The sequence below is a fragment of the Coenobita brevimanus genome, chromosome 103, assembly GCF_032717465.1.
Source record: "Coenobita brevimanus isolate Jiangsu-jjx chromosome 103, ASM3271746v2, whole genome shotgun sequence".
NCBI lineage: Eukaryota > Metazoa > Arthropoda > Malacostraca > Decapoda > Coenobitidae > Coenobita > Coenobita brevimanus.
Window position 1 is genome coordinate 15,449,360 of NC_137056.1, and position 72,089 is coordinate 15,521,448.

Below are 72,089 nucleotides of genomic sequence, written 5' to 3' on the forward strand. Positions count from 1 at the left end.
GATAGGTGTTAAGAGGAGGTATGGAGGATCGTGGATGTTAGGGGGTAGGGGTGCAATATTGTATGCAGTGATCTCATACTCAGGGTGAGGGAAATGATTTAGAATTTCATTGCTAATGTTACATTAGCTCTTCTATTCAGGTGGTAAGATGCAGACCTGACTTTCAAGGATACATGTCATTTCCATCTAATCGTTATCATCTCTGTACATTTGAAACTATGAATATCCTCCTCCATTACTGCTCAACCCATACTACCATACAGCATTACACTCCTAATGTGAAGAGTTTTCATGTACAGTATGCTGGTGTTAAATCTTTTCAGTTCCGGCTTCCAACCATGGTTGCATTGAGTTTGTATTGAGAGAAAACAACTTTCTATTGTCAAGATTGTCAGACCCATTCAGTATTTTAACCCCAACATGCCGGGGTTTTCTGATGTTGCATACTCCTCCCTACCAGGGAAATCCATGACGGAAAAAAATACCCTTACGTCAAACCCTAATATCTGCCAAACTATAACAGCTAGAGATAAAATTAAAGATACATAAGAATCATCAACTCTTCCTCTTTCAAATGAAAGTATCCCTTTGTCTCCAGGTGGTCCCATCGACGAGTAAGGATAAGTTAACCCGCGGCGTCCCATCGACGTGAATTAATGTCCACACGTTTTGTCTGCCAATCCCGTCGACGTACATAAATGCGAATCAATTGCAAGGTCCCTAATTTGCACAATTTTCAATTTTCATGAGTGATTTTTGGTTTGTATACACAGGACACCTTCCTCTACAAGATGCCAGGCAGGGACAATGCCTTACCCAGCATGACCTCCCCCCCCCCCCTGCACACCATTGTCTCAGCAATTCATCTGTTATCAGTGACCTGGCCAGTAAAGCCATGTCATGCCAAGGTACAAAATTCAGGGCCAGAGTGCTTCCCCAATCAATGACAATGTGGAGGACAAACTTTACATAGCATCAGAGGAAGAAACAGTCAGAAATGATGATCAGGTAATGTGGCAAAAAAAGGTCAGGTATGTTGATGTGTTTCATGTGTGAAACAATGCTTATAATGCCTATATTACTGTTTGAAAACCAATATACAGTTAACTCGCACGGAACACGAGGGTTTCGTTCCTACCGTGCCGTGTTAGGTGCGAAATCGCTTATATTTAAACTACTCCGTATTTTGCTCCCTAGACCCCCCAAATGTGTTGTTTTGCTGTTATCTGTCACTAGAAAGCACTTTAAGTGGTTAGAAGGTTTATTTAATGTTATAACTCACAAATACAGTACTCCTGAGCAAAACTTCAACCCACAAATACTGTACGTAAACACAAGGAAACATTCAGACGCCGATCATAGGTAATAAATTAGGTTAACTGGTACCAGTGCTTTAACTTACAAGTACATACCAGAACAGTACATATTTAACTTAGAAATGCAGTACTGTGATATCGAATGATTTCAGTACATAATCTGTTAGGAATGGCTGGAAAAAAAAAAAATGTTATGAATACATTTTCACCTTTTTGATATATGTTTATGGTAGTTTCGAGTTATTTTTTACGTTATCGTTGTGCCCATGCTTGGAAAAGGGAGCGAAAGAGTTGAATTTTCAGTCCTAAATGAGAAAACTGCACGTCCTCCAAGGCTAGACTCTGCCACGGGAGAATAAAGTGGAGGGTCAGTCCGATTAGCAATAAGGAAGTTGTGTCACAACTTCCAGCTCCCACACCACGAGAATGGCTAAATGTAGAATCGTAATGCAGTTTCAGAACTAACAATAAGTCTAATTATTACGAATACAGATACAAAGCAGAAATAAATACTTTTACAGACAGGGAAAACATATTTCTTCCGTCATAACATGTTCATCTTTCTCAATCATTTTACGTTCATCTTTATCATTTTACCTTGTTATTTTCGCAATATATATTGCTGTCTCGTAAACAGGGTGGTTGTTTGTGTTTTGCAAGGGAGGAAAAAGGTTGTATTTTCTGTCTGGGTCGAGATAATGGGTGTAACTATGTGTGGTTAGGCATGGCCACGAGCGAAAAAATCGTACATCCACTCATCACGATAGCCTGTGGTGAACTGACAGATGATTCATGAGACGGTGAAGTCAAGGTCATGTCCCAGATTTTCGTTCACTTCCCGAAAGTTTTCACAGTTTTCTACAAGTTGCAAACCATTACAGCAAACCTGAGCAAATAGGTAAAGATACCAAGACAAAAATGTATTTTTCTCTTATTATAAGTCTTTAACGAACAAACAAAAAAAAGGCAATATTCCGACGCCGATCATGGGTAATCATATAAATCAGGTTAACTGGTTACAAGGCTTTATTTAATGCTTTAATTGCTTACAAGTACATACCAGAACAGTAAATATTTAACTTACAAATACAGTACTGTAGAAAAGCAGTACAGTAAGAGTTTAACGAACAAACAAAAAAGGCAATATTCCGACGCCGATCATGGGTAATCATATAATTCGGGTTATCTGGTTACAAGGCTTTATTTAATGATTTAACTTTATTTAAGTGCTTACAAGTACAGTACATACGAGAACAGTAAATATTTAACTTACAAATACTGAACAGCACTGTGGAAAAAACAAACAAATAAAAAAGGCAATATTCAGACGCCTATCAGGTAAACTGGTTATAAGACTTTATTTCTTGCTTTAACGTTATTTAATAGTACTTTAAGTTGCACATAAACTTACCAGAACAGTACAGTACTGTAAATATTTAACTTACAAATACTGTGCTACTGTACTCGGGAATGTCTCACTCACTGAATAATTTCCCGCCTAGATTGTCACGTAATCAAAACAAACCGTGCGCTGTGGTGACGTTCGAGGATTTGATCTTTCAAAGGCCTCTCCTGCGTTAATTTGTAGTTTTCATAATGGTTTTTTAATCTTACGTTGTCTTATATGTATCCCAGCCCTTACTGTGTATAATTGCGAGCGCGTTCCGTGAGATCGTGTTCCGTGCGAGTTACCTGTACTCTCGTACTACATATAAATTCGTACCAATTAAATAAATAAATACCGTTTATGAGTGGTGTGAAATAGTTACCCTCCCATAGAACTCGTTTTCTTTGGTGGCAGCCTGTTAGAAAAACCGGTCATGTAAGGAGGTACTGCTACCTGTATTGAATATTTTAAACCTCAGGTGAGTGATTTCTCTATGAATATTCGATGTTTCTCACCAAAAGCGGAGGTTTGAGCCAGAAAATTTTTTTTCCAAAAATGGTCAGTGGTGGAAAAGTGGTCGAGATGGGGCGGGTTAAAGTTCAGATTGTGGCGGGAAGATGCTTGCAGCTATACACGTCAACCAGCATTTCTCCGCGCCCAAAATTGCGATGACTATACACAGCATCCGGCTGTTGGGGGTTAAACACTTCAGTGAGCTTGTGTAATAGTCTAAGAGTCTCAAATGAAAGTAGTCCCAGAGCCCTCAGGCAGTCATGATAACTCAGTCTCCTGATAGATGGAATAAGTTTTTATCTCTAGCTTGAATTCTTTCAAGTCAATATATGACTTTCCATAGTATAGGCGACTGGAACTGCACTGTGTACCCCAGAAGCAGGTGTATTAAGGAGTTATAGAATGTAAGAACAGTCTTTTTTATTCCTTTAACCCACCCCATCGTTTCGTTTCGTTTCGTTTTTAAAGGCTCCAACATGCTTGCGTGTGTCGGCCTTGGTCACCTAATGGCGGCTCACCACGCTGCACGATCCATTGCAGCCTCCTTGTTCAGTCCCTTAACCCTAAGGTCACACTTAATGACCTCGTCCCATGTCTTTCTCGGTCTACCCCTCATAACCCCACCCCCAATATTAACACTTCTCACCTTCCTCACCCAATTATCATCCCCTATCCTCTCCACATGTCCAAACCACCTCAATCCACCTCTCCTCATCACAACACCAATACACTCCAGTCCCATCCTACTTCTCAACTCTTCCATTGTAAACCCAGCCCCTCCAGGCCTTGGACGCAGGGACGCACTACACATCCACCTAATCATTGTCATTTCTGTATGTCTGAGCCGGCGAATATCTTCCTCCTTCACTGCCCAGGTCTCACTGCCATTACACTCCTAACACATGCTGCATACAAAGACCCCTTAGCACGTAGGGAGAGCCCTCTCAATGTCAGGAGAGGCAAGAGCTCCCTGAACTTCTTCCAACCACTTCTCACCCTAGCCACAGAGCTAGCTCCAGCCCCACCTCCAGCACACAACATGTCTCCCAAATAACAAAACTCTTCCACACACTCAAGAGATTCACCAGCAAGTTCAATCCTTTCACGTCTGACAATCTCCACCTGCTCACCCCGGCACGCCGTACACATAAAATCAGCATTATCTCGCAGTCTACTTCTGATACCACTACATCTCTTATGCACCCATTTATCACACACACCGCACAAGACGGAATTACTTCCCACGCCCTTGTGGCAGACTGCACATGGCCACTATCCCTCGTCTTTGACAGTACAGGTACTGCCACCAACCCTAGATATCATCACTTTTCTTTTATCTGCATTTACCCTTAAACCCTTTTGCCCCATACCATCTCTCCACTTCCTAAACCTTTCCTCCGCCTCCCTTTCATTCTCTGCAATCAACACCAAATCATCAGCATACAACAACTCCCACGGGAGTCCGTTTCTAAAGTCACGTGAAAGGGCTTCAAGTACCATGATAAACAACATGGGAGTCAAGACTGACCCCATGATGCACACCAACATTCACGGAAAACTCATCACTCAAATCTCCATTCACTCTCACCTGGGTGTGAGCACCCAGATACATGGCCATAACCACCCTAACCAGCCACTCCTCCAAGCCAAGCTTTCTCATTGCCCACTTCACCACCTCTCTAGGGACTCTGTCAAAGGCCTTTTCCAAATCAACAAAAACAAAATAAAGATCCCTTCTCCTACCAATATATTTTTCCTGAAGCTGTCGAACAATGAATATGGCATCAGTGGTCCCCCAACCTGGATTAAACCCAAACTGCATCTCATCAATATTCACTCTTTCTCTAATCATACCTTCTAAAACTCTCTACATTACCTTCATTATCTGATCTAAAAGCTTTATACCTCTATAATTTCCTCTTTCCAGGGCATCACCCTTCCCTTTATACACATTTACAATTACACTCTTCAGCCAATCATCTGGGACAACACACACATAAATAATCCTATTTATCAGGTCAGTGACTAAACTCACAGTATCAATCAAAGGCCAAGGGGCAGACACTGGATCTGCTGGCTCCAAACCTTCCCTGTTCCAGTCAAACTCCTCATTCAACAACCGGTTATAATGCTCTCTCCATGCATCTTTAATATCCTAACTGTTCACCACTACCCTTCCTTCATCGTTCTTCACACACTGCTCACCTATGATATCCCGATTATCCCTCTTCACCTGACCTGCCACCCTAAATATATTTTTCCTTTCCCCATGATTTAGGTTATCAAGTAGTTGTCTCTGTGACTCAGACTTTGCCCTGTATACCTCTCTTCTAGCCCTACGCCTGGCAGCCAAATATTCCTCTTTGGTACCACCCTTCTTCCATTCCTGGAAAAGCCTTCTTTTCTCCTTAACTGCAGCTTCTACACCTTCATCCCACCACCAAGTTTCTTTATGTCTTGGTGGTCCTCTTGTCCAGCCGCATGTTACATCAGTAACTCTCAAGAAATTGTTCTTGAGGGCTCTGTACTGTTCATTAACGCCTCTGTCTACAGCTCCCTGTTCAGCCACCACTCTCCGCAACTCGCTATAGAAGGCATCCCTCACTACTTGGTTTTTCAGCTTCCATATTTTCCTCCTAGGTACATAAGTCCTCTTTTTCATCACTTGTTCTTTAAGCACCATATCACAAATCAATAGTTTGTGCTGCTGCACACACTCCTCACTTCCGATAACTTTAACATCCCTCACTAACCTCCTATCGGCCCTCCTAACCAGAAAATAATCTGTCTGACTGCTATTTCCCCCAGACTCATACGTAATTAACCTACTGTCTCTTCCTAAAATATGTGTTGCACACAATCATGTCCGTTGCCTCCCCAAACTCGGGTATCCTTTCCCCTTCTGCATTCCGTAGACCATACGCACATCCCCCATGCACTCCTTCATAACCTTGTGCTGCTTCATCTACATGACCATTTAAGTCCCCTCCCAAAATCACTATCTCATCATCCCGCATACCACCCACTACACGTATTAAATCATCCCAAAATCTATCTTTCTCTGATTCATCCAATCCTGCCTTTGGAGCATATGCCGATATAATCGCAGCTATCTTTCTTCCCAACAGAATTTTCACTACCAATATCCTATCGCTTACTCTCATAACATTCATAACATATTCCACCCATTTCTCCACAACCATCACACCAACACCTCCATATCCATCTGTCCCCCCATGCCAAAACAACTTATAGCAACAGTCCTTCCCATCAATCTTTCTGGCTTATCCACTCCTGTACCAGACTTCCTGCAAACACGCCACATCCACCCACCTCCTACTGAATGCCTCAGCGACTTCCCCTGCTCTTCCCCTCAAACTTCCCACATTCTATGAACCCACCCTCATCCCCATGGGTAATTTACTGTCCTCAGGCTTGTTTTGAAACTTATTTTGTTTTGTCATCTTCAGTATTAATAAAGGGGGACAGACACAGCACAGGTCTCACTCACTGCACAGTCCCAGGTCCAGGCAATGGATCTGGGACCCCTAGCCCACCAGCTTACCAGTGGCTGTGGTAGTGGCCTCGGGGCACCCTGCCAGGACAGCTCCAGGGACGCCCTCCAAGTGCGTCTTGGCACTGCAGCTATCCCGCCATTATACACCCACTGATAGGGCAGCCTCCTGGGGTGCTACTCCCAGGTTCGGGCCCCTATTTATTGGGCGGAAGCAGCTGCCTGGGAACCGCAATGCCCTGTACCCTCTAGCACAGGCCCGAGCCCCATCTCGCCCTGGACCCACGATCTATGCTGGCGGAATCCCTGCCACGCCTCCCCCCAGAAGTCCGCCACTAGGTAGCGGGGGCAAAGTTTTCTGGACGCATTCTCTTGCTGGCGCCAACCCCTGTAACGCAGTGGGATACGTTGTGTGAAATGTAAAGTGCATGTAGTGTAGTGCATAGATAGTTAGAGGAAATGTTTGGGAGAGTATGCTGGTCTACTCTCCATGTTACTGTCACACTGAAAAGGTCAGCAAAGGGGGATGGTTAGATAGCTAGTGAAACAGGAGCTCCAGCTCTCCCCCTCACCAGCATTCCCATTCCCCTCGGGAGTACTACCCTGTTCGTCCCATGCTACGACCTACTCCTACATCCCAGGAGATTTTTAACCAGTGAGCTTCCCCAATCCCGGCAGATTTTCTGTTTTTATTTTTTTGGCAAAAACCTCCGCTTTTTATGAGAAACATTGAAAATTCATAGAGAAATCACACATCTGAGCTTTAAAATATCAGTACAGGTAACAGTACCTGTAACAGGCTGTGTTTTCTATGGGGACTGGCTCCAAAGAAAACATGTTCTATGGGAGGGGTAACTATTCCAAACCATTCATAATAGGGATTTATTTATTTATTTGGTATTAATTTATATGTAGTACAAGAGTATATTGTTTTCACACAGTAATATAGGCAATTTAAGTGTTGTTTCACCCACGAAACACATCAACATCTATCTATCTATTGCCAGACGCCACAATCCCATTCGGGGTGGCCACAAACAAATCGCCTCCACGTCGCCCTGTCCCCCACCATTTCACTGCCCTGCTCTCAACTCACACCCCCCTCTCTCATATACCTCTCCACCCCATCCCTCCATCTCATCCTTGGCCTCCCCCTCCCTCTTCCCCCCTCCACCTCACTCACATACACTCTCTTCGTCAGTCTTTCACCCTCCATCATCTCCATATGGCCAAACCACCGCAGCGTATTCCTCCTAACGCTTCCTATCACATCCACATCCATACCACAACGCTTCTTTATATCCTCATTCATCAGCCTGTCTCTCCATGTGATTCCACAGGCTCCTCTTAAATAACTCATTTCCACTGCTCTCACTCTTTACTTGTGTCCTTCCAACAACGTCCAAGCTTCACTTCCATACGTTAGAGTTGGTATCACAATACTGTCATGTAGTAACTTTTTCACTTCCATCCTCACTTCCCTGTTTCTTATCACTGCTTTTGAGGAACCAGCAACCTTTCTTTCCTGCTGTACCCTTTCAAGCACTTTACCCTCCAAACCTCCATCCTTACTCATCACACTACCCAAGTACTTAAATGTACTCATTTTCCAATTCCTCACCATCCAACCTCGCTGTACATTCACTGACTTCACCTCTCTCAAAGACCATCACTTTACTCTTCCCTACATTCACCTTTAGATTCCGTTGTTTACACACTCTCCCAAACTCATCCACCAAGCCTTGCAGCTCCCCTTTGTCTTCACTCAACAACACAGTATCATCTGCAAACAACAGTACAGGGAGTTTCCAAACACGACCTACACCTATTTTTTTTTTTCCAAATACCATCTATTAAAAGAAAATCAGAAAATAAACATAATATGTAAGAAATTTGAACAGAAACGCCTTACATTATATTGAAAAGGTGTAACCAAATAGAAAACGAACGGTTCATGAGTAACAGAAAAATGTAGTGATAGCCAAAATACTAACAATATTTTCTACTAGTACCATAACCACATAGAATATATGTGGAACAGTAAATCCAGTGTGAAATTACTGAACCAAATATGGATTCATACGACAAAGACAATAATAGTGTGTATCATATAGTCGGATGGGATCCTCATAAATATAGTGACCTCCACACATATGTGCTCCACAAATGATATATTACCCTTCAGTCTATTCTTTTATTATTATACCTACGTACTGTACCTTTACATCATATGTCTATATACCCATTGTTATATTATTCCTATGTATTTACATTTTTTTTCTTCTTCTTTTTTCACATGGCCATGTATTATACTATATTCCTGTGCCCTGCTACAATTCCTATAGATTGTTTTTATCAACCAATAATAATTAACCCATTTACTTGTATACATACTAAACACCCCCCACACTTTTTTTTTTTTCACAATTATTGGATTTCCACTGCATTCCTACCTTCATTGTGTCAGGAGACACCAATTCCATTTTCACCGGGGGAGTATTGTACCCATACTATGTACACCTAAAACCTATATATATAAGGTATGTACCCCCTGGGGGTAGGGTTTTTTTTCAAGAATACTCCCCCAGTATCCCTGCTTGTCGTAAAAGGTGACTAAAAGGGTTGGCCGAGGGTTAGTGCCCCTCCCCGGATAACAACTAACTACAAAAACAAACAATAAGCCTCGGACAAGGACTGACCAAATGATGACAACCATGGACCGGACAAAGGACATGGTTATCGGAACATGGAATGTAAGGGGAACGAATGATGAGGTGAAAGAGAGATAGATTGTCCAGATGCTTGAGGGTGCGAAAGTGGATGTATGTGGAATAACAAACAAAATGGAGAGGAGAAAGTGTGAGAGAATGGGAGTATGGATGGGGTATATGTGCAGGAGTAGGTGAGAATGAGAGGGCAAAGGAAGGAGATGGAAGAAGAGCATAAGAGAGTATGGATCAGTTGGGTCAAGGATTGTGTGGGTAAAGTTGAAAGTTGGAATACAAATGTGGGCGATTGTGTGTGTGTATGCGCCAACGCAAGATCGTGCTAGAAGAGTGAGAGAAGAGTTCTGGACAAATATAGAAGTGTGCATGGAAAAGTTTGGAAGGAATGAGAGAGTGTTTTTGATCGGTGATATGAATGGTAAAGTTGGGAATGTGAAGGTGGATGGAATAGTTGGTGAGTGGGGTGTGCCTGCTGAGATAGATGGGAATGGGAATGCGTTAGTGGATATTTGTGCTGGGAGGGGGTTGGAGATAGCCAATACCCTCTTGAGGCATAAAATGATCCACAGATATACATGGCGAGTGATGAGAAGGGTGGGTGGTGAACTGAATGAAAGGAAGGCAATGATTGATTATGTGTGTGTGGATGAAATGATGCGAAGATGTGTAATGGATGCAAGAGCTTATAGAGGTTGGGGGAGTGGACTTTCTGACCACTACTTAGTGGTGGCCAGAATTAGGATTCAAGTAAGATGGAGGAATAGAAGAAGGGAAAGACGAGAGGAAGGAGTAGTTGCAAGGAGAGTGGAAAGGTTACAAGAGGATGAGAAAAAGGCAGAGTATAAGAGAGAAGTGGAGGAACAATTGGGCGAATATAAATTGGAGCAGATGGGAGACGTGGAAGGTGTGTGTAGGATATTTACAGAAGAAATATGAGCAGCATGTGATGTGGTGTGTGGAAGGAAGAGAAGACGGAGGGGGATGCAAGGAACAGCGTGGTGGACTGAAGAGGTGAGACAGGCTGTGGCACAAAAGAAGAAAGCATACATGTATGAATGGATGAGAAATAGGGGCGTGGAAGAAGTTGAGAGGCGGAAGAGAGAGTTATATGTAGAAAGAAAGAGAGAGGTGAAAAGATTAGTAAGAGAGAGTAAGAAGAGAGTGGATGAGGAATTTGGAAGGAATTTGAGTGTAAATTGGAGGGACTGTAAGAAAATGTTCTGGAAATAGGTGAAAAGAGGAAGACAAGGTGGAAGTGAAGTTAGCAGGGGAGTGAAAGATAAAAATGGTAAATTACTAGTGGAGAAGGGAGAAAAAGTGAGCAGATGGAGAGAACACTTTAAGGAATTGTTGAACATAGAGGATGGAAGTAATGCGAGTATAAGTGGCTGGGGAATGGATGGGTGGAGGAGGGAGGTGAGAAGACAGGACGAAATCAGTAGGATAGAAGTTGTGGAAGCAATGAAGAAAGTTAAATCGGGGAAAGCCCCAGGAATTGATGGAGTGTGTGGTGAAATGCTGAAGCATGGGGGAGAGATAGTAGTAGAATGGATGTGGAAGATGTGCAGATTGGCCTGGGAGGAAGGTAGAATCCCGGAGGATTGGATGTCAGGTATAATTATTCCCTTGTACAAAGGAAAAGGGGAAAAAGAAGTGTGTGGTAATCATAGGGGCATTTGTCTTCTTAGTATAATAGGAAAAGTGTATGGTAGGATACTTATTGACAGAGTTAGAGAAAGAACAGAGAAATTAGTTGGAGAAGAACAGGGAGGCTTTAGGAAGGGAAGAGGTTGTGTAGATCAGATATTCATTCTTAGATGTTTAGTGGAAAAGTTTCTAGAGAAGGGAAAGAAGTTGTATGCGGCTTTCATGGATTTGGAGAAAGCATATGACAAGGTGGATTGACAAGGATTGTGGAAAGTGTTAAGAATATATCGAGTAGATGGGAAGTTGTTGAATGCTGTGAAGAGTATGTACGATGGTGCGAAGGCTGCAGTGCGCGTGGATGGTGAACTTAGTGAATTTTTCTCTTGGAAAGTTGGGTTGAAACAGGGATGTGTCATGTCTCCATGGTTGTTCAATCTGTACATGAATGGGGTAATAAAAGAGGTACAAGGTAGGGTAGTGGATGTTGGAGTGCCTCTGGTGAGAGAGGATAGTGTTTGGAAACTCCCTGTACTGTTGCTTGCAGATGATACTGTGTTGTTGAGTGAAGACGAAGGGGAGCTGCAAGGTTTGGTGGATGAGTTTGGGAGAGTGTGTAAGAAACGGAATCTAAAGGTGAATGTAGGGAAGAGTAAAGTGATGGTCTTTGAGAGAGGTGAAGTCAGTGAATGTACAGCGAGGTTGGATGGTGAGGAATTGGAAAATGTGAGTTTGTTTAAGTACTTGGGTAGTGTGATGAGTAAGGATGGAGGTTTGGAGGGTGAAGTGCTTGAAAGGGTACAGCTGGGAAAAAAGGTTGCTGGTTCTTTGAAAGCAGTGATAAGAAACACGGAAGTGAGCATGGAAGTGAAAAAGTTACTACATGACAGTATTGTGATACCAACTCTAAGGTATGGAAGTGAAGCTAGGACGTTGTTGGAAGGACAGAAGTCAAGAGTGAGAGCAGTGGAAATGAGTTATTTAAGAGGAGCCTGTGGAATCACATGGAGAGACAGGCTGATGAATGAGGATATAAAGGAGCATTGTGGTGTGGATGTGGATGTGATAGGAAGCATTATGAGGAACACACTGAGGTGGTTTGGCCATGTGGAGAGGATGGAAGGTGAAAGACTAACGAAGAGAGTGTATGTGAGTGAGGCGGAGGGGGGAAGAGGGAGGGGGAGGCCGAGGATGAGATGGAGGGATGGGGTGGAGAGGTATATGAGAGAGGGGGGTGTGAGTTGGGAGCAGGGCAGTGAAATGGTTGGGGACAGGGCGACTTGGAGGCAATTTGTTTGTGGCCACCTCAAACGGGATTGAGGCGTCTTGCAATAGATAGATAGAGATAGATGTATCTGTAACCAGTACCATTGATGAAATCAGCACACTTCTCTAAACTGCTGACTTAAGCTAAGGTTCCAGCTAAGGTTCCCACGCCCGCTGCTCGCTGTGAGTCAGTATAGGGCTAGCCATCTAACAGATCACAGGTATAGAAGTTCTCTCTGGAATAAATCTCCATTATACTTCACCTCAGATCTTTGAAATAAACCTGAGTGGGGAGCACGGGGCCATTGAAACACCTCTTTTATTATCCCATCCATGTACAGATTGGACAACCATGGAGACATGACACAACCCTGTTTCAACCCAACCTTCATAGAGAAAAATTCATTCAGTTCTCCATCCACATGCACTGCGGCCTTAGCACCATCATACATACTCTTCACAGCATTCAACAACTTCCCATCTACTCCATATATTCTTAATACTTTCCACAATCCTTGTCTATCGACCCTGTCATATGCTTTCTCCAGATCCATGAAAGCCACATACAACTTCTTTCCCTTCTTTAGAAACTTTTCTACTAAAGATCTAAGAATGAATATCTGACTACACAACCTCTTCCCTTCCTAAAGCCTCCCTGTTCTTCCTCTAACTTTGTCAATAAGTATCCTACCCTACACTTTTCCTATTATACTAAGAAGACAAATGCCCCTATGATTACCACACACTTCTTTTTCCCCTTTTCCTTTATACAAGGGAATAATTATACCTGACTTCCAATCCTCTGGGACTCTTCCTTCCTCCCAGGCCACTCTGCACATCTTCCACATCCATTCTACTACTATCTCTCCCCCATGCTTCAGCATTTCACTGGACACTGCACCAGTTCCTGGGGCTTTCCCCAATTTAACTTTCTTCATTGCTTCCACAGCTTCTATCCTACTGATTTCTTCCTGTCTTCTCACCTCCCTTCTTCACCCAGCCATTGCCCAGCCACTTATACTTGCATTACTTCCATCCTCTATGTTCAACAATTCCTTAACCCTCGGCGTCCCGTTGACGTGAATTAACGTCCACACGTTTTGTCACTGCCAATCCCGTTGACGTTCATAAACGCGAATCAATTGTAAGGTCCCTAATTTGCACAATTTTCAATTTTCAAGGGTGATTTTTGGTACGTATACACGGGACACCTTCCTCTACAAGATGCCAGGCAGGGACAATGCCTTACGCAGCATGATCTCCCACCCCCTGCACGCCGTTGTCTCAGCAATTCACCTGTTACCAGGACCTGGCCAGTAAAGCCATGTCATGCCACGGTATGAAATTCATGGCCAGAGTGATTCCCAAATCTATGACAATGTGGAGGACAAACTTTACATAGCATTAGAGGAAGAAATAGTCAGAAATGATCAGGTAATGTCGCCAAAAAAGGTCAGGTATGTTAATGTGTTTCATGAGTGAAACAATGCTTATATTGCCTATATTACTGTGTGAAAACCAATATTCTGTATTACTACATATAAATTTGTATCAAATAAAAAAATAAATACCGTTTATAAGTGGTTTGGAATGGTTTCACTCCCATAGAACTCGTTTTCTTTGGAGCCAGCCTGATAGAAAACACAGTAAGGTGAGGAGATACTTCTACCTGTATCGAGTATTTTAAACTTCAGGTGAGCGATTTCTCTATGAGTTTTCGATGTTTCTCACCAAAAGCGGAGGTTTGGGCCAAAAAAAATATTTGCCAAAAATGGTCGGATTGGAGGGAGTCAGTGGTGGAAAAGTGGTCGGGATAGGGCGGGTTAAAGTGTTCTCTCCATCTGCTCACTTTTTCTCCCTTCTCCACCAGTAATCTACGATTTATATCTTTCACTCCCCTGCTAACTTCACATCCACCTTGTTTTACTCTCTTCACCTATTTCCAAAACATTTTCTTACAGTCCCTCCACTTTACACTCAAATTCCTTCCAAATTCCTCATCCATTCTCTTCTTACTCTCTCTTACTAATCTTTTCACATCAACATACCACACCTTTTTTGGCTACATTACCTGATCATCATTTCTGACTTGTTTCTTCCTCTAATGCTACATAAACTTTGTCCTGCATATTGTCATCAGTTGGGTAATCACTCTGGCCTTGAATTTCGTACCGTGGCATGACATATCTTTACTGGGCAGGTCACTTGTAACAGGTGAGTTGCCGAGACAATGGCATGCGGGGGGGGGGGGTCATGCAAGGTAAGGCATTGCCTCCACCTGGCATCAGGTAAAGGAAGGTGTCCTGTGTATACATACCAAAAATCACGTGCGAAATATGATAAGTGTGCGAATGACGGACCTTGGAATTGCGACGCGTTTGTATTCGTCAACGGGAGTTGCAGTGACAAAACATTTGGATGTATATATACGTCAACGGGATGCGGTAGGATAAAAAATAATAAAACTGCCTCTGGATGTAGCCTAGCAGTTTATTGGTCTTTTTTTTTTTTTTTTTTTTTCCCCTACTGTAGTGCATTGTTTAAAAAAATTTAGGTCACTACTGATTAGTCCACCTAAGCCCTTTTCCAAATCACTCTTCCTCAGAGTTCTCCCCAAAGTTGAATAATCTGACTGAGATTTTGCTTGGCCTGCATGGATCACCTTTGCATTTCTTCAAGTTAAATGGTATTTTCTGTGTCTCAGACTATAGCCCTGGCCTACACAAGTCTGTGTGGAGTTTTTCAATCCCTTTCAAGACTGCTCACATTTGCCCTAAGTTTGATGTCATCTGCAGACTTTGAGATTACATTGAACAGGCCAATGTCTGTGTCTTTGATATAAATGATGAACAGGAGTGGACCAAGGACTGACCCTTGTAGACCGAAGCCCACTCAGAAGAAATTCCATTGATCACTACTCACCAATTCCTATTGGTTATCCATTTTTTTTTTTTTCTTTTTCTTTTTTAATGGAGAATGTTACTTCCCTCTTAATTCCAAGTCCACACACTTTGACATTAGTCTGAGGTGAGGCACATGTCAAATGCCATTTGAAAGTGTAAGTAAAGATGTTTACTACTTTATTCCTGTCTTACTCATCATTTTATGGAAAAAATCAAGCAAGTTGATCTGGCAGGATTTGTGTTGTAGGAACCCATGCTGAGAGTCCATAATCAGGTTGTGATTTTCCAGGTGTTCAACTACGCTGCCTGCAGTCTAATGGATTTGCCATGATAGAAGCCTGGCTAATGGGACAGTACTTCTTAGGACATTTTTGATCCCCTCACTTAAATATCAGGACCACAACCGCTGTAGCCAATTCGATATGGTCTGAGGAGAGATGAGCCTTAAGTTTTTAAAAACTGGCAGCTGATTGGTTGTCTGAGTTCATTCATTATTACTGACGGATTTTAAATTATTTTTATTATAAGAGTTACAGTAACTGTTTGACGATAAAATTACTCAAATAGAATATTATGTATTGTTATTTGCATAGATTAATTTAACAACGGGGCCTTGCACTGTTCATCATGTGGCCTAGATATACGTGAAATTTTGAATTCTCAGGACAAATCGAAACATGTCTTGGTAAAGTTTAACAAGTACAGTACCTTGATTTTTTCTCCCCCATGTTCAGACAAATTAAGGTAAATTCCCACTGTCACTAACTCAAGAATTGCCATTGATCGCCAGCTAGGTCAATATGGAAGTCGGGCTACTCATGCAGAGACCACAGAAGTTGCATATCTTTAAAAATTTCTCCTGTGATGGTTATTGATATACCATACGTAAGGTCTTCATGATATTATTCTTTAGTAGTTATACTAATTTCCTAGATATGCTTTAGTGCGATAAATGCAGGAAAACGTTACTATAGAATCTGTGAAAGCATACTGGGAGTGACAGCATTCATCACATATTTACAGGTCTCTAGCTGCACCTTTGGTTTGAAAACAATATAATTTAGTTTTCTAAAAGAACTGTGCTTCATCTCCAAAATGCTGAAGGAAATCTTCAAAGTTTTCATGTGAAAATTATACAATGTTTAAAACCGAAATCGTCCAGAGACGAGACAGCTGGCCGAAATCCAACGATGCCTATGGTTCCAAAATACCGTATGAAAAGTCTAACCAACTGGGGTTTTGTGTACCCTGAACCGGGTATTCTGAAAGACTTCAGGCAAAACTTCAGTCTAGGCACTGTCCATTTTTCTATGCAATGGTTTTCCGTGATCTTTATACAGCAGGTCCAGCTGGGCAGTAGACATATGTGAGCTTGTTATTGTTATGATCATAACGTACGATCTTCAGCCGTGTCCTGCTACTATTTCGTAACGAAGATTCGTTACATGTTTCTCGTAACACTATTTATTTTTGTTTTGGTGGACATATACATGAAATGGATGTAAAATAAGGCTTATCGATATTTAAGGATGAAAAGAATAATAACCTTCCCAATACAGAGATGGTAGACTCAGCCCACCAATTTTTGATTCTGTTTGACTATATTACAGCCCCTCTTCCTTGTAGCAGTGAGTAAAATAATGTTGTTTTAATTTCTCCCTTCCTTTTAGTGACAAAGAGGGCACATAAAATGAGCGGGGTTTAGTTGACTGACTTTGATGTCGAAAATTAAACTGTCTGGTGAAGAGTGGCAGTTTTTCATTGGTTTGTGGCATTGGAAATTGCCTTGGCCACAAACTCTCAAAAGTTGCCAATTCTCTCCTGATAATTGAACACATTAAAAGTCGGTTAACCCGTTAACTGCTCTATACAGCCTGGGCTGTTCTGAGTGTGACTGCTCAGTACAGCCCTGGCTGCGCAGGTTAATTTAGAATATAGTGCCATGGTGACCAAGGCCAACCCATGCAAGCATGTTTGAGCCTTCAGAACTGACCCCAAAACCGAAACCAAAAAAGAAAACAAAAACCATACATTCCAATAGGGAATCAGACACTTCGATGTTCATCCATGGCTTTACCAAGGTAAATATTGAGCTAATATTTCATGACTATATACTTTGGCATGTGTTCTCTCAATTCCTAAGACAAAATTTGGCCTTTGGGAAATTTCATTTTTACCCCTATGTCTGCGCACCACGGACATCTCGAAAAAACCGCCATGGGCAGTTAACGGTTTAACAAAACTACTTTCTTTTATTTGCTTCAAGTATCCCTTCAGTTACAAGTTAAATATTATTAACATATTTACTTGCTACAGTGAGGAAAAGACGCTCCAATATAATACATAAATCACCATAGTAAGTAAGCATACCGTCTCACTTCCGGGACCAACTTTGTCCGTAGCTCAGTCCATCGATGTTCATGTTGTCTTATTTGAATGAAATGAAAAATTCATATCCATATATCTATGGTATGGTATAGCCTATATGAAACTAATATACAGTAATTTGGTTGCCAGATGTTAGTAGACTGTAGCACCAGTCGAGCAGGGCAGTACTACCAAGGTGGATGGAAAGCTGATGACAGGGAGAGCTGGAGCTCCTGTTTCATCAGCCCTTGGGACTAGGTCCCGACCATCCCCCTTTGCTGAACTTTTTCAGTGTCTCAGTAACACAGAGAGTAGGCCAGCATGCTCTCCAATAGAAGTTTCTCTAACTATCAACACCAAACTACATGCACAGTACACACCACACTTCCTTTTCAAAATTTTGAAAAATGGCATCGAATAACGTAGCCTCGGAGTCCCCAGGGGGGAGGACCATAAATGACCCCACCTTCTGCCCCTCTCCCAGTGACGACTTAAGATACCTGGAACCACTGTCTGACTCTCTTCTTCTCATTTCTGCAACATTCGTGGCGTTTCCTCTAACTTTCGCTCTGTTGAGCACCACCTCTCCTTCTCTAAACCTCACCTTCTTTTTCTGAGACTTAGCTGTCTGAGGCAATTGACAGCAGACCCATTTCTGTATCCTCCTACTTTCTCTGTACTCATTTCAAAGCTAAAGATGGCTGTTGTGAATATATACGCAACAACTTATCTTGCTCTTGTGTTCCTGAACTCGATTCTTCTGAATTCTCTACACTCTGGCTTCGGCTTTCCTGTCATTCTCTGACTAAATATACCTGTGCTGTTTACTTATCTCGTAATTCTGCTGACTATCAAAAATTCTTTGACTATCTTCTACGATGGAACACATTCTATCCATTTCTCCTTTCTCTGAAATCTCCATTCTAGGAGATTTCAATGTTCACCACCACCTTTGGCTCTCCTCTCCTTTCACTGATCCACCTGGTGAACAAGTCTACACCTTTTCTATCCTTAATGACCTACAGCAGCTTGTACAGCTCCCAACCCGTATCCCCCCTTGGAGAGAGCTTGAACATACTTGACCTCTTTCTTACAACTAATCCTTCTGGCTACACTGTTAATCTTTTCTCTCCGTTGGGCTCCTCCGATCACAACCTTATCACCTTATCCTGTCCTATTGCTCCGGTATGGCCTGTGGACCTTCCAAAGCAACATCGTCTGTGGCACTTTGGAGCTCCAGATTGGGAGGCCCTCAGGCAGTACTTCTTTGATTTTCCCTGGAATGATTATTGCTTCCATGGCCAGGAGCCATCTGGTTGTGCCTTGCGCATTGTGGAGGTTATTCTCTCGGGCATAGAAGCATACATTCCTTTCTCATATCCTTTGACTAATGCCCGAAAGCCTTGGTTTAATCACGCTTGTTTTAATGCTGTCCGCAACAAGGAGAGGGCCTATAAAAGGTACCGGAGCCAACCCACCCCTGAATCACATCTTTTATACGTTTCTGCCCAGAATCGTTCTAAGTCCGTTCTTCGCTCTGCCAAAAATAATTTTATCCGTACAAAATGCTCTCAGCTCTCTAACTCGAATTCTTCCCGCTTCCTGTGGCACCTTGCCAAAAACCTTTCTGACAACTTTACCTCATCATCCTTCCCTCCTCTTTTCTACTCTGATGGCTCTGTAGCTATTGCTTCAACTGATAAAGCAGATCTCTTTGCTCAGACTTCCTCCTCCAATTCCACCGTAGACAATTCCGGTGCTATTTCTCCATCACTTCCCCCCTCTGACTTCCTCATGGCTAACATTAAAATTTCATCAGCTGATGTATTTTCTGCCATCACAGGCCTCAATACTAATAAAGCATATGGGCCTGATGGAGCACCTCCTGTTGTTCTCAAGAACTGTGCTTCTGTGCTTACACGCTGCCTAAGCAAACTCTTTCACCTTTGTCTATCAACTTGTACCTTTCCTTCTTGCTGGAAGTTTGCTGTTATTCAGCCAGTCCCAAAGAAGGGTGACCATTCCCAGCCCTCTAACTATTGTCCAATTGCTTTAACATCCTGTATCTCAGAAGTTTTCGAGTCTATTCTTAATAGAAAAATTTTAAAGCATCTTTCCCATCACAACCTTCTTTCTGATCGTCATAATGGGTTCTGTCAGAGACGCTCCATAGACGATCTTCTCACATACCATTCAGACTCCTGGTCATCCTCCTTTCGAGACTTTGGCGAAAGCTTTACCATTGCACTTGACATCTCAAAGGCTTTCGATCAAATCTGGCATAAATCTTTAATTACGGTTTCTATCCTTCTATCTGTGCCTTCATCTCTAGCTTCCTTTCTGGTCGTTCTTTAGCCGCTGTTGTAGACAGCCATCGTTCTTCTCCTAGATCTGTTAACAGTGGTGTTCCTCAGGGCTTTGTCCTATCACCAACTCTATTCCTTTTATTCATCAATGACCTTCTAAGCTGTACATCTAACCCTATCCACCCATACGCTGATGACTCCACCCTTTACCTTTCCATTCGATTCCCACAACGTCCATCTCAGCAGTTACTTCAATAAACAAGGGATGAGGCTATGGCACACCTAATGTCTGACTTGGCTCGTATCTCTGACTGGAGTAAAAATAATCTGGTTGTTTTTAATGCATCAAAGACTCAGTTTTTGCACCTATTAACCTGACAAAATATTCAACAGGTATACCCACTAATGTTTAATAATATTCAGCTTAATCCTGCATCATCCTTGAACATGCTTGGGGTTTCATTTACTCGGGATTTACCTTGGAAAGATCATATTACTGTACATCTCTTGTAAAATCTGCTTCCAAGAGATTGGGTGTGCTAAGCCTACTCTGTTCCTTCTTTACCCTGCACAATTGTTGACTCTATACTGGAGTTTTATCTGCCCCTGTGTGGAGTGCAACTCTCATGTGTGGGGAGGCTCCCCACATACAGCTCCTCTCAATAGGGTGGAGTCAAAGGCTTTTTGTCTCATTAACTGTCCCCCTCTTACTGATATCCTTCAACCTCTGTCTCTTCGCTGCACTGTTGCATTTTTATCTATTTTCTGTCGTTGTTTCAGTGGTCACTGTTCCTCTGAACTGTCTGCATGCATTCCTCCACCTCCACGACAGGCGTGTAGCACCTATCTAGCAGCAAACTCTCACCTCTTTTCTGTCGAACTCTCTAATGCAAGAGTTAACCTCCCAGTCTTTCATTTATGCAACAGGTCCCTCTGTCTGTATTTCCTGCTTCCTATGATCTCTAGTCTTTGAAACGCAGTGTGTCTAGGCATCTCAAAATGATCGGATCTTGAATTTGGCTCTCTCTTGTATTTTGTCTTTCTCTTGGAAGGAACAGTTTTGCGGGCTCGTTGCCTTTGGTTCCTTCTTCCTCACACCCCAAAAAAAAAAAAAAAAAAAAAAAAAAAAAAAAAAAGAAGAAGAAGAAGAAGAAGCTCAGGTGAAGACCTTATGCAATGATGTGTTTGTCCTGCAAAAGGCATTGTGGCTGCTATGGAAACATTAGCATACAGTCCGATTTCCGGAACGAATATTTTTCTTAGCTCAGACACCAGTTAATTACTCTGACTCATACTCCTTCCTTACTATTTCAGTAGGATATAACGGGGCAATTTTACCTCGAAGCCAATAATTCCACTTCAAAGGCCCATAGCTTCCAAACTATTGTGTTGATTCAGCATCTGTTGGGCATAGGTTTTAGAGGAATACTGACCTAACAAGGTCATGTGAAGTTTTTATCCATTGTGCAAAAAAATGGCATTGAAGAAATGAAATTGTTTACTGAAAATTTTCAGCATTTATGGCATCAATAAAAACTGTTTTTTTTTTTTTTTTTTTTTTTTTTTTTTTTTTTAATAATGCTAGGAAGGAGTCAAAGGCCACAAGCCCGCAATAACCGTTCCTTCCAAGGGAAAAACAAAATTCAAGAGAGAGCCAAATTCAAGATCCAATCATTTCGAGATGCCTGGACACACTGTGTTTGAAAGACTGGAGATCATAGCTAGCAGGAAATACAGACAGAGGGAGACAGTTCCTGAGTTGACTTGTTTGATAAATGAAGGACTGGGAGTAACGGTTAACTCTTGCATTAGAGAGTTGGACAGAAAAAGGATGAGAGTTTGCTGCTAGACAGGTGCTACGCGCCCGACGTAGAGGTGGAGGGATGCAAGCAGACAGTTCAGAGGAACAGTGACCATTGAAGTAGCGATCTATCTATCTATCTATCTATAGCCCGACGCCCTAATCCCGCAAAGGGTGGCCGCAGACAAAACGCCTCCAAGTCACTCTGTCACCCACCATTTGACTCCCCTCCCCCCAACTCACCCCCCCCTCCCTCATATACCTCTCAACTCCATCCCTCCACCTCATCCTCGGTCTACCCCTCCCTCTCCCTCCCTCCACCTCACCTACATACACCCTCTTAGTCAGTCTTTCATTCTCCATTCTCTCCACATGTCCAAACCACCTCAGTGTATTTCTCCTAATCTTTTCAACCACATCCACATCTACCCCACAACGTTTCTTCACTTCTTCATTCGTCAACCTGTCCCTCCACGTCACTCCACATGCTCCTCTCAAGTAACTCATTTCCACTGCTCTCACTCTTGACTTGTTCCCCTCTTGCAATGTCCACGCCTCGCTTCCATACGTCAGGGTAGGGATCACAATACCATCATGCAGTGACTTCTTAACTTCCATACTCACCTCCCTATTTCTCATCACTGCTTTCAGTGTACCGACAACCTTTCTTCCCTGCTGTACCCTTTCACGTACTTCATCCCCCAAAGTTCCATCCTTACTCATGACACTACCCAAGTACTTAAATGCACTCACATTCTCCATATCCTCACCATCCAACCTCACTGCACACTCTGTGACTTCATTCCTCTCAAACACCATAACTTTACTTTTGTTTACATTAACTTTCAGCTTCCTCCTCCTACACACTGTCCCAAATTCATTTACCAAACCTTGCAACTCCCATTCATCTTCACTCAACAATACTGAAGTAGCGATAGAAAAGAGATAAAGATGCAACAGTGCTGCGAAGAGACAAAGGTTGAAGGGAACCAGAAAGAGGAGGAGAGTTAATGAGACGAAAAGCCTTTGACTCCATCTATTGAGAAGAGCTGTATGTGGGGAGCCTCCCTACATTTTTTTTTTTTTTTTTTTTTTTTTTTTTTTTAAATCTCCGACTCTGGGCATAGGCTTCACAGCCTGGTACCAAGGCCCAGTAGTCCTCCTACATACGATACACCTCTACATGTCACCACTTCAGTGCTAGCAACCACAGTCCATACTGAATACATGTTAGGACTGTCCATACAGGACTGGTGTATTGTTACTTTATTAGGGGGGGTATTTTTATGACCTGTCAGCAGGTCTTCTGGTAGATCAGTAAAGTCTGTTTTTTTCAAATCTTGAAATTGTTCCCTGCCTCAGCGGATATTTGAACCTGGGTCCGGTAGGACTGAAGACCTCCTCTCTGCCCGTTTATAGAGTCAACAGTTCTGCAGGGGTAAAGAAGGAACGGATTCGGCTTAGCGCACACAATCTCTTGGAAGCAGATTTTACAAGAGATGTAATATGATCTTTCTAAGATAAGTCCCAAGTGAATGAAACCCCAAGCACGTTCAAGGATGATGCAGGATTAAGCTGACTATTATTAAACATTAGTGGGTACTCCTGTGGAAGATTTTGTCGAGTTGATAGGTGTAAGAACCGAGTTTTTGATGCATTAAGAACGAGATTATTTTTACCCCAATCAGAGCTATGAGCCAAGTCAGACATTAGGTGTGCCATAGCCTCATCCCTTGTTTGGAGATGGACTTTGCAGGAACTGAATGGAAAGGTGAAGGGTGGAGTCATCAGTGTACGAGTGGATAGGGTTAGATGTACAGCTTAGAAGGTCATTGATGAATAAAAGGAAGAGAGTTAATGATAGGACAGAGCCCCGAGGAACACCACTGTTGACAGATCTTGGAGAAGAACGTTGGTCATCTACAACAGCAGCTATATAACGACTGGAAAGGAAGCTAGAGATGAAGGCACTGATAAAAGGATAGAAACTGTAAGAGGGCAGTTTGGAAAGTAAAGATTTATGCCAGACTCGATCGAAAGCCTTTGAGATGTCAAGTGCAATGGCAAAGCTTTCGCCAGTCCCGAAAGGAGGATGACCAGGAGTCTGAATGGTAGGTGAGAAGATCGCCAGTGGAGCGTCCCTGACGAAGCCCATGTTGATGATCAGAAAGAAGGTTGTGATAGGAAAGATGCTTTAAAATTTTTCTGTTAAAAATTGACTCAAAAACTTTTGAAATACAGGATGTTAAAGCAATTGGACAATAGTTAGAGGGTTGGGAATGGTTACCCTTCTTTGGGACTGGCTGAATGAGAGCAGACTTCCAGCAAGAAAGAAAGGTACAAGTTGATAGACAAAGGTGAAAGAGTTTACCTAGGAAGGGTGTAAGCAAAGCAGCACAGTTCTTGAGGACAACAGGAGGTACTCCATCAGGCCCATGTGCCTTGTTAGTATTGAGGCCTGCGATGGCAGAAAATACAAAGCTGAAGAAACTTTAATTTCAGCCATGAGGAAGTCAGGGGGGTGAAATGATGGAGGAACAGCACCTGAATCGTCTAAGGTGGAATTATGTACATATGTCAGGTTAAAAATGGTTCAGAACTGTTTACACTGTTCACACACACACACACACACACACACACACACACACACACACACACACACACACACACACACACTCAAATGTGGATGGAATGGTATCTAAATTACTAGAGATGAATGATTATGTCAGAGAAAATGAACCACAAATAATATGCCTAACTGAAACAAAATTAGCACCAAGGATATCCAATGACACTAAACTTAGAGGAATACAATATATGGAAAAGAGATAGAAATTTAAAAAAAGTGGGAGGAATTATAATATTAACTAAGAAAAATCTAAAAGTCAATGAAATAAAACTAGATATACCATCACAAGTAGAACTGATTGCAGTAGAGATCAGCACATCTGAAGGGAAAGTAATTGTAGCCAATTTGTACATGCCACCCAGATCAAACACATGGAAAAGAGATGAATATGAGGACCTGGCAGAGAGTACAATTCAGAGTTTAAGATCATTACTACATAAAATGGAAGAGAAATCGGAAAGTATTATACTAACTGGGGATTTTAATACAAATATAAATTGGAATACTCTAGATATAATTAGCCAAGAAAGCTGTTGGAACCAAAAGCTCCTGTATCTCGTGCAGGAGTTTTTCCTGACGCAACATGTGAGGGAAACCACCAGAAAAAGAGGGCTTGATATACCTTCAGTGCTAGATCTAATATTTACTAGGCAAGAAAATGATATTGACAGTTTAATATATCACCCTCCACTCGGCAAAAGCAATCATGCAGTACTAAATTATAACTTCAGGATAGCATATGACATAGTTAACAGCAATGATAGTTACAAAAAGAGCCTAAACTATAAAAAGGGAAATTATCAAGACTTAAAGAAGTATTTCTTAGATGTTCATTCATTCATTCATTCATTGCCAGACGCCATGTATCCCAGACGGGATGGCCAAGGGCTTAGAGTTAATTGTTTTACAGGGAGGGGCACTAATCATCCACCAACCCCACTTGACACATAGGGATGCCAACAGCATCTGGTGTTCCCAGGCGGTCACCCATCCAAGTACTAACCAGACCCAACGTTGCTTAACTTCGCTGATCGGACAGGAAGCGGTGTACTCAACGTGGGGGAAAATGAGCTTAGAGGACAAGATTTAAATGCTGTATATAAAAAATTCTGTGAATTTTATGAAATAGGAGTCCAGAAGTACATCCCACAGCACAAAGAAGCAGATAAGAAAATACAGAAATGGTTCAATACAGAATGTAAAAAATCAAAAGAAAGAAGAGATTTGTTGTGGAATAGATGCAGAAGACACAATAGTGAAAGGGCGTATAATAATTACAAACAGGCAAGAAACGATTATACAAGAATAAGGAGGGAAGCCCAAAAACATTTTGAGGAGGATATAATAAATAAAAGTAGTGATCAACCAAAGCTGTTTTACAGCTACATCAGAAGCAAAACCAGATATAATACAATCCATTACGGATGAGGGAATCACTTATACACAAGAGAAAGATATTTGTGAAGCACTAATAAGAATTTCCAATTAGTTTTTACAGAAGAAAAAAATTTTGAGAGGGACTATGTGGAACATGCATGTCCACACATACTACCAGATATACAAATAGCAGAAAAAGTAATACAGGAGGAGTTAAGTAGATTAGACAGAGGAAAAGCAAGTGGTCCTGATGAAATTTCATGTTGGGTACCACGAGAATGTGCAAAAGAGTTAAGTAAACCATTATTTTTAATTTTCAAGAAATCCTTGAGTCAAGGTAAACTACCAGATATTTGGAAAAAAGCAAATTTTGTCCCCTTATTCAAGAAAGGAAATAGACAAAATCCACTCAACTACCGATCAGTATCACTGACCAGTGTTGTAAGCAAGGTATTAGAAAAGCTTATAAGAAAAGCTTGGGTAAATCATCTAGAAGAATACAGTATGATAACAGAAAGATAGTTTGGTTTCAGAAAAGGAAAATCATGTGTTACTAATCTGTTGAGCTACTATGACAGAGTAACAAACACAATACAGGAAAGGGAAGGATGGGTGGACAGTATCTATTTAGATTTCAAGAAAGCTTTTGACACAGTACCACACGAAAGACTTATGGAAACTGTGCCATCAAGGAGGAATTCGAGGCAAACTGTTTTGTTGGATGCAAGACTTTCTCATAAAAAGAGAAATGAGAACAGTACTAAGAGGAAACTACTCATTATGGAAAGAAGTGACTAGTGGAGTACCACAGGGTTCAGTGCTAGCACCAATCATATTTTTAGTGTATATAAATGATATAAACAGTAACACTGGAAATGAGAGCTATCTGAATATGTTTGCAGATGATGCAAAAATACAAAGGAGAATTACTAACACAGACTCTTGTAAAGAGCTAGAAGAAGAATTAAATAAACTTCATGAATGGAGTAGTACATGGCAAATGGAATTCAGTGTGGACAAGTGTCATGTAATCAAATTTGGTAAAAGTGGAAAAAGACCTGATTGGGATTATAAGTTAGGAAATAAAACCCTATACACATCAGAAAAAGAGAAAGACCTAGGTGTGATTATTAATAACAGACTATCTCCGGCTGACCACATCAGCGAGAAGGTACGAAACATGTATACACTGCTTGCAAATATGAGAATAGCATTCACATACATAAATGAAGACATGCTAAGAAGGATAATAACATCATTCATTAGACCAACCCTAGAATGTGCATCAGTAGTTTGGAGTCCTCATCTCAAAAAACACATAGACAAGATTGAAAAAGTTCAAAGGGCCGCTACAAGATGGATACCAAGCTTAAGGGACCTAAGCTTCGAAGAAAGACTAAATAAACTGAATCTACCAACACTACAGGAGAGAAGGAAAAGAGGTGACATGATAATGGTATATAAATGCATATCAGGGAAGGAGAAAATAGACATAAATGATTACTTAACGTATGGAGAAGCATCAGCAAGAGGACACTGCAAAAAACTGCATAAGAAGAGAGGTGATAAAGACGTAAGGAAATTCAGTTTCCCAAACAGAGCAATTGATCAATGGAATGCACTACCAAATGGAATAGTGTGTGCCAAAACAATTCACAAATTTAGGGATATGTACGATACATATGGGTTAAGACACTGGACAGTACGAGCTTGACTCATTCCTGTAAAGATACAATTAGGTAAGAACACACACACACACACACACACACACACACACACACACACACACACACACACACACACACACACACACAGGTCACCGACAGAGACGGAGCTCCTTTTGGATCGTGGGGAAATAATTGTTGAATCAGCAATGAAAAGGAGACCAGCCTATTTGTGATTATGTTAATGAGTGTGTGAGTGGTGGTCCCGTCGAACAGTACTTAAAAAAAAGAATGCAGTTTCGGTCATAAAAAGAACAAGACATTGTGAAAATAGAAAGTCTCCACATGGTTGAATCATGGCGGAAAGGGACGGTGCTTTGTTTACATCTGGCGAGAGAGGGTTTGAGGGCTTCTTCGAACAGGATGTGGGAAATGGAAGTATTAAGTTGAACCAAACAAAAATAGCAGGTGTAGAGAAAACAGCAGAGAGGAATGACCAGGAGATAAAAAAGGTGTGGGCAGTAATTAGAGAGTTAAAGGAATGGACCATAGAGCAGGAAAACGAGATCAAAATTCTACGGAATTAACTGGAAATAGTTTGTACACACGGTGACAGACAAGAAAGAGAAGTTACAGAATTTAAGGTGAGCAAAGCCAACGGCCATACCACGTTGAGTACACCGCTTCCCCTCCAATCAGCGAAGTTAAGCAACGTTGGGTCTGGTTAGTACTTGGATGGGTGACCGCCTGGGAACACCAGATGCTATTGGCATCCCTACGTGTCATGTGGGGTTGGTGGAGGATTAGTGCCCCTCCCTGTAAAACAATTAACTCTAAGCCCTTGGCCACCCTGTCTGGGATACATGGCATCTGGCAATGAATGAAAGAATGAATGAATGAATTTGCCTGTAATAAAATAAAAAACTTAAGAGGGAGAACAAGAGGTTGGAAGAAGAAAGGGACAGGATGAAAAGCAAACTAGGTGAGTATGAATCCAAATCAAGAATGCAAGATGAGCACATTAACCCGCTGCGTCCCAGAGACGTGAATTCACGTCCTCACATGATGTGCACTCATATCCTGGAGACGTAAATTAACGCGGCAACATTGCAAGGTCCCTAATTTGCACAATTTTCAATTTTCGCGAGTGATTTTTGGCACGTATACACGGGACACCTTCTTCTATTCCTCTACAAGATGCCAAGCAGGGACAATGCCTTACACCGCATAACCTCCCCCCTGCCCTTGCACGCCATTGTCTCGGCAATTCACCTGTTACCAGTGACCTGGCCAATAAAGACATTCAGGGTCAGAGTGATTCCCCCATCGATGACAATGTGTAGGACAAAGTTTACATGGCATTAGAGGAAGAAACAGTCAGAAATGATGATCAGGTAATGTGGGAAAAAAAGGTCAAGAATGGTGATGAGTTAGTGAGTGAAACAATGCTTATAATGCCTATATTACTGTTTGAAAACCAGTATACTCTTGTACTACATATAAATTCGTACCAAGTAAATAAATAAATACTGTTTATGAGTGGATAAAATAGTTACCCTCCCATAGAACTCGTTTTCTTTGGTGCCAGCCTGTTAGAAAACCCAGTCAGGTAAGGAGGTACTCGTACCTAGATCGAGTATTTTAAACCTCAGGTGAGCGATTTCTTTATGAATTTTCGATGTTTCTCACCAAAAGCGGATGTTTGAGCCAAAAAAAAAGGTCCAAAAATGTCGGGACTGGGACGTACCACTGCCCAGAAAACGTCGGGATGGGGCGGGTTAAAGAAATCAAGGAGTAACATCAGGAGTGGAAGAAAATTCAGGATGAAGGAAATATAATTTGAAAGAGATTATAGAACAACAAAACAAGGAAAAGGTGGAGAGGGAAGTGGTTACGGTGCTGAGAAGTAGAGAATCTTTAGTTAGGGACGTAGCAGATAAGAAAAAATGTGTAATAATTTCAGGAGTTAAAGAAAAACCTATGACAGTAAGATCAGAAAGAGAAAGAGAAGAACTGAGTAATGTTAAAGAAATAATATCAGTAGTCATGGAGGAAGACAACGAAGCTCAAGATGAGATTGAAGAGGTGTTAAGGTTAGGAAAGTACGAGGAAGGAGGGGCAAGGCCATTGAATGTAAAGTTTAAGTCCCAGGCAAGAGTAAATAAAATTATCAATAGAACGTGGAAATTATCAGACACGGAAGGGTTAAAAAATATTTAGATAAGGAGAGATGCAAATCAGGAAGAAAGGGCTAAAATAAAGGAGTTAGTAGAAGAAGCAAAGGTAAAAAACGGAAAATGGAGGAAGAGAAGACTGTGTTTTATTGGAGAGTTATGGATCAGAAATTAAGGAAGTGGTACCAACAGAGAGAAGGAGAAAGGAGGGTATAAAAACATCAAAAATAACTTGAAGGTGGCATATACCAATGTTGATGGTTTAATATCGGCAAGGCTAGAAATCAACAATTTTTTTAGGGTACATGAACCTGATATTATGTGCTTTGTAGACATCAACTTAAGAGAAGATATTGATGTTCATATGGGAGATGGTAAATACAAACTGTGGAGAAGAGAGAAAAGAAAAAACGAGAGAAGTGATGATAGCAGTGAAGAACAACATAAATGTAGATATCGTGGAAATAGGAGAAGGCAGGACTGAAGCGATAAATATGAAATTAGAAACTGGAGAGAATAGCAGGAGAGAGATGGCAGTAGTGTATGTTCCCCCTGAGACAAGAGCATGGAGTGATGATGAATACCAGGAAATGTTGTCAGACATGGTTAGTTATTTACAGGAAATGATTGAGAAGAGCAACAATATAATTTTCATGGGTGACTTCAGTTGTAAAGGGGTGAACTGGGAGGAATGGGACTCAGGAGGCTGCGAGGATTCGTGGGGCACTATATTATTAAATATAACAATGAACAACGTGATGACGCAATGGGTCCAAGAAGAGAGACGGTTCCGAGGTGATGACACACCAGCAAGACTGGATTTACTGTTTACCAAAGAACCTGATGTAATAGATCCATCCATCCATCATCCAGTCCTACGTTGCCCCATGAGGAGCATAGGAGCCTGGGGCTAGGCAGTTGGTCCTGACATTTAAGATGAGAATGACGAACCTCACTCATCCCTGAGTGGCATTACGTGAGCAATAAACCCCAACCACTCCTTGGATATAAACCTTCACTGGCTCAATCTGATTGGAGCACAATAATTACCCACTAAACCACCAGGCACCAAAATTTGGTTATATGGTTACCACCCAGCATGGTAAATAGTTTCCTGGTGTACAGGAAATCATTTGGCTTGTTATTCAATGTAGAGTCACCCATAGGCAGAAGGAAAAGGAAAGAATGAAGGAATGAAAGACAGAAGAGGGAGTGTAAAGTCACCCGTAGGCAGAAGGACGAGGAAAGAATGAAGGAAAGAAAGATAGAAGATGATGGAAGGAAAGAAGGATGGAGGAGAGGACAGGGCAGACACCCGAGAGCTGCACTACATTGAGTGAGTGGATGATGTACATAAACAATTGCATAGACGATAACAGTGAGCTATTGTAATGTATCCACTGTACAACCACTTACCTGCTATACTTAAGTCTCTTCTAAATAAATACACCCCCCATGTATCAACATATATATATATATATGCATGGCAACTTGAATATAAAGTGCCCTTGAGATGGCATCGCTGTTATGCATTCGAGCGCACTTCCGGAGTCAGTCCGGGCCCTACCGCCCTTGCTCAAACTTCCACCTTATGCTCCTGTAACTTAGCTGGTTTAATATAGGACCTATCAAGAAGATGAAGTTTCTTTCAACCTACAATGAAAGCCCCAGCTACGCTTCGTCATTCTACTCATCTACACATGGCACAGTGAGTAACCCAGCCGAAATTACAAGGAGTTTACAAGGATGCCACCCACCATTGTCCACCAAACCGGCAGCAAACCCCTGCCTCTTGCAACGCCAGTGGACCCCGTACCTACAGCTCTTGGCTAGTGCAGTGACAATAGTGCAGTGTAGTGCGGCGTTAGTGTGGTGCAGTGTACAGTGCAGTGATGAAGAGTGCATGCTACAGGTCGCCTTCTCCGGGGGGGGGGGGGGAACGTAGGGCAGCGCACTACACCCATCCTCTCTCAACCAGTGCCCGGGGCACACTGCCTCGCCACTCCAACCCGCACGCACGACATACAGACACTCAGACACGGAGTCGCCAGTTTGCCAACCACCGCCTCTAACTCACCGCACTATTTAGTTTAAAACACGGCACTTGCTGTTTTAATTCATTTTTATTTGTACAGTCAGGGCACAGCTAGACACTATCCACAATGGATCCTCCACCACATTCGGATGGGTGTGATGATACCACACGTGCCCAGGCAGCTGTCCACTACAGCCAAGACCAAATTGATCCACATCCACCACTGGGACCACCACAGTTGTCTCTCCAGCGTACGCTCCTCCACACCTCTGCAAATTTTCTCAGCCTTATCAGATATTTGGAGCAGGGAAGGATCTCTGAAGACGCAAGACGAGGACAGGAGGATGAGAGAAGACGATTGCAAGAGGAACAAAGAAGACAACAAGAGGAGTTATGCAGACGAGAACAAGAGGACAGACGACGACAAGAAGAAGCTGATCGTTTTCAATCTTTTCTCCAAATGCTTTCCCCTCTTACCCAGCAAGCAGCCGCAACAGGACAAAACCCCATGCCTCCGTCAGTACATGCAGACCCTACCTCAACTTCTGGGGGATCTCCGACCCCTTCAGCTCCTCCCCCACAAAAAGCCATCGCTCAGAACCCGCCGCCTCTTCGTGCAGATGCAAGCTACCAAGTCTTTTGGGAGTGGCGACGTCGCTGGGACGATTATTCCATCATGGTAGACCTACCAAAGTTATCCAGGGAAAAGCAGCTAATACAGATGAGGATGTGTCTCACCTTGGAGACACAACGCATCCTAGAACACACACTCAACATCCCTCCGGACACAGGGATGAGTGTCGATGAAGTCCTGGAGGCATTACAAGTTCGTATCAAGAGCCTTCGTAATGAGAACATCCGCTGTAGAGAGTTACTTTCCTGCAAACAACACGAGGGAGAGTCGTTGGTGGGAGACACAACGCATCCTAGAACACACACTCAACATCCCTCCGGACACAGGGATGAGTGTCGATGAAGTCCTGGAGGCATTACAAGCTCGTATCAAGAGCCTTCGTAATGAGAACATCCGCCGTAGAGAGTTACTTTCCTGCAAACAACACGAGGGAGAGTCGTTCTCCGATTTCTACATCAGACTCAAGCACATTGCAGAAGAAGTTGACGTCTGCCCTGGTCATTCTTCAGCCTGCGAGCAAACCCAGCTAAAAATGATCATTCTCATGGGCATCAGAGACTAGGAGTTGACCCATGAACTCATATCCCTCAAGACCACTGCCTCGCTACAAGAGGTAGTTGACACCTGTCGTTCCTATAAGGCCACCAGGAAGGCCACTTCTGCGATTCGTGCCCCATCTTCTCACCTGTGCAGCGTATCTACTTACAAAAAACAGAAGGGATGCGGCAAAGGTGCAGCTTTCACCCCACCCTCTCCTCAAGGGGTTTCATGCCAGTCCTGCACACGCAAACATGGGCATACTGACAAATGTCCAGCAGCCGACAGCACATGCAGCAACTGTGACCGCAAGGGGCATTGGGCCAAGGCACAGAGGTGCCCCGCAAAACAGGCCCAGTGCAGGCACTGCAATCGACAGGGGCGTTACGACCAATGCTGCCTGAAGAGGATGAAGGACAACAAGCAGGATGCGTCTCCTAGTTCCAGAACTACACCACCCTTTTCGATCAAAAATCCCAGCTGTCGTCACATGGAAGCGCCTTCCTCCTCCACGGACGAGACACCGCAGCCGATCTCCGTATCCCTCTCGTATGGTGAGGCCACTTCCAAGATCATGATGCTACCCGACACAGGCGCCGACATCTCTGTAATGGCCCCCAGCACCTCGATCTTCTGCACATCCCTAGGAGCTCATTACAGCCTCCATCCAGTACCCCAGCATTGACTGCAGATGACTCTACCATGACACCCGCTTTGGGCCTCTTCACAGCAACTCTCACCCTAGCCAAAAGGTCCTCTTCTGCCACGTTTTAGGTCCACCAAGGCGTCAGGATGCCACTGCTCTCATATGGCCACTGCAGAGAGTTGGCCTTAATTCCACCCAAATTCCCCAAGCCCATCTTAGGGGTCACGCACGTTAACCCCTTAACCGCGGGGCGTCACTTTCGTGACGCTTGGGAGCAAGGGATCATACCGCGGGGCGTCACTTTTGTGATTCTGTGTTATTTTGAATTCCCCCGGGCTTTCAAGTGGTAGCTTGTATCGTCTATCAGTACTGCCAATGTCCAACACTAGTCAGCACTCCTAATCTCATCTGTACTCCCATCCATTGTTGACAATTTAGCCATTTCTCCCCCTTCTTGACTCTCCTCCCTACCTTCCCTCCATTACCTCCTCCTCTCACCTGCTCGGCCCTGCTATGCTAAGTAAATCTTCCCTGGAATTTTCCACTGATTTCATCCATTGAAATAAGCCCTATGCCCTATTCTTATACCAAATAATATATACCAAAAAGAAATAAGGTAAGTGAGGGTGCCATACACCTGGAATTGGCTAATTATCACCTGACAACACCTCACGTGCACTCATTCGCTAATTTTCGCTGTTTATTTCCCCTTGAAATATGCCGTATAATCTAGTCTCGTACTAAAAATATGTATAAGGAGGGAAGGGAGAAGCCTAAGTGATATTTACATTCACCTGGAACTACCTAATTTATAATGTATTGTCTAGATTTCCTGCCAATCATTTCACTGCTATATATTAGCAGCTCTCAAGAGGCTGACATTTGCAGTAATGCATTTCCCTAGGTAGGCCACCCCGGCCCACCCCTATCAGTTCACTGTCATCTTCCAAGGTGAAGGTACGTCAGTTCGCTCCTGCTAACTTCGGCCCCTTTTTGGCCCCATCCAAAGGGCCCTGTGACCTTTACCCTCTACTAAACCTCGTGTGGAAAGAGGTAAAGGGCTGACAATTGAAAGAGAGTGACTATGATCTTTCTGTTGAGTAAAACAGTGCAAGTGGAATTGTAAATAATGTGTAAATAATGTGTAAACAGCAAGTGAAAGCAATGAATGTAAATATACATGAACAGTGGAATATAGTTTTATAAGTTACTTCAAGTGACAGTGCATAACACAGTGTAAAAAAAATAGAAATGTAAATACAGTAATCCCTCCAACATCCGACGTAATAGGGCCATAGGCAGGTCCGGATAGTGGTCCTGTCCGGATATTGGGCCCCAGCTGATGGACTTATACTTATGGATCCTAACTCAGAAAAACACCTATACAACTCCCTCTGGACATGCATAGCACCTATTTAAGACTCAAATCACACCAATAAGGGACATAAAAGACTTAAATAAATGCAAAAGAACCATAAAATGAGGTTTTAGAGGTGAGTTTATACAATATTAAACATTCTGGGTACTTACAAGTCCTGGCTCCTGGACTGGTTTGAACCGCCAGTTTGCAGTCCACAGTTAATCCTCTGCACTCTAAATTCTAATTTCTTAACCATGCACAACACTGTAAATTCCTGTGTGTTCTAGTGGCGAGGTATTGCAGTTTATTCACTGTTTATTCACAAAAAACAAGCACCTGTGGCTTGCACTGCTATGAGCATCTGCTCTCGATAGGAGTTAAGCTGTGACTGTTGATGATGGCGGTGTAACAGAGTTGCCAGTTTGCAACGGCCACATTACCAATCTCCTCAACTTTCATTACCAAATTTAACTTTTCATTACCAAATTCATAAAGCTAGCATTTATTCTTCACCAATTATATACACAAGTGGAAATACATGTAATCACTCTCCTTATAATTAACACCATGTTGATTATTTTCACACTATGTAGGGTAGCAGATTAATCAGAGAGAACAAACAACCCACCATCTCCATCCTGTGTATCCTCATACATGTGAAAAATCCATTTGGTAATGCATTATTCTGATTCATTACCAAACGAATTTTTCATTACCAAATTGGCCAACACTTGGTAATGAAAATTACCAAATGGCAACCCTGACAGGGGAGGGGGGAGGGGGGAGGAAGGAAGGGGTGAAGGGACCATGGTGTAACAGCTGTTTGGTGCCAGGGGGCAATTTCAAATTATGGGTGGGAAAAAAGTCAGATTTTTTTCAAATTTTTTGCGGTTTTTGGCCCATTTTGGGAATATTGGATCCCAGGATGATTATGTCCGGTTAGTGGGGATGTTCGGATATTGGGCGTTCGGATATTAGAGGGATTAATACAGTAGAGAACGTAAATAGAAATGTATATGAGTAGTATTATAAGAATACGAGTGTATATACTAGGAGTAATGAAAGTGAAAGTTTCATTCTAGCACGCATGAATACTATGAGTTATGAGAGTGAAGGTGAAAGTGACATTCACTCTCAATGCTAGTATACAGGACGAGAAAGTGAATGCTACGTATTTTACTGAAAGAAATTGAATGCCTACAGTGACAATAAACTACTATTACTGAGGGAAACTTATGGATAAAGACTGTAGATATATATAAGTGTTATACAGTAATAGAAATATATACTGTGAGTGTTTTTATGAATAATAAATGACAACACCAGCGGCGAACTAGCGCATGTGGGAAGGTATCATACTCCCTCGTAATTTTCATTGCTTTCACAGAGTTTTTTTTTTTTTTTTTAATATGGATTCCAAACTATTTGAGAATCATAGAATAGTGTTTCCAGTGATAATATCAGGCTGTGGTAATCATATTACGGGTTGTCGGGAAATGTAAAGTGGAGACTTTGTTACCCAACTTCAGAGGTCTCCACAAGTCCTACGGTACTCGACGAAGGCTCAACAAACATCCCAGGAGAAAGCTGAAGGTATGTACCATAAGCATGTGTGATTTTAATATTCTAGGACTAGTAACTGATTTTTGGCAAACATTTTTAGAGAGTCTGTCGGAACGCGAATATGCCCGTGGGTGCCGCAAGAAAAAGCGAAACAAGCCCGCGGTTAATGGGTTAACAGATGTTCGGAGCTGTCCCTCCCTGCCACCACATCACCCACCGAAGCCAGAGACTACTTTCTACAAGAATTCAAGGATGTGCTGGTATCTAAGGAGGAACTGAAGTCAGCCCCATTCAAGCCGATGGAAGGCCCCCCTATGCGCATCCATCTTAAGGAAGACGCAATTCCTTTCGCCATCAATACCCCCTGTCAGATACCATACGCCTTCAGGGACCAGGTTAAGGTGGAACTGGACTCCATGGTATCCCAGGGTATCATTAAACCCGCCGGCTTCGAACCTTCGGACTGGTGTCATCCCCTCGTCGTCGTGCCCAAGCACTCCAGTGTTCGTATCACAGTCGACCTCAAGAACCTCAACAGCCAAGTCTACCGCCCAGCCCACCCGTCACCCTAGCCAATGTCCGCCATCCGCAGTGTTGACCCAAAGGCCAAGTTCTTTACCACAGCGGATGCCTTGCACGGGTATTGGCAGATGAAACTTGCGGAGGAAGACCAACACTTGACGACGTTCATCACAACGTATGGCCGCTTCCAGCATTGCAGAGGACCAATGGGCTTTGCGGCCACAGGAGACGCCTTCTGCCTCCATGGAGATATGGCTTTACAGGGTGTAAAGAATTGTGTCATGGTGGTCGACGACATAATGCTTTTTGACGAAGACCTTCCCAGCCATCTACGCCGGATCAACGAGGTGCTGCAAGTTCGGCATCACACTTAACAAAGACATGTTTGTGGTCACAGCCTCTCGTGTTACCTTTTGTGGCTTCCGAATCTCCGGCGATGGCATCTCCGCTGACCCCGACAAAGTAGCAGCACTCAGGGACTTCCCCACTCCAACTAACCTGACTGACCTACACTCATTCATGGGTTTAGTGAATCAGTTTACTGAGTTCACTCCTGCTATCGCCAACTCAGCTCAGCCACTCCGACCCCTGATGAGCCCCAAGCGTGCATTTGTATGGACTGCTGATCACGACTAGGCATTTCGTTGAGTGAAGACTGCTCTGTCTAGCCCACCAGTTCTCGCCACTTTCGACCCAGTCCTGCCAGTTATCCTACAGACCGACGCTTCCCGCCTCAACGGACTCGGATTCGCCCTCCTCCAGGATCAAGGCAATGGCCATCTCCGCCTAGTTCAGTGCGGCTCACGTTTCCTCGCAGATGCCAAAACCCGCTATGCCACCATCGAGCTGGAGATGCTAGCCGTGTCCTGGGCTATGTCCAAGTGCAAGCTTTACCTGATAGGCCTTCAACACTTCACGTTGATGATGGACCACCGCCCACTCGTCCCGATCCTCAACCACTATTCCCTGGACATGGTCGAGAATCCCCGTCTTCAGCACCTCAAAGAAAAGGCTTCACCATACATGTTCACAGCTATGTGGCGCGCCGGCGAGCAGTTGCGCATCCCCAACGCCCTCTCGCGTGCCCCTGTCAGCTACCCCACACTACAGGATGAAACCGACTGTGTTGCTGCAGAGACACACATCAGGACCATCAACGCCATTGCTCAAGAGGGTGACACCCCACCCCAGGACGCCGACAGGACTCTTCAAGACTTCTGCGCCTCAGCAAGAGAGGACCTGGCATACATCCGTCTTCGAGACTGCGTAACATCAGGCTTCCCCACCAACCGCTATGACCTACACAGCTCCTTACTTCCGTACTGGAAGATACGAGATAACCTCTCTGTGGTCTCGTACTCTACGGAGCACGGGTTGTTGTTCCTGCCACCCTTCTCCGCCGCACCCTTGCCCGACTCCATGACAGCCACAGGGGGATTGACGCCACGAAGCGAAGGGCGCGACAGAAAGTCTTTTGGCCGGGTATAAACTCGAACATCGCTAGTACTGTCCAGGCCTGTGAGCCCTGCCAAGTCTTAAAGCCCAGGCTCCAGCAGGAACCCCTCCAGAACGACAACCACCCCACCAGACCCTTTGAGTTGGTGTCGGCAGATTTCTTCAGTGTCGCAGGAAAATCATTCCTCGTCGTGACCGACAGACTCTCAGGCTGGCCTGTGGTTGTCCCTTGCTGGGGCAACACTACCGCCTCCGCCACAATCAGGATCTTCTGCTGATATTTCAGGGAGGTTGGTGTTTCTCTTCGCCTCAGGACTGATGGTGGACCTCAATTCACCAGTCAAGAATTCAAGGAGTTTGTTGAGCGATGGGGTGTGTACCACAATGTCTCATCTCCCCACTACCCGCAGTCCAACGGCTATGCCGAGGCTGCCGTGAAGGCTGTGAAGCACTTAATTCTCAAGACATCACCTTCCGGCAACATAGACTGCGAGGACTTTGACCGCGGCCTACTGGAGCTACGTAATACCTCAAACTCCACAGGCCGCTTCCCTGCACAAATTCTCTATGGGCGCCCACTACGATCCTGTGTGCCTGCCCATCTTCATTCATTCTTACAGAAATGGCTAGAAAAGTCCGGGGACTGCGACTGCCGTGCCGTCGCCCGCACTGAACTAGTGACATGGAAGTACAACCAGCACTCACGACATCTTCCCAGGTTGATTGTCGGCCAGTACGTACGAATCCAAGACCTGACGTCTCATCGCTGGGACAAGGTCGGGGTCGTGATGGACTGCAGTAGGTCAAGGGACTACGAAATACGGCTCCCCAGTGGTCGTGTGTATTGGTGATGACCCTACCCCACATATCCCTGTGGCCCCTTGCACGGATGGAGAAAAGTCTTTAGACAACCCTCCCACGTTCCCACGTAGATCCCCTAGATTTTTTCACTCATAAATCCGCTCGAGATGGAACTACGAGCGTGAGGGGGGAGGGAGGTGTAGATACACGATTGCATAGACGATAACAGTGAGCTATTGTAATGTATCCACTGTACGACGACTTACATGCTATACTTAGTCTCATGTAAATATATACACCCCCCATGTATCAACATATATATATGCTTGGCAACTCGAATTTAAAGTGCCCTCGAGATGGCATCGCTGTTATGCATTCGAGCGCACTTCCGGAGTCAGTCCGGGCCCTACCGCCCTTGCTTGAACATCCACCTTGTGCTCCTGTAACTTAGCTGGTTTAATATAGGACCTATCTAGAAGATGAAGTTTCTTTCGACCTACAATGAAAGCCCCAGCTATGCTTCGTCGTTCCACTCATCTACACAGATGGTGAGCGCCCCCACCTAATAGAATCTTTGAAATATCTGTGTCCTATTGGAAAAATTGATCATGTTGTCATTGAGTTCCAGATGATGACAGGGAACGTGGAGCCAAGCAATGAGCTTTATAGGAAGGGAAGATACAACTTTGGGAAAGCAAACTTTACAGGATTGAGAAAATTTTTTGAAAATGCAGATTGGAGAAAATTCAGAGAAACAAGAGAGATATAGAGAAAGTGGGATATTTTTCTAGACCTCTATAATTCGGGAGTGGAAAAATTTGTGCCAATTGTAAGGGGTAAAGAAAACAGGAAAAAGGAGTGGTTTCATAGAAAGTGTATGATAGCAAAAAAAGAGAGTGACACGGCGTGGAACAATTGGAGAAAGAGAGGTAATAACAGAACGTGGGACGAATATAAAAGAACTAGAAAAAATACATAGAGAGGAAGAAAGGAATTTTGAAAAAGATATACAGTAATAGACAAATGTAAGGATGAACACAAACTGTTTTATAGATCTGCTAGCCTTGGGCGCCTATGCTCCTCATGGGTCAGTGTAGGATTGGATGATGGATGGATGTCAATGGTAAACTGAAACAAAAGGAAGGAATCACCAAACTGAAAGTAGAAGGAGAGGTCTATAAAGATGTAGCAATGCAAGCAGAGATAATGAACAAATGTTTCCAATCAGTTTTCACTAATGAAAAGGAGTTGTGGAAGGGGAGGGAGTGACTAGAAATGTAGTGATAAAAAAGTGGAAGTACAGGAAGTGTATAAATTACTGAAAACTCAAGATGTAAGGAGAGCCCCAGGACCAGATGGAATCTCTAATTGGGTACTGAAGGAATGCAGAGAACAACTGGCAGATAAGATTCACAGTTTAATTGTGTGTTCTCTGTTAGAGGGGAAAGTGCCTCAAGAACGGAAGAGGGCAAATGTGGTACCAATTTATAAGGGAGGAAACAGGGAAAAACCCCTGAATTATAGACCAGTGTCCATATCCAGCATGGTTCCAAAATTGTGCGAAAGAATTCTGAAAGATTGATGGATAAAATATCTGGAAGAGATGAATATTCTGGCTGATAGTCAGTTTGGATTTAGAAGTGGAAGGTCAAGTGTGTCCAACTTGTTGAGCCTTTACTCAAGAGCGATTGACGTGCTACAGGAGAGATTTGGTTGGGTGGATTGTGTGTATCTAGATCTGGAGAAGACCTTCGACAATGTACCTCATGAGAAACTAATGTGGAAACTAGAGTATATAGGCGGACTGAAGGGAAGCCTCCTGGAATGGATGAGACTTTTTGAGAGACAGACAAATGAGGACAGTAATAAAGGATAAGATGTCTGGATGGAGGGAAGTAACAAGTGGAGTCCCACAAGACTCGATGTTGGCGCCAGTAATGTTCCTGATTTACGTAAATGATATGGTAGGTGGAGTGAACAGTTATGTAAGTCTGTTTGCTGATGATGTAAAGATCTTGAGGAAGGTAGAGGTTGAGGATGATTGTAAAATGCTGCAGGAGGATCTGGATAGGATATGTGATTGGAGCAGGATGTGGGAAATGAAATTCAACGCAGAGAAATGTAAAATATTGGAAATGGATGAAAGCACCAGTAGGCCGTCATTGAATTATTTGATGGGTAATGAACCAATCACAAAAGTGAGAGAAGAGAAAGATTTGGGAGTGCTGGTCCAGGACAGTTTGTCACCTGAAAAACATATTAACAAGATGGTTAGAGAGATGTATCAACTCTTGACTAATATAAGAGTAGCTTTTCATTATATGGATGAGGAGATGAAAAAATTGATAGTGGCCATAATCCTCCCCAGGTTAGAATATGCAGCAGTAGTGTGGTCCCCACACAAAAAGAAAGACATAAACAAGATTGAGAGACTAAAAAGAACAGCAACCAAAATGGTCCCCAGTCTGGCAGATCTGTCGTACAGAGAGAGGCTGGAAAAGCTGGATTTGCCTTCCTTAGAGGAAAGGAGAAAGAGAGGCGACATGATTGCAGTGTTCAGGACCATGATGGTAGTAGATAAAATTGACAGAGAAGATCTGTTTGTATGGGATAAGAGAGTAACAAGAGGACATGGAATGAAACTGAAGAAGTCAAGCTGCTTGAAGGATATCAAGAAATATAGTTTTCCTTACAGATGTATAGACCTGTGGAATAGCCTGGACAAAGAGATCGTCCAGTCAAAAAAGTTAAACGAGTTTAAAGCTATTTTTGACTTATTGAGAAATGGAGACGGGACCCCACGAGCGTAGCTCATTTCCTGTATCACCATCCATCCATCCATCATCCAATCCCACGTCGCCCCATGAGGAGCGTAGGAGCCCAGGGCTAGGTAGTTGGTCCTGACATTTAAGATGAGAGTGACCAACCTCACTCATCCCTGAGTGGCATTACGTGAGCAATAAACCCCAATAATCCCTTGGATATAAACCTTCACTGGCTCTGTCCGATTGGAGCACAATAATTACCCACAAAACCACCAGGCACCAAAATTTGGTTATATGGTTACCACCCAGCTTAGTAAATGGTTTCCTGGTGTTCAGGAAACCATTTGGCTTGTCACTCAGTGTAGAGTCATCCATAGGCAGAAGGAAGAGGAAAGAATGAAGGAATGAAAGACAGAAGAGGGGTGTAATGTCACCCGTTGGCAGAAGGACGAGGAATGAATGAAGGAAAGAAAGACAGAAGATGGAAGGAAAGAAGGATGGAGGAGAGGACAGGGCAGACACCCGAGAGCTGCACTACATTGAGTGAGTGGATGGTGAGTGCCCCCACCTACCACATCCTGTATATCACAATTATGTAAATACACACCACTGTGCCATGCACTTGTGCCATGGAAGTACCCCTTACAGTGTCAGCAGTTCATAGGCTACGCAGTTACTGGTAAATGTCATTTTCAGGAAGACATCAAGAATTAGTGAATTCCAAGAATTAGTGGGAGGGGGTGTTTGGAACATAACCCAATCTAATTTGGGGGGAGGACTGTACTGTAGAGTCGCAATTTAAGATTTAAAAAAACAACAACGATATTACAGTAACACTGGCTTAATTTCTCCCATAATTACTTAATAGCATGGTAATTTCACTCAGTTGCAAGAGAGAAACTGTGTGGGAAGTGGGTGCATTTAGGTGTTGGATTTCTAGATGAATGAGTTTGTTTACAACTCATTGTTATGCTTTTGTCGGTCGCTGATTGGCTTCCTTGACCTGACCCGACCCGCGTAACCCATAGCCCATACCACTTGCCACTTCCTGCCTGAGTGTTGTGTGGATGGTCGCTTTGATGAGAAGCATTTATTTGCTTATTTCTCTGCTCCTTATTTCCTCTCAGAACTCTGAGCATGTGGTTCCAGACTAACTTTAGTTATGTCTAAGCACCCTGAAGGTGCTATGAGCACAAGAAAAGCATTTACTCCAAAGGAAAATGTAAAATTGTTGGATGAAGTGGTGTGTGATGTGGGAGCTCAAATGCAAACGATCAGACAGATAAAAATGAGTTGGGGGTGTTTACGATGTGGATAGTCTCTTCGTTGAAAAAAAAAGTTGATGATGAAGGAGCAGCAAAATTCATGTTTTCGCCTTTAGTGTAACTAGTGTGGGGAAAAAAATAAAGTCTTTGTGTCTAACCCTTGTTATGAACTGATAGTCTTAGATCGAGAAAATTTGGCTTTTACGGTACGTGAAGACACTACGTGTTGACGTAAATGCAATAGTTAGGGAAGATAATTATGTGACTTCAGTTCTTGTGATTTATACTGTTATATTATACTACTTGTCTGACTTGTTTATTACTGCATTCGTGTGTATCTGAGAAGTGAGAAGTACACAATCACTCCATGCTGACAACTTCAGTATAGTATTTTTCCTTTATTGTTGATGACTAATGGCTTGCAGAAATACTGTAGTTTCAAACTGCATTTTTTTCTTTTAATGAGTGCACTGAAAGTGATTCCTGACGAAATATGCGTGATGCTGGGCGGCCATTATTCACGTGTTGATTAGGTCAGAAGTTTTTGCTTGATTGGAAATGAGGACTTTCAAGAGGCTTAGTGGCAATCCTTGGTGGGTAAAATTTTTGGGGGGAGTATTAGGGGGCAAAACCAGTCGGTTAGGTTAGGTTTGAATGCACTGGTGTGTCTAGTCAGCGAGATCGTTTGTAAACACACTATCTTGGGTGACTTATGGCAGACATATTTGTAATAACCTAGCTTTAAATATATTTTTAACAAAAAATATAGGGCTTCTTGAACCTAACCCCGTTTTACATGTAAATATTTGTCACTTTTTAGCGTGAAATTGATTTTGCACGAGATTCTGCATAACCTATCTTGTGTTGTATGAAGACTGTACTGTAATGACAGGAAGCCCATTTTTGCCTTGGAATCATACAACTGATTCGCATGTTGGGAAGTTCGATTCGCAGATTTCTCATTCAGTTAAAATAAGCATTTTTTGGGTAGACCTCACATTGTGGGTGATTCACACTACGTAAATTCGCATTGTGTGGGGGTGCACTGTATTTCTACCCCTATCATTATGCCAGGGTATTGCATCTAGGGGTACTTTAAATCGGGGTTTGCCCGTATGTGGGTAAGTGGACCTTAGGAATGGGATTCTGTTTGTAGTTCGGTTTGCAATATGGACATTGTTACACGAGGTGAGGCTAAAGGTCCAACTGGCTGCCTGATAATTCAGTCAAAGTGCACAGTGGAAATTTTAAAGTTCAAAGGGAGTGGTTAACTCCACCAAGTTGTAAGCTCAAAAAGTGGGAAATGGTAATAAAATATAAAGCAAGAGTGGGAAATGAAATTAAAAGACTTAACGTGCTTTACTTAACAGTAAGATAAAGCTGCAGAGAGAACAAAATCAAATGGGCTCAAAAAGGGTTGTCAAAGTAAGATTTGCAAAAATTACTTTAAGGTTCCAGACATTAATAATAAAGGTAAACCAACACATTGAAACTACCAACTGGGTTGTGAAACCACTGGAGGCACAATACATATAAAATTGTGGGGAATGATGGTGATAGGGAGAGCTGGAGCTCCTCTTTCACTAGCTATCTAACTATCCCCCTTTGCTGACCTTTTCAGTGTGACAGTAACATGGAGAGTAGACCAGCATACTCTCCCAAACATTTCCTCTAACTATCTATGCACTACACCACATGCACTTTACATTTCACACAACGTATCCCACTACGTTACGGGGATTGGCGCCAGCAAGGGCATGCGGCCAGAAAACTTTGCCCCCGCTACCTAGTGGCGGACTTCTGGGGGGAGGCGTGGCAGGGGTTCCGCCGGCATAGATCGTGGGTCCAGGGCGAGATGTGGCTCGGGCCTGTGCTAGAGGGTACAGGGCATTGCGGTTCCCAGGCTGCCGTTTCCGTCCAATAGAGAGGGGCCCGAACCTGGGAGTAGCGCCTTAGGAGGCTTCCCTATCAGTGGGTTATGGCGGGATAGTTGCGGTGCCAAGGCGCGCTTGGAGGATGTCCCTGTAGCTGTCCTGGCAGGGTGCCCCAAGGCCACTACCACAGCCACTGGTAAGCTGGTGGGCTAGGGGTCCCAGATCCATTGCCTGAACCTGGGACTGTGCAGTGAGTGGGATCTGTGCTATGTCTGTCCCCATTTATTAATACTGAAGATGACAAAACAAAATAAGTTCAAAGCAAGCCTGAGGACAGTAAATCACCCATGGGGATGAGGGTGGGTTCATGGAATGTGGGAAGTTTGAGGGGAAGAGCAGGGGAAGTCGTTGAGGCATTCAGTAGGAGGTGGGTGGATGTGGCGTGTTTGAGGAAGTCCGGTACAGGGGTGGATCAGCCAGAAAGATTGTTGGGAAGGACTGTTGCTATAAGTTGTTTTGGCAGGGATGGACAGATGGATATGGAGGTATTGGTGTGATGGTTGTGGAGAAATGGGTGGAATATGTTATGAATGTTTTGAGAGTAAGCGAAAGGATATTGGTAGTGAAAATTCTGTTAGGTAGAAAGATAGGTGCGATTATATCGGCCGGCATATGCTCCACAGGCAGGATTGGATGAAGCAGAGAAAGATAGATTTTGGGATGATTTAATACGTGTAGTGGGTGGTATGCGGGATGATGAGATAGTGATTTTGGGAGGGGACTTAAATGGTCATGTAGGTGAAGCATCACAAGGTTATGAAGGAGTGCATGGGGGATGTGGGTATGGTCTAAGGAATGCAGAAGGGGAAAGGATACTCGAGTTTGGGGAGGCAACAGACATGATTGTGTGCAACACATTTTTTAGGAAAAGAGACAGTAGGTTAATTATGTATGAGTCTGGGGGAAATAGCAGTCAAGATAGATTATTTTCTGGTTAGGAGGGCCAATAGGAGGTTAGTGAGGGATGTTAAAGTTATAGGAAGTGAGGAGTGTGTGCAGCAGCACAAACTATTGATTTGTGATATGGTGCTTAAAGAACAAGTGATGAAAAAGAGGACTTATGTACCTAGGAGGAAAATATGGAAGCTGAAAAACCAAGTAGTAAGGGATGCCTTCTATAGCGAGTTGAGGAGAGTGGTGGCTGAACAGGAAGCTGTAGACAGAGGCGTTAATGAACAGGACAGAGCCCTCAAGAACAATTTCTTGAGAGTTACTGATGTAACGTGCAGTTGGACAAGAGGACCACCAAGACATAAAGTAACTTGGTGGTGGGATGAGGGTGTAGAAGCTGCAGTTAAGGAGAAAAGAAGTCTTTTCCGGGAATGGGAGGAAGGTGGTAGCAAAGAGGAATATTTGGCTGCCAAGGATAGGGCTAGCAGAGAGGTATACAGGGCAAAGTCTGAGTCACAGAGACTATTACTTGATAACCTAAATCATGGGGAAAGGAAAAATATGATATTTAGGGTGGCAGGTCAAGTGAAGAGGGATAATCGGGATATTATAGGTGAGCAGTGTGTGAAGAATGATGAAGGAAGGGTAGTGGTGAACAGTGAAGATATTAAAGATGCATGGAGAGAGCATTATAATCGGTTGTTGAATGAGGAGTTTCACTGGGACAGAGAAGGTTTGGAGCCAGCAGATCCAGTGTCTGGCCCTTGGCCTTTGATTGATACTGCTACTGTGAGTGAGGCAATAGGCAGGATGAGGGTGGGGAAGGCAGCAGGTGTGTCTGGGTTGACTGCCAAAATGTTGAAGGCCTCAGGCGATATAGGGGTGAGTTTAGTCACTGACCTGATAAATAGGATTATTTATAAGTGTGTTGTCCCAGATGATTGGCTGAAGAGTGTAATTGTAAATGTGTATAAAGGGAAGGGTGATGCCCTGGAAAGAGGAAATTATAGAGGTATAAAGCTTTTAGATCAGATAATGAAGGTAATGGAGAGAGTTCTAGAAGGTATGATTAGAGAAAGAGTGAATATTGATGAGATGCAGTTTGGGTTTATGCCAGGTAGGGGGACACTGATGCTATATTCATTGTTCAACAGCTTCAGGAAAAATATATTGGTAGGAGAAGGGATCTTTATTTTTTAGTAGGGGAGTGAAAGATAGGAATAATAGATTGTTGGTGGAGAAGAGAGAGAAATTGAGGAGATGGAAGGAGCACTTTGAGGATTTGTTGAATGTAGAGAGTGAGAGCAGTGTGAGTATAAGTGGTTGGGGAATGGCTGGGAGAAGAAGAGATGAGAGGAGGGAGGAAGAGATCATTAGGTCGGAAGTAGTGGAAGCAATGACGAAGATTAAGCTGGGAAAGGCCCCAGGAATTGACAGAGTGTGTGGTGAAATGTTTAGGTATGGGGGTGAGATTGTTGTAGAGTGGATATGGAAGTTGTGTAGATTGGCTTGGGAAGAGGGAAGGGTTCCAGAGGACTGGAAATCAGGTATAATTGTTCCTCTGTACAAAGGAAAGGGGGAGAGAGAAGTATGTGGTAACCATAGGGGTATTTGCCTTCTTAGTGTGACTGGTAAAATATATGGTAGAATACTCATTGATAGGGTTAGGCATATGACAGAGGAGCTAGTTGGAGAAGAACAAGGGGGATTTAGGAAGGGAAAAGGGTGTTTAGATCAGATATTTGTTCTAAGATGTTTAGTGGAGAAGTATCTAGAGAAGGGAAGGAAAGTGTATGCTGCCTTCATGGACTTGGAGAAAGCTTATGACAGAATAGATAGGCAAGGTATGTGGAAGGTATTGAGAATATATGGAGTGGAGGGGAAATTGTTGAGTGCTGTGAAGAGTATGTACGAGGGAGCTAGGGCTACGGTGCGAGTGGATGGTGAGCTGAGTGAGTTCTTTGATCTCAATGTGGGACTGAAACAGGGGTGTGTGATGTCTCCATGGCTGTTTAATATATATATGGATGGGGTTGTAAATGAGGTGCAAGGTAGGGCAGTGGATGTGGGGGTGGCCCTAATGAATGAGGGTGAGATTTGGAAGCTTCCGGTGTTGCTGTTTGCTGATGATACAGTATTGTTGAGTGAAGATGAATGGGAGTTGCAAGGTTTGGTGAATGAATTTGGGACAGTGTGTAGGAGGAGGAAGCTGAAAGTTAATGTAAACAAAAGTAAAGTTATGGTGTTTGAGAGGAATGAAGTCACAGAGTGTGCAGTGAGATTGGATGGTGAGGATATGGAGAATGTGAGTGCATTCAAGTACTTGGGTAGTGTGATGAGTAAGGATGGAACTTTGGGGGATGAAGTACTTGAAAGGGTACAGCAGGGAAGAAAGGTTGTTGGTACACTGAAAGCAGTGATGAGAAATAGGTAGGTGAGTATGGAAGTTAAGAAGTCACTGCATGATGGTATTGTGATCCCTACCCTGACGTATGGAAGCAAGGCGTGGACCTTGCAAGAGGGGAACAAGTCAAGAGTGAGAGCAGTGGAAATGAGTTACTTGAGAGGAGCATGTGGAGTGACGTGGAGGGACAGGTTGACGAATGAAGAAGTGAAGGAACGTTGTGGGGTAGATGTGGATGTGGTTGAAAAGATTAGGAGAAATACACTGAGGTGGTTTGGACATGTGGAGAGAATGGAGAATGAAAGACTGACTAAGAGGGTGTATGTAGGTGAGGTGGAGGGAGGGAGAGGAAGAGGTAGACCGAGGATGAGGTGGAGGGATGGAGTTGAGAGGTATATGAGGGAGGGGGGGGTGAGTTGGGGGGAGGGGAGTCAAATGGTGGGTGACAGAGTGACTTGGAGGCGTTTTTTCTGCGGCCACCCTTTGCGGGATTAGGGCGTCGGGCTATAGATAGATAGATAGATAGATGATTTGGAATAGGCCTTTGACAGAGTCCCTAGAGAAGTGGTGAAGTGGACAATGAGAAAGCTTGGCTTGGAGGAGTGGCTGGTTAGGGTGGTTATGGCTATGTATGTGGGTGCTCACACCCAGGTAAGAGTGAATGGAGATTTAAGTGATGAGTTTTCCGTGAATGTTGGTGTGCATCAGGGGTCAGTCTTGAGTCCTATGTTGTTTATCATGGTACTTGAAGCCCTTTCACGTGACTTTAGAAATGGACTCCCGTGGGAGTTGTTGTATGCTGATGATTTGGTGTTGATTGCAGAGAACGAGAGGGAGGCGGAGGAAAGGTTTAGGAAGTGGAGAGATGGTATGGAGCAAAAGGGTTTAAGGGTAAATGCAGATAAAAGAAAAGTGATGATATCTAGGGTTGGTGGCGGTACTGTCAAAGACGAGGGAGAGTGGCCATGTGCAGCTTGCCACAAGGGCGTGGGAAGTAATTCCATCTTTTGCGGTGTGTGTGATAAATGGGTGCGTAAGAGATGTAGTGGTATCAAAGGTAGACTGCGAGATAATGCTGATTTTATGTGTATGGCGTGTCAGGGTGAGCAGGTGGAGATTGTCAGACGTGAAAGGATTGAACTTGCTGGTGAATCTCTTGAGTGTGTGGAAGAGTTTTGTTATATGGGAGACATATTGTGTGCTGGAGGTGGGGCTGGAGCTAGCTCTGTGGCTAGGGTGAGAAGTGGTTGTAAGAAGTTCAGGGAGCTCTTGCCTCTCCTGACATTGAGAGGACTCTCCCTACGTGCTAAGGGGTCTTTGTATGCAGCATGTGTTGAGAGTGTAATGCTGTATGGTAGTGAGATCGTGGCAGTGAAGGAGGAAGATATTTGCCAGCTCAGACATACAGAAATGACAATGATTATGTGGATGTGCAGTATGTCCCCGCGTCCAAGGCCTGGAGGGGCTGGGTTTACCATGGAAGAGTTGAGAGGTAGGATGGGACTGGAGTGTATTGGTGTTGTGATGAGGAGAGGTAGATTGAGATGGTTTGGACATGTGGAGAGGATGGGGGATGATAATTGGGTGAGGAAGGTGAGAAGGGTTAATATTGGGGGTGGGGTTATGAGGGGTAGACCGAGAAAGACATGGGATGAGGTTATTAAGTGTGACCTCAGGGTTAAGGGACTGAACAGGGAGGCTGCAATGGATCGTGCAGCGTGGAGAGCCACCATTAGGTGACCACGGCCGACACATGCAAGCATATTGGAGCCTTTAAAAACGAAAACGAAAATGAAAACGAAACACTCATAACACTGGAATAAAATAGGTGGCATTAGGAAGAGCAGTTGGAATGACGCAAAATTAGTAGTTCTTATAAATAATTGCAATATCAATAAGTCATCATCATCATCATCATGAGAAGCGTAGGAGCCCGGGGGTAGGAAAGTTGGTCCTGACATTTAATGTGAGAGTGACCAGCCTCACTCATCCCCGAGTGGCATTACGTGAGCAGTAAACCCCAACCACCCATTGGATATAAACCTGCTCAGGCTCAGTCATTAATTACCCACTAAACCACCAGGTGCCATAATCTGGTTATATGGTTACCACCCAGCATAGTACAGTATATGTATCCTGATGTACAGGAAATCATTTGGTTTGTCACTCACTGTAGTCACCCGTAGACAGAAGGAAAAGGAAAGAATGGAGAAAAAAAAAACAGGAGTGGAAGGTAGGAAAGAAGGAAGGAAGAGAGGAATGGGCAGTCACCTGAGAGCAGCACCACATCGAGTGAGTGGATAGTGAGCTGACACTCTTAATTAATAAACGTGAACTCATATGTGGCAGATTTTTTTTTTTTTTTTTTTTTTACAAAACAGAGGAAGGAAAATCCATTGATCCATCCATCATCCAGTCCTACATTGCCCCATGAGGAGTGTAGGAGCCCGGGGCTAGGCAGTTTGTCCCGACATTTAAGATGAAGGAAAATCAAATTATTTTTAAAAAATAACCCAGCCACTTGATTACAGGTGTCCTCCATTCATAAAAAATCTGTAACAGTTGGACTTAAACAGTTGTAGGTTGAAGATACTACTACAGTACTATATATACAAAATGTCCCGGAGCAAAGCATATCAACACTCCAGTCTAACTGCAGCCGGTAAGTCAGCTTGGTAACAGACAGCAGGCTTTTATATACAGACTCTCAGAGCATGAAAGGCATAACAGAAACTCATTAACAAAGTCGAAACAAACATTGTCTGACTCGAGAAAGTAGCTCTGTTGGTAACTGCGAGTCTGTGGAAGGCCCCAGAAACGGATTTGTGTATTAGCTTACATATTGGAAAGGCTCAAAATTTTATCTCTGTCTATTGCCCTAATCCCGTAAGGGTGGCCACAAACAAATCGACTCCATGTCACCCTGTCCCCTGCCATTTCACTGCTCTGCTTCCAGCTCATACCCCTTCTCTCTCATATACCTCTCCACTCTATCCTTCCATCTCATCCTTGATCTCACCCCCCCCCTCCCTCTCCCCCCCTCCACCTCACTCTCATACACTTTCCTTGCCAGTCTCTCACTCTCCATGTTCTCCACATGGCCAAACTCATACTGGTAACTTTCTCCTCATGATATAACACTTCAACATGCAACAGTACACAGCTAAGCCAGCTGCTCTCTCTCATGGTTTGGATATTTATAAAACTCATCTATTCACACAAGTGCTAAGCATGATGTTAACAACACAAGCAGATATTAAATCATGAGAATATAAGCAGTTAGATTGGCCACATGTATCATCATCATCATCATTCGGACCTCCTATCCTACCTTAGGGCAGGGTGAGGAGTAGCAATGTCCAGACAGCCTAAGTTTGCCCAGGTCAATGGGCCACGCTTCCATTCACTCATCATTCAAGCCCACGGAATCCTGGCTTCATCAGATAAGCCAAAAAATATCACCATGTTCTGTAGCTTCACATATTCCCTTCTGATAGAGTCAATCCGAACACTGTCACTTTAAAAGGGGTGCCAAATCCCTGGTTATGCACCTCTCTACACGGAATTCATCCAGCCAGCTCAGTCTCTTGTTAGTCCCTTAGCCTCACCAGCTTCCATACCCCTCCTCCTCACACACTCATCTCCCATATCCCTCCACCTTCTTCTTGACCTACCTTGCCTCCTCCCTCCTTAAAATTCATACAGATATGCCTTTTTCACCGCTCATTTGTCATTCATTCTCTCCACATGACGTAACAACATGCATGATAAAAATTTGTGTAACTTATTATTGTCCATACATGTAGATACAGCAATCAGATATACGGTAGTAGAAATGTATTTGTGCTAGCTTGTACTCTCCATACATGTATATCCATTTTTGCACAGCACACTCTACCGTGTGGCTGCAGACTATGACCGGGAGAAGATCAGGAACGTGGAGCTGCAGTTAATGTTGGACCAGAGTGACCGTGAGTGTACAGATTTAAGGGAGCAGCTGAAAGACCTACTCCTTGAGGTGGACCCACTCAGGTAGTATATCACTCTTTCTTTACACTATGTTGTGCTAAAGTTATGTTATTGTGTTATTTCTTATGTACTTATGAGAAATGAAAATATTATTGCTGCTGGCAATTCATAACCTTAGTTGTGCTCTCATTTTAATTCTTCACTCAAAAGAGAAGGTAACATTTCTGCTTGTGTTGTTGAGGAAAGTAATATTTTGTCCATGATGTAACTGAAAGTAGAAAGTGTGAGTTGTTGCATTATACTATGAGTTAACTTCATATTTCTGTGCACTACATTACCAGTCAAAGAGTTTCTTGTAACCCAGAAAACCATATGCTCTTTATGTGGTACCCTTATAACCAGTTCCTGTGTTGGGGAGAAGGAAAATTACACTCTTTGGTCCCTGCAATCCTGAGGAGAAAGAAAGGGAAGTTGATGCGGATCAATGTTCTGTCACCCCCTATTCTTATTCTGGCAAAAGTTTAGTGTGTCGCAGACATTGATTATGTGCTTTCTCAGGGCCCAGGCAATATAGATAGTCATATGTCTGTGTGGAATGTGAGAAGTGTGAATGATGGCTATAAGAAAGTGGAAGTAGTTAATATGTTGGAGAGAGCGAGGAGTGAGGCATACTGTGCTGGCACTAAAAGAAATGAAGATGACAGGGAGTGAAGTGGAGAAGTGAGAGGGTGTGAAGTACAGTACACTACACCCAAACCCTGGTTTCTGACACATCGATAACCGACATTTACCAAACAAAAGAAATAGGGGAACATTCCCACCGTCTGAACAATCTGAACGTCAGTCGCCTCGCTAGTCCGACACCCCACCTCTCGCTAGGTTTGAAACACGCACGTCCAAACCACCCTGCCGCTGCCTGTTAATGCTTGTTTACTTTTGCTGTGTCTGTTGCCGAACACACTAGCTCTCAGCACCCCCTGCCACTATACCTTCCGTCATCACCATGTGCTACACCGCGACCACAGCCATGCCAAAACATCCAGCTTCAGCTTCAGCCTCTGACCTGCCTGCTGCCAAGAGGCCTGACAAGACCACCACTCTGGCAGTGAAGCTGGATGTGATTTGGTGCCACGAGGCAGGAGACGGGCCCTCCAAAATTAGTAAAGTCCTCGACCTTTCCTGTTCCACCTTCTGTACCATCGTCAGGGAGAAGACAAAGTGCCTGGCTGGTAGAGCACACTCCCTGGCAACGGTTTGTTAGGAAAATGTGTTTTTTGTACATGGACTTCTCTTTTGTCACCAGTAAATTGCCATAACATGTTTGTATGTGATGTTTGATGTCCCTTTTTTTTTTTTTTTTTTTTAGCAATAGTACATGCTGCCCAAAGGTGGGAAAGGAGGTCCCGGATGATGATGATGATGATTGTTTATGTGGATAATAACATTTCCTATGACATTTCTGTGTCAGTCTCTGTTGATTGAATAAGGTATATGAGGATTTGGGTTTCAGCCTGGAACATATTTCTGGCTTTTCTTCAGTATCCTGTGGGGAAAATTACTTCGATATCCGACATACTCACTGACCGAATATTCCTACTGGTACTCAACACTGTCAGGTAGGGGGTATGGGTTTATCAGGTATTTGTAAGCATAGATCATGGAATGAAGAAGTTGCATTGTTGGAAGATGATAAATGGCAAGGAGGAATGAAAAATTATACAATATACACCCATCGCAAAAAATTTTGAAATACAGTACTCCCTATATTTTGTGATATGATGAAAAAGCAAGATAAGTTGTTCCTAACCACTCATTAATATCTCCTGGTTCAGACTGTAATATGCATGACCATTTAGCGTGGAATCAGACAGACTTTGAAAGTATTCAACACTTTAGTCATGCATCCACATCTTTGTAATGGCTTTTGTTAGGCGGGGCACAGATGAGGTATCCTGAGAATTAAGATTCTGTTTCATGTAGGACCAACCATTTTCAGTTGGAAGCAGGTCTTGGCAGTTCTCCGGTCATTTCATACCACGAATATTGTTATCATTTAAACACTAGAGCACTTTTTTTGGACTGGTGACAAGGTGCACCATCCTGCATGAAGTTAAAGCCATGAATGTCATAAAACTGCATGCAAAAGCTGTTGTACACCTGCAACTATCAGTCACTGTTCATTGTAACTTTGTGTGGGAGGAAATACTAGCTACTTTTCCATATAGCACCACTAGAAGAGCCTCAGATCAAAATGGTATGGGTGTTTCGTAGTTTTCCTAGTGTACAGGTGGTTGTACCTGCTGACCCTGTGGATGCCTTCCCCTAGCACAGAGGAATAATCTCTCATAACACCACATGATGTGCTCACTTCCCTGGTGTCCAAGGGTGACATTTATTGGCAAATTCAAGATTAGCCTTTGCATTTTTTCTGGCATCATGGCAACAGGCCATTGCATCACTTTTTGGAGATGATTTTGAATGATGTGTGATAAATTCCCAGGATGTCAGAGTGGTGTCTTTGTAACTCAGCTGCAGTCCTGCTAGGGGTCTTGAGTACATCTCACCCCAGAATAGTAATTGTGACCTCAGAAGTCTTGTGTGGTTGACCCAAACGTGAATTTAATGGGAGGAATTGAAGCACCTGGCAGGCCCCGAAGAGGCCTTTAGTCTGCAGTGTTGCTCTTTCATTCTGGCAGTTTCTTTAACAGGGAACTTTTCTTCATGTAAAGTGAAGGTTCTGAACTTTACTTCACATGGCATGCTCTTCCCAGGCATCTTGAGTGAGGACTGGAAAAACTAAAGGGTTCCATGAAACACTAATAACTAGGTGGACAGAACTGGAAATAGTGCACATGCACCCTCATGTGATGGGAGCTCCATGAGCACTGAAGGCTTGTGGCAATCAGAATGTGACCATGGATCTAGGAGAGCCACCAGTACAGTCAGACATCAATTAGTGAATATAAGAGGTTGGAAAATATGAAAAATCATTTAAAGCTTTGGTCCTGTTTCAGAGGGATGAATGTTGTAAAACTTTTTTCAGTGGGTGTACATGTACTAGCTCTATTTCTATTTCATATTTGCTGACAAAAGTACAGTGAGCTTATTTCTGAATTCTGTACCTTCCCAGGATTGGGAAAATTAGGCAGGTTTGTTTTGTGTGTGTGGAATAAGAGAGATGTGAATGAGGAATGTTGGAGGGTGGAAGTGGTGAATGTGTTCAAGAAAGCTGTGCACACTGTGGTGGCATTGTGTAAAATGAAGATGAAAGTTTATGAGGTAGAGGAATGAGAGGATTTGAGTATACAGTATGTAAAGTCAGGTATGAATGCACTTGGGCAGTAAGGAAGGAGTTCCATTGTTAATGGGTTATTAATGGTAAAGGGCAGTGAATGATTGTTGCACATGCACCCTTTGATGATAGGGGTAAGGTAGAGAATGAGGCAGGATGTAGTAAGAGCTGGATGGAGTGATAATACAGATGCTTAGTAGTTATAACTTTTGTGGTGGCTAACATGGACGGGAAGGTTGACGCTGATCCAGTGAATTGGGTATTGGGTCATTATAGGGTTGTTGTTGCTCAGCCCAGGTTTGCCACTCTTAGCAGACCAGTCAGTCACAGATAATCAACTGCCCTCTGCCCCTGTGGGTCATCCCATAAGTTCTCTACACTGGTAAAGATGCATCTCCATTTTAGTATGTCATCTGCTGTGCAGTGCTCAGTTTTGTGAATGTTGCAGGAACCTATGCTACAAGTGGACCATGTGTCATCTGTGATTCCACCCACCCCAAATATTAGCAGATAACTGAAGAGGGCTAGATGATATCTTTATTTAAGATATCATCTAGCCCTCTTCACATGACTCTTATAAATTACAGCAGTTAGCTGTAATTTATAAGAGTCATGTGCGCTCTCAGCTTGAATATTGCTCACCCTTGTGGAATGGTTGTGGAGAGGTTGCATTAAGACAACTAGACAAAATTCAGAATAAAGCTGTTAGAATCATTAACAACCCTGCCATTACATATAAACTACCTCCCCTGCAAGTAAGAAGGAATGTTGCCTCCCTTGCATTATTTTACAGATATTTTTTTGGCAAGTGCTCAGACGAAGTTGCGTCCATGGTGCCACCTCTCCATGCCTTCCCTCGTGCTACACGGGCATCTGGTAGTGCTCATGACTGGAATGTCACTCAACCATATTGCAGAACTTCTGCCTATCAGAATTCTTTCATTCCTCGAACTGCATCTCTCTGGAACTCACTTCCCCAGAGTTGTTTTCCTCCAAATTTCAACCCACAGCTGTTCAAGTCTAACTGTTACAGATATTTTATGAATAGAGGACACCAGTAATCTGGTGTATGGATTATATTTTTTTTCCCCATTTGTTTTTCCTTCCTCTGTTCTGTAAAAAAAAAAAAAAAAAAAAAAAAAAAAAAAAAACGGTCAGCTGTGTTTAAGGATACCTCAACAGGTGAAAATTGAGAGGGAGGCTTGTACAGTAATATGGTGTTCTGGTAAAGGTTTTGTATTGCCTTGTGTGTGAACTGAGTATGCAGGTGTTTCTTCATTCCTAGTGTTGGAATGTCTGAAGAGTGGATGGTCCTGAAGAGGGTCAGGTAATGATAGTTTTATGAGCCTTGTTGTGTTGTGTGGCTGTCATATAGTGACGGGTGTTGTGTGTTAGCACAGCCTGCTATGTGGAGTTGTGTGCCTATCATGTCAAGTCATTCTTTAACAAAGAGGACTTTAGTTTCAGAATAGTAATTATGCTGGAGGAGTGATTTTGATGCAGTTAATAATGGTTCATTGAATGTTGTTCTGTATGGTCTGCAAGGTGTTCTAATGGGTGTTAGACAGGATGGAGTCCATGCCTGGGAGGCATAGGACATCACGGATCTGGTAAATTGTGTATAGAGTTAGGAGTGTGTTTTTGTTGCCCGAAGTCTTTCACTGTGAGTGTCCTGAGAGTGTTCCTTTTTGTTGTGCGAAGTCTGTCCCTGTGAATCTGAGTGTGTTGTGTTTATGGGTACACAGTCTCTTGATGTCTTGTGTATACCATATTTCTTGACATATAAGATGCTGCACTGTGTAAGACACTCAAATTTTGGAAGAACAAGTCTAAAGAATTTTTTTTTTTTTAACTAATAATCAGCACACATTAAAACCTTAGCTTGGTAGAAACATATTCATTCAAATGCACACTCACCTTCCAATATCTCCATTCAGTACTATTCATCAGTCAGTAGTTTCATTATTACTAAATAAAAGAACTAAAATAGTAAAAATCTCTACCACAGGCATACATATAAACTCTACAAATTATACTTCTGTCCATCCTTCAGCTTCTTTTGTGAGTTTGAACCAGGTGGGTTTGTATCTACATATTCATGTCTTAGTATCTCTAATCAGTGCTGTTTATTGGTCTACTATATAAAAGTGAAAATCTGTAACATGGTCATACATATGTACACTAGATTTTGCATCTCTCCTCCCTGCTTCTTCACTGTTAAGCTGTATCCAGCTGGGTTTTTGTTCGGGTGGCTTAATTGCCTGTAAAGTATCAGCATGATTCGTGCAAAGAGAATATAAATAAAAATAAAGACCAATAAAAAGTTTCAAGCACATGGTCATCCCTAAATTCCATCGTTGCATTGAAGGCATTGAGTATAGTAAACCCTCTATAATTCGGATTAATTGAGGGGAATTCTATGTTGAATTATCCACAAATCTGAATTATTGGAGCTCATGCTTGCTCCTATCCCCAAATCACACCCACGCTTACTAAAACACAGCTTTTTCACAAAAACGTTGAACAGTACAGTATATTATTACTTTATACTGAAAGGGTGCACAATGCAATAAATAAAGTAGTGTCAAACCTTGATAATGAAGTCTTGCAACACAGTAGTAGAGTACAGTACGAAGGGTGATCAGAAAGTAATGACAGTTCGTGCTATAACATGAAAACCTTGAATGATGGGAGGTAGGGGAGCAAGGAGAGTGCAGAGTTGCCTGTCCTTACGAGTTTGAACTTGTCGCTGTATGCCTGACTTTTCTTGTTTTATTGTTGTGAGTGAATGCTTCACTCTTGTTTTTGCTCTCTGGCCAGAAACATGGATTACTCGAAAGAAGGCTGCAGGTTCTACATTTTTACGAGGTGGAAACTGGGAAAGAAAGCAACAGAGATTCGAGGGGAATTATTACAAGTTTATCCAGACACTACTCCTTCCCTGGAAACTGTTTCCCGCTGGATTCGTGCTTTCACAGCAGGAAAAACTGAATTGAAAGATGAACAACGCTCTGGACGCCCCCGGACATCCGTGACCGAAGCAACAACTGTCCGTGCACGGTCCATCATTGACGAGGATCCAACTGTAACTCTTAGATTCTTAGCCTTGGAGCTTGATATCAGTTATGGGAGTGCATATGACATCGTGCATGAACAATTACACCTGAGGAAGAAGTGTTGTCGATGGATACCCCATTTGTTGACTGATGAGCAAAAGGCTGAACGGGTGAGGATTTGTCGTGTCTGGCTTGCTGAATTTGAACCAAATGGTCCAAAACGGTTCTCAGATGTTGCTACTGGAGATGAGTGTTGGATTTCATTCTTCACAACCCGTGACAAGCAGTCAAACATGGTGTGGTTGGGCGATGAAGACCCTCGACCTCAGATTTTGAAGGAAGGATTTCGCAGCCGGAAGCGCCTTTTCACCATCTTTTTCAATTCTCAAGGACCAGTATGCGTGGATGTGATGCCTGAAAAGTCCACCATCACAGCCCAATACTACACAGACCAGGTCCTTCCACAAGTCTTGGAACACAAGGCCAACACCGCACCAACCCGCCGTCGGTCTCGCCTTTTGCTGCACCACGACAATGCTGCACCCCACAAAGCTCGCCTCACTATGCAGAACCTGGAACAACAAGGTATAACTCTGCTCACCCACCCACCCTACTCCCCTGACCTGGCTCCCTGTGACTTTTGGTTGTTTCCAAAAATTAAATCTGCCATCGCTGGGAAGCAATTTCATCGCATCCAAGACTTGGCACGGACCGTCAATTCAGAACTCCGAAGTATACCGTCTTCAGAGTACCACGCTTGCTTCATGAAGTGGAGAAAGAGAATGGAACGCTGCATAGAGGTTGGAGGGGAGTACTTTGAAGGAATGTGAGTCATAGTTTGATAGTTCTTCATGCTAATAAAAGTTTATGGACTCACTGTCATTTCTTTCTAATCACCCCTCGTACACTTAACTGTATCGAAGGTACTGCTCAGTTCTTAAAAATTACATATATTACTACACTTATCACTTCAAAAACTGTTCATGTCCACTCATCACTGGAACTAATCGTTTTTGGACTTCTCTCGCCTAATTTGAATCGCTGTCTGAATTAAAATTACTTGTCTGGTGGTCAAAAAATATCCGAATTAACCGATTTCCGAATTATTCGGGTTCGAATTAGAGAGGGTTTACTGTATATTCACCTGCAGTCACTAGGTGGCATCACTGTTTCGTTCATTTGTTTGTTCGTTTATAAAGGTTCCAGCGTGTTTGCATGCGTTGGCCTAGGTTACCTAATGGCAGCTCTCCTTGCCGCACAATCTTTGATGGCTTCCCTATTCATTCTCTTATTCCTTTTCCAGTGTGTCTCTCGCAGCCCAATCCACAATGTTCACACTTCTTGCTTTTTGTACCCTATTGTCATCCCCCATTCTCTCCGCATGCCCAGACCATCTCATTCTACCCCTTCTCGTCACAACACCAATACACTCCAGTCCCATTCTTCCTATCATTTCGCCCATCATAAACCAAGCCCTCCCAGGCCTTGCATTCAAGGATAATCATTGTCATTTCTGTATGTTTGAGCCTACGAATATCCTCTTCTGTAACTGCTTAGGTCCCACTACAATACAGCATTACATTCCTAACACATGCCGCATAAAAGGATCCTTGAGCATGGAGGGAGAGCTCTCTGTGTTAGGAGAGGCAACAGCTCCCTGAACTTTTTCCAGTCACTTCTTACTCTAGTCACAGAGCTAGCTCCAGCCTCACCTCCAGCACGTCTCTCTCTTTTTTTTTTTTATGCTAGGAAAAAAGAACCAAAGGCCATGAGCCCACGAGCCGTTCCTTCCAAGAGAAAAACAAAATACAAAAGAAAGTCAAATTCAAGATCTGATCATTTCGAGATGCCTAGACACACTGCGTTTGAAAGACTGTAGATCATAGCTGGCAGGAAATACAGACAGAGAGAGAGAGTTTCAGAGCTGACCTGTTGCATAAATGAAGGACTGGGAGTAATGGTTAACTCTTGCATTAGAGAGTTGGACAGAAAAGGGATGAGAGTTTGCTGCTAGACGAGTGCTACGCCCCCATCATAGAGGTGGAGGAATGCAAGCAGACAGTTCAGAGGAGCAGTGACCATTGAAGTAACAATAGAAAAGAGATAAAGATGCAACAGTGCAACGAAGAGACAGAGGTTGAAGGGAGCAAGTAAGAGGAGGAGAGTTAATGAGACGAAAAGCCTTTGACTCCACCCTATTGAGAAGAGCTGTATGTGGGGAGCCTTCCCACACATGAGAGTTGTACTCCACACAGGGGCAGATAAAACCATGAATAAAGTCAACAACTGTGCAGGGGTAAAGAAGGAACGGAGTCGGCTTAGAACACCTAATCTCTTGGAAGCAGATTTTACAAGAGATGTAATATGATCTTTCCAAAATAAGTCCCAAGTGAATGAAACCCCAAGCATGTTCAAGGATTATGCAGGATTGAACTGAATATTATTAAACATTAGTGGGTACTCTTGTGGAAGATTTTGTTGGGTTGGTAGGTGTAAGAACTGAGTCTTAGATGCATTAAAAACAACCAGATTATTTTTACCCCAGTCAGAGATACAAGCCAAGTCAGACATTAGGTGTGCCATAGCCTCATCCCTTGTTTTTTGAAGTGACTGCTGAGGTGGACGTTGCAGGAACCAAATGGAAAGATGAAGGGTAGAGTCATCAGCGTACGAGTGTATAGGGTTAGATGTACAGCCTAGAAGGTCATTGATGAATAAAAGGAAGAGAGTTGGTGATAGGACAGAGTCCTGAGGAACACCATTGTTGATAGATGTAGGAGAAGAATGATGGCCGTCTACAACATTGGGTATAGAATGACCAGAAAGAAAGCTATAGATGAAGGCAACCAAATGGAAAGGTCAAGGATAGAGTCATCAGCGTACAAGTGGATAGGGTTAGATGTACAGCTTAGAAGGTCAATGATGAATAAAAGGAAGAGAGTTGGTGATAGGACAGAGCCCTGAGGAACACCATTGTTGATAGATCTAGGAGAAGAATGATGGCTGTCTACAACAGTGGCTATAGAATGACCAGAAAGGAAGCCATAGATGAAGGCACAGGTAAAAGGATAGAAACTGTAAGAGGGCAGTTTGGAAATTAAAGGTTTATGTCAGACTCGATCGAAAGCCTTTGAGATGTCAAGTGCAATGTTAAAGCTTTTACCAGAGCCCCAAAAGGAGGATGACCAAGAGTCTGAATGGTAGTTGAGAAGATCGCCAGTGGAGCGTCCCTAATGGAACCCATGTTGACGATCAGAAAGAAGGTTTTGATAGGAAAGATGCTTTAAAGTTTTTCTTTTAAGAATTGACTTGAAAACTTTTGAGACACGAGGTTGGGAATGGTCACCCTTCTTTGGGACTGGCTGAATGAGGGCAAACTTTTAGCAAGAAGGAAAGGTACAGGTTGATAGACAAAAGCAAAAGAGTTTACCTAGGGAGGGTGTAAGCACAGAAGCACAGTTCTTGAAACAACAGGAGGGACTCCATCATGCCCATATTCCTTATTAGTATTGAGGCTTGTGATGGCAGAAAATACATCAGCTGAAGAAAGTTTAATGTCAGCCATGAAGAAGTCAGAGGGGGGTAGTGGTGGAGGAACAGCACCGGAATTGTCTAAGGTAGAATTGGAGGAGAAAGTTTGAGCGAGGAGATCTGCTTTATCAGTAGAAGAAATAGCTACAGAACCATCAGAGTAGAAAAGAGGAGGGAAGGATGATGAGGTAAAGTTATTAGAAAGGTTTTTGGCAAGGTGCCAGAAGGAGCGGGAAGAATTTGAGTTGGAGAGTTGAGAGCATTTAGTACGGATGAAATTGTTTTCAGCAGAGGGAAGAACAAACACTAAGACTTACCAGTAAGAGCAGTCCTTTCATGCATGACAATTTCTGCATGCTATGCCTGGCACACTGCACACGAGAAGTCAGCTTTGGCTCACAGTCAACCTCTAATACCACTACATCTCTTATGCACCCAGTTATCACAAGTACTGCACAGAATGGAATTACACTCGACCCTCGATTTGGGGGACCCCTATATCCCGGATTTCGGATTTCTCGGACACGGGCTGAGGCCGGACAAATGCCCGTACAAGTCCGGGATTCTCACAAAAGTCCGGCCATTATTCTCTCATATAAAACGATAAGCAGTCTGCTGCACAACACAGTATAATTTTAGCAAGGTTTTGACTCGGTGAAGGCCATTTGTAACACACACAAGAAGATATTTTCATACATTACATAAAACGCATCCTGGCCACGAGCCTGCTTCAGACCACCAGTTCCTAACTTGTGGCAATATCCCATTTGCTTCTTACCTTTCTTAAATGCCACTATAAATAGTTTATTGCATAACACAGTAAAATTTTAGGAAGGCATGGACACAATAAAATTCATAAGTACAGTAAGACCTCACTGTAATGGACTAATTGAGGCTGAAATCATTCCGAAAAATACTAATTTCCCTTAAAGCGACATCTGGACTTCCCCCTGCTAACCCAGACTTTTTCCGATAAATCAGACATTAGTCCGGATCGCATGAACGGTTTTTAAACTGTTTTGACTACCATTGCGGTACTTTACTGTGTTATAACTTCACTACATAATCAAATGGTATAATATCTATAATAATACTGTACTGTACACTGATAAACATGTCTTTTATTTGTCTTATTGTGGTGAACATACCTGAAGCGGTCAGGCAGTCCGGACTGCTTCTAGCTTTATTGGACTTTTTCCGATGTAGTGGAATTTAGTTTGGTAGCTCCTCGAGTCCGATAAAAGTGATTTCCGGTCTATTGAAGTCTCTTATATTGAGGTTTTACTGTAATTAAATAAAAAATATTTTCTTATGGACAGAGTCAGTGGGATCCATTCCTTCTCACTTAGATCACCCAACTCGGTGCTACTAAATACCGAATCGGCACTTTTCACTGGAAAATATTTTAATTTTTTTCACCACAGTGGCTCATACACACCAACTTAATTGAAATCCGCTAAAAAAAATTGTTCTTACTATAATTTAATTTAAAAATTAGGTTTCAGTTGTGAGGAGTAGACTGTAGCACCAGTCGAGCAGGGCAGTACTCCCGAGGTGGATGGAAAGCTGATGACAGGGAGTGCTGGAGCTCCCGTTTCATCAGCCCTCAGGACTAGTTCCTGACCATCCCCCTTTGCTGAACTTTTTCAGTATCTCAGTTACAGAGAGAGTAGGTCAGCATGCTCTCCAGTACAAATTTCTCTAACTATCTACACCAAACTACGTTCACAGTACACACTACACTTCCTTTTCCAAAAATCAAAAATCATGCGTCACAACACACAGCCTCGGAGTCCCCAAGGGGGGGGGGGACCATAAATGCCCCCACCATCCGCCCCTCTCCTGATGACGACTCGAGGTGCCTGGAACCACTGTCTGACTCTCTTCTTCTTCATTTCTACAACATTCGCGGCCTATCCTCTAACTTTCGCTCTGTTGAGCACCACCTCTCCTCCTCTAAACCTCACCTTCTTTTTCTAATGGAGACTCAGCTGTCTGAGGCAACTGACAGCAAACCCTTTTCTGTATCCTCCTACTTTCTCTATACTCATTTCAAACCCAAAGGTGGCTGTTGTGTATATATACGCAATGACTTATCTTGCTCTCATGTTCCTGAACTCGATTCTTCTGAATTCTCTACACTCTGGCTTCGGCTTTCCTGTCATTCTCTGACTAAATATATCTGTGCTGTTTACTTATCCTCTAATTCTACTGACTATCAAAAATTCTTCGACTATCTTACTTCTACGATGGAACACATTCTATCCATTTCTCCTTTCTTTGAAATCTCCATTCTAGGAGATTTCAATGTTCACCACCACCTTTGGCTCTCCTCTCCTTTCACGGATCCACCTGGTGAACAAGCCTACATCTTTTCTATCCTTAATGACCTAGAGCAGCTTGTACAGCACCCTACCCGTATCCCTGACCGCCTTGGAAAGAGCTCCAACATACTTGACCTCTTCCTCACAACTAATCCTTCTGCTTACTCTGTTAATCTTTTCTCTCCGTTGGGCTTCTCCGATCACAACCTTATTACCTTAACCTGTCCTATCACTCTGGTACGGCCTGTGGACCCTCCAGGGAAACGTCGTCTGTGGCATTTTGGAGCCGCGGACTGGGAGGCCCTCAGGCAGTACTTCTTTGATTTTCCCTGGAATGATTATTGCTTCCGTGGCCGTGAGCCATGTGAGTGTGCCTTGCGCATTACGGAGGTTATTCTCTCGGGCATGGAAGCATACATTCCTTTCTCATATCCTTTGACTAACGCAAGAAAGCCTTGGTTTAATCACGCTTGTTCTAATGCTGTCCGCAACAAGGAGAGGGCCTACAAAAGGTACCGGAGCCAACCCACCCCTGAATCACATCATCTTTACATTTCTGCCCGGAATCGTGCTAATTCTGTTCTTCGCTCTACTAAAAATAATTTCATCCATACTAAATGCTCTCAACTCTCCAACTCGAATTCTTCCCGCTCCTTCTGGCACCTTGCCAAAAATCTTTCTAACAACTTTACCTCATCATCCTTCCCTCCTCTTTTCTACTCTGATGGTTCTGTAGCTATTTCTTCTACTGATAAAGCAGATCTCTTCGCACAGACTTTCTCCTCCAATTCCACCTTAGATGATTCCGGTGCTGTTCCTCCATCACTTCCCCCCCTCTGACTTCCTCATGGCTGACATTAAAATTTCTTCAGTTGATGTATTTTCTGCCATCACTGGTCTCAGTACTAACAAGGCATATGGGCCTGATGGGGTCCCTCCTGTTGTTCTCAAGAACTGTGCTTCTGTGCTTACACCCTTCCTAGGCAAACTCTTTCGCCTTTGTCTGTCAACTTGTACCTTTCCTTCTTGGTGGAAGTTTGCTCTCATTCAGCCAGTCCCAAAGAAGGGTGACCACTCCCAACCCTCCAACTATCGTCCAATTGCTTTAACGTCCTGTATTTCAAAAGTTTTCGAGTCAATTCTCAATAGAAAAATTTTAAGGCATCTTTCCTATCACAACCTTCTTTCCGATTGTCAGTATGGATTCCGTCAGGGACGCTCCACTTGCGATCTTCTCACTTACCTTTCAGACTCCTGGTCATCCTCCTTTCGGGACTTTGGCGAAAGCTTTGCCATTGCACTTGACATCTCAAAGGCTTTCGATCGAGTCTGGCATAAATCTTTAATTTCCAAACTGCCCTCCTACGGTTTCTATCCTTCTATCTGTGCCATCATCGCTAGCTTCCTTTCTGGTCGTTCTATAGCCGCTGTTGTAGACGGCCATCGTTCTTCTCCTAGATCTATCAACAGTGGTGTTCCTCATGGCTCTGTCCTATCACCAACTGTCTTCCTTTTATTCATCAACGATCTTCTAAGCTGTACATCTAACCCTATCCACTCATACGCTGATGACTCCACCCTTCACCTTTCCATTCGGTTCCCGCAACGCCCATCTCAACAGTTGCTTCAACAAACAAGGGATGAGGCTATGGCACACCTAATGTCTGACTTGGCTCGTATCTCTGACTGGGGTAAAAATAATATGGTTGTTTTTAATGCATCTAAGACTCAGTTCTTACACCTATCAACCCGACAAAATCTTCCACAGGTATACCCATTAATGTTTAATAATATTCAGCTTAATCCTGCATCATCCTTGAACATGCTTGGGGTTTCATTTACTCGGGACTTATCTTGGAAAGATCATATTACATCTCTTGTAAAATCTGCTTCCAAGAGATTGGGTGTGCTAAGCCGACTCCGCTCTTTCTTTACCCCTGCACAATTGTTGACTCTATACAGGGGTTTTATCTGCCCCTGTGTGGAGTACAACTCTCATGTGTGGGGAGGCTCCCCACATACAGCCCTTCTCAATAGGGTGGAGTCAAAGGCTTTTCGTCTCATTAACTCTCCTCCTCTTACTGACTCCCTTCAACCTCTGTCTCTTCACCGCACTGTTGCATCTTTATCTCTTTTCTATCGCTACTTTAATGGTCACTGCTCCTCTGAACTGTCTGCTTGCATTCCTCCACCTCTACGACGGGCGCGTAGCACCCGTCTGGCAGCAAACTCTCATCTCTTTTCTGTCCAACTCTCTAATGCAAGAGTGAACCGTTACTCTCAGTCTTTCATTTATGCAACAGGTCAGCTCTGGAACTGTCTCCCTCTGTCTGTATTTCCTGCTGCCTATGATCTACAGTCTTTCAAACGCAGTGTGTCCAGGCATCTGAAAATGATCGGATCTTGAATTTGGCTCTCTATTGTATTTTGTTTTTCTCTTTGAGGGAACTGTTACTGCGGGCTCATGGCCTTTGGTTCCTTCTTCCTCGCATTTAAAAAATAAAAAAATAAATCTATCTATCTGTCTATTGCCAGACGCCTCAATCCCGTTTGGGGTGGCCACAAGCAAATCGCCTCCAAGTCGCCCTGTCCCCCGCCATTTCACTGCCCTGCTCCCAACTCACACCCCCTCTCTCATATACCTCTCCACCCCATCCCTCCATCTCATCCTCGGCCTGCCCCTCCCTCTTCCCCCCTCCACCTCATTCACATACACTCTCTTCGTCAGTCTTTCACCCTCCATCCTCTCCACATGGCCAAACCACCTCAGTGTGTTCCTCATAACGCTTCCTATCACATCCACATCAACACCACAACGCTTCTTTATATCCTCATTCGTCAGCCTGTCTCTCCATGTGACTGCACATGCTACTCTTAAATAACTCATTTCCACTGCTCTCACTCTTGACTTGTGTCCTTCCAACAATGTCAAAGCTTCACTTCCGTATGTTAGAGTTGGTATCACAATACTATCATGTATTAACTTTTTCACTTCCATGCTCACTTCCCTGTTTCTTATCACTGCTTTCAAAGAACCAGCACCCTTTCTTCCCTGCTGTACCCTTTCAAGCACTTCACCCTCCAAACCTCCATCCTTACTCATCACACTACCCAAGTACTTGAACGTACTCACATTTTCCAATTCCTCACCATCCAACCTCGCTGTTCATTCACTGACTTCACCTCTCTCAAAGACCATCACTTTACTCTTCCCTATATTCACCTTTAGATTCCGTTTCTTATACACTCTCTCAAACTCATCCACCAAGCCTTGCAGCTCCCCTTCGTCTTCACTCAACAACACAGTATCATCTGCAAACAACAGTACAGGGAGTTTCCAAACACTATCCTCTCTCACCAGGGCCACTCTAACATCCACTACTCTACCTTGTACCTCTTTTATTACCCCATCCATGTACAGATTGAACAACCATGGAGACATGACACATCCCTGTTTCAACCCAACTTTCCAAGAGAAAAATTTCACTTAGTTCACCATCCACACGCACTGCAGCCTTTGCACCATCATACATACTGTTCACAGCATTCAACAACTTCCCATCTACTCCATATATTCTTAACACTTTCCACAATCCTTGTTTATCCACCCTGTCATATGCTTTCTCCAAATCCATGAAAGCCGCATACAACTTCTTTCCTTTCTCTAGAAACTTTTCCACTAAAGATCTAAGAATGAATATCTGATCTACTCAACCTCTTCCCTTCCTGAAGCGTCCTTGTTCTTCTCCAACTAATTTCTCTGTTCTTTCTCTAACTCTGTCAATAAGTATCCTACCATACACTTTTCCTATTATACTAAGAAGACAAATGCCCCTATGATTACCACACACTTCTTTTTCCCCTTTTCCTTTGTACAAGGGAATAATTATACCTGACTTCCAATCCTCCGGGACTCTACCTTCCTCCGAGGCCAATCTGCTAACCAATGTTATCAGATATTTTCCCTTCAGATGGTCAGCTCACCTGACTCGGTGCGACTAAATACCGAATCGGCACTTTTCAGTGGAAAATATTTTAATTTTTTTCACCACAGTGGCTCATACACACCTAATTATTTGAAATTCGCTAAAAATAAATTGTGCTAAATATAACTTAACTAAAAAATTAGGTTTCAGAGCTAGGGGGAGGCGGTGGCTGAATCGGTAGAGAGGCGGCCTGCAGTCCTAATGGACCCAGGATCAAATCCCGGCTGGGGCAGGGAACATTTTAAGATTTGAATTTCCCAAAATGCAGAGTTTTCTGATCTACCAGATGACCCGCCGAGATGTCGTAAAAATACCCCCACTAATACCAATACACCAGTCCTGTATGAGACAGCCCTAGCATGTATTCAGTATGGATGGTGGGTGTTAGTGCTGAAGTGGTCACATGTGGAGGTGTAGAAGAACTACTGGACCTTGGGGTAGGTCACTACCCCCAAGAAATAGGCCCTAAAACCTTTGCCCAGAGTTAGGGGGGGGGGGGAAATGTTAGCAGATATTTCCCCTTCAGATCGTGAGCATGCCTTGACAGAATTCTATTTTGCATAAATATTTTTTTTGAGTACAGAAAAAATGTATCTGCATTGTAAATTGATATTTATACAAAACAAAAGTCTGTCAAGGTGAGTTGTTAGGCCAGAGGCAAAACACTTCTGCTGACTAAGAAATTTTCGCTCTGAATCCTAGTTTTCTATTAATAATTAAATTAAGGACAAATTTTTTACTGTAATTTTAAATAATTAGGTGTCCAGACCTATATGGTGATAAAGATTAAAATATTTCCTAATTAAAATTGCCGATTCGTTCCAAGATCAAGATCACATTCGATGATTTGCTTGTTTGTATCTCGGTCAGCTGATCAGTGGTTGGCTTACCGTGTGGTGATCCATTCCTTGTTCATTTTCCTCTTCTTCCTTAGCTTTCTGATCTTCTATCATACCCTTCGCATTCCTGTCAACAACTGTCTAAACAACCATTCTTAGGGTTATTGCTAGCAAAATGCTTCTATTGTGTCAGTTATTATTATTGTTGTTATGTCAGTGTTATTTTTTTATGTACTGTGTATGTTAATTATGTTGGTATAGGTAGCCTGCATTCCAGGATGCCCTAGAATATCGGAATAATTGCTGGACGATATTGGAGAATCCGGACAAAGTATGGTAATAGTCCTGCGATTCCCGGACCGGTCTCCCCCCTTTTTAATCCGGGAAATCGAGGGTCAAGTGTACTTCCCATACCCTTATGGCAGACTGCACATGGCCACTCTCCCTCTTCTTTTACAGTACTGCCACCAGTCGTAAATGCTATCACTTATGTTGTATCTGCATATACAGTACTCTTAGGCCCTTGTGCCCCATACCATCTCTCCACTTCCTAACTCTTTTGTCTCCCTTCCTTTCATTCTCCGCAGTCAGCACCAAATCATCAGCATACAGCATCTCCCATGGGAGTCCATTTCTGAAGTCATGTGAGAGGGCTTCAGGCACAATAATAGACAATAAAGGGCTTAAGACTGACCTCTGTTGCATGCCAACATTCTTAGAAAACTCATCACTCAACTCTCCATTCACGCTCACCTGGGTGTGAGTGCCCACATACATGCCATACTCCTACTAGTCAGTTCATGTTCCCAGGCTTTCTCATTGTCCTCTTGACCACCTCCCTATGAACTCAGTCAAAGGCCTTCTTGAAATAAACAAAAACAAAGTACAGATCTCTTTTCTTTCCTATGTATATTTTCCTGAAGCGGTCGAACAATGAATATGGCATCTGTGGTCCCTTACCTGGCATAAACCCAAACTGCATCTCATCAATATTCACACTTTCTCTAATCGTATCTTCTGGAACTCTCTGTATTACCTTCTTCATCTGGTCCTAAAGCTTTATGCCTCTATGATTGCCTCTTTCCAGGGCATCACCCTTCCCCTTGTACACATTTGCAGTCACACTCGTAAGCCAGTCACCTGGGACAGCTACTCATACATAATCATATTTATCAAATTAGTAACTAACCCTAGTCCTGTATTTCCTGAGGCCTTCAGCATTTCAGCACTCAACCCAGACACTCATGCTGCCTTCCCCAACTGCATCCTGTCTATTGCTCTGCTCACAATAGTGTCAATCAAAGGCCAGGGGCCAAACATTGGATCTGCTGACTGACATCACTGTCTTTATGTAAACACATTTGTGGCTGTCCTTGAAGTTTTTCCTAAATATTATGAATAAACTTTCAAGTGCATCTTGTTTTTCACAATTTATGAAGTTTTAGTTTGATTGTTTTTTTTATTGTATATTCTACCAGTGACAAGCACTTTATAGGATAACTGCTTGTATGTGTGGCTGTTTTTAAATGATTCAGATCTATCCTCATGTCTTTGAAGATGCCTGGGGACTTTTCAGTGTATTTTTTAGGGAAATTATGCATCTTATATGCCAAAAAATATGGTACTGCTTGAAGATGAGTCCATTGTTCTGTGTCACCCCTATGACCATAGTGGAAGGTTTGTGTGGCACCGGCACATTGTTAAGTGTGGGGTTAGGGGAGTACTATGCCTGTGCTCATGATTGCTGCTAGTGATGAGAATGGTGGTGGATTTGGCTCGACCGATTATCAACCTGTTGTCCTTGACCCATGTCCAAAGTGTGTTAAAGTAGTCTTGATGCAGTATACAGGCTGTATTTGCAGTGTGTTGTATGGATGTTTTGGTAATGCCATCTTCATATGAGGCAGTGTATGTGAGCAGTTGGGATGTGAGAATATCATGTGATTTATGCATGTAAATGTTAAAGAGTATAGGTGAAATAGTAGATCCCTGTGGAACTCCGTCAGGAGAGTATGATTTTCGTGATGACCTGCACTGGTATTACACGTGCTTGTCTGCCAAATAAGTAGTTGACAAGCCAGTGTTTGGTGTTGCTATCCCTGTTTGTGTTGTAGATTTTGAGGGCACAGATTGCATTAGAATGTGGCATCTAATTGCTTTTCTAATGTGTCTTGTTTTAAGATGTAATAATGGAGTGGCCCTGGTGAGAGAGGGTAGTGTTTGGAAACTCCCTGTACTGTTGTTTGCAGATGATACTATGTTGTTGAGTGAAGACGAAGGAGAGCTGCAAGGCTTGGTGGATGAGTTTGGGAGAGTGTATAAGAAACGGAATCTAATGGCGAATGTAGGGAAGAGTAAAATGATGGTCTTTGAGAGGGGTGAAGTCAGTGACTGTACAGCGAGGTTGGATGGTGAGGAATTGGAAAATGTGAGTATGTTTAACCCTTAGCCGCCAGGGGGTTCCCGGCACTTGCACACTCGTCCCTGCGGGCAATTTCCGAGATTTTGGAATAAATATCCTTACTTCAAACCCTTATATCTGACAAATTATAGTAGCAAGAGACTTCAATGAAAGTTCATAAGACTCACCAACTCTTCCTCTTTCCAATGAAGGTATCCCGAGGTCTCTAGGTGGTCCCGTCGATGACTAAGGATGAGTTGAAGACGAGTGGTTTTTCAAGTTTTGGCACACG

The 72,089-nt window shown here is 43.1% G+C and overlaps 1 protein-coding gene, 1 non-coding gene and 1 pseudogene across 2 annotated transcripts; 2 read left to right on the top strand and 1 right to left on the bottom strand.

Annotated features, from left to right (window-relative positions):
- Positions 1-25,326: 25,326 nt before the first annotated feature.
- Positions 25,327-25,444, bottom strand: LOC145415805 (5S ribosomal RNA; annotated as a pseudogene).
- Positions 25,445-28,066: 2,622 nt separating this feature from the next.
- Positions 28,067-28,185, top strand: LOC145415850 (5S ribosomal RNA). Its single transcript, XR_013900156.1, has one exon. It is a non-coding gene; the product is annotated as a 5S ribosomal RNA (ribosomal RNA).
- A 9,080-nt stretch (positions 28,186-37,265) lies between these two features.
- Positions 37,266-52,435, top strand: LOC145415631 (uncharacterized). Its single transcript, XM_080284852.1, has 4 exons — positions 37,266-37,496; positions 37,602-38,341; positions 38,653-39,186; positions 52,288-52,435. The coding sequence occupies exons 1-4, from the start codon at positions 37,266-37,268 to the stop codon at positions 52,433-52,435; spliced, it is 1,653 nt and encodes a 550-aa protein (XP_080140978.1).
- The last annotated feature ends 19,654 nt before the right edge of the window (positions 52,436-72,089 follow it).

Coding starts and splice junctions, on each gene's coding strand:
- LOC145415631 (XM_080284852.1), top strand. CDS start 37,266: ATGTTTGTGGTCACAGCCTCTCGTGTTACCTTTTGTGGCTTCCGAATC. Junction 38,342..38,652: donor TTGACGCCACGAAGCGAAGG/GCGCGACAGAAA, acceptor TCTTCGCCTCAG/GACTGATGGTGGACCTCAAT. Junction 39,187..52,287: donor CCCAGTGGTCGTGTGTATTG/GTGATGACCCTA, acceptor ATTTTTGCACAG/CACACTCTACCGTGTGGCTG.